Below are 72,089 nucleotides of genomic sequence, written 5' to 3'. Positions count from 1 at the left end.
ATATCAGTCGATTTCGTTCCGTTAAGAGCGGCGCGTTCCGTTCTGTCTGCAAGGAAGTTTTGAATCCAGTCGCAACTCTGCTCCCAAACTCGATAAGCCCGTGTTTCTTTCACTAAACGACTGTGCGGGACGCTGTCAAATGCCTTCCTGAAGTCACGGAACACAGCATCAACCTGAGCGGCATTGTCTGCGGCGCTGTGGGTCTCGTCGAGGAACAGAGGGAGCTGAGGTTCGCAGGATCTCTGTTTGTGGAATCCATGTTGAGCTTTATAGAGAAGATTTTCCTTCTCCAAGAACGTCATAATTCTTGACCATAAAACATGTTCTGTAATTCTACAACATATTGACGTCAACGATAAAGGTCTACATACATTTGTGTTCCTCCGTCATACACCTCTTCCTAAAACTGGAATGACCTGCGCATTCTTCCAGTCGCTAGGTAACCTTCGTTGCTCAAGCGATCTACGATAAATTACTGTTAGAAGGGGAGTAAGTTCTTCCGCATACCCTTTGTAGAATCTTTAGGTATCTCATCTGGTCCTAACGCCTTTCCGTTACTAAGCGATTGTAGCTGTTTTTCTCTTCCGTGATCGTTTATCTCAATATCTGCCATTCCGACTTTCGTACGACGATTGAAAGGAGGGACCGAGCTACAATCTTCCACGCTGAAACAATTTCGGAAGACCGAATTTAGTATTTCGGCCTTCTCTCTGTTGTCTTCCGTTTCGGTACCAGTATGCTCACTGAGTGAACGAATAGATTATTTTGACTCACTTACTGATTTTACAAACGACCAAAACCTCTTAGATTTTTACTTAGATTGGTTGACAAAGTTTTACTTTCAAAGCCATTGAACACTTCTCTCATTGCTCTCTGAACGCTCATTTTCGATTCTTCCAGCTTTTATTTGTCAGCTAGGTTTTTACTTTTCTTGAATCCGAGATGAAGTTCACTTTGTTTATAGAACAGTTTTCTGACACGGCTATGAAACCATAGTGGGTCTTTCCCATTCCTTAAGACCTTACTGGGAACATACTTGTCTAGAGCATATTGCACGATTTCTTTGAATTTTTTCCATTCGTTTTCCACATCTTCGATCTCGTCGCCAAATATTTGATGTTGACTTCTCAGGTACTCTGAAATTTGTATCTTGTCGCTCTTGCTGGGCAAAAATATCTTCCTATCACAGCCTTATGATCACTGATGCCTTCCTCTGTGTTAACTGATCTATTTGTTGCCAGGAGGTCTAAGACGTTACCCTCACAAGTTGGTTCTCTATCTGCTCAAATTTATTTCTGGGCAAGACATCCAGAACAATGTCACACGAATCTCCGTCTCTGGCACCAGTTTTGATAGCATGACACCCCCAATCTATACCTGTCGAACGGAAGTCACCCCTTCTTACAAGTGCATGGTGACCAGGAGAATTATTAACGATATTCTGCAAATTCTGCGAGAAGCGCTCTACCACTAGAACTCCAAATTCAGGCGGTCTATAAAAGTAACCTTTCTCTTTCTTCCCGTTCCCTTTCCTACACTCTTTCCCTTTCTTCTCGTTCCCTTTCCTTCGCCGCTTCCCTTTCTTCTCGTTCCTTTTCCTTTACTATTTCCCGTTCTTCTTGTTCCTTTATACTCTCTCTCAAGTCTAGCTTTTGTAGCAACAAACAAAGTAAATCGTTTTCTGTCACCGTAAGTAATAGCAAAAACAGACATAATGTCTTATGGGACAACAGCAATCAGTGATTTTATAATGTTACTTAAAATCCGTCTTGATTGCAAAAAAATGTGAATAATAAAAAAAAAAATTTTTTTGCAATCAAGACGGATTTTAAGTAACATTGTAAGTAATAGCAACTCATCTGTCGCTAAAGCTTGTGCAGTATTAGTAGTAGCGTCGGCTGACCTGGCCCTTCTCTGTTGTTCCAGTTTTCCCACACTAGAGCCAGACGTGTAAATACCTATCTCTGTTTCCAAAATCTGGGATTCCGAGCTATTAACCTCTGCTTCGGTATAAGCCAACGAATGTTATGTTTCCTCTAATTCTGTCACACTATCTTCCTCTTACCTTTCTTTCCTCTTAGGCATACTCTTTCTGATACCTAAGTACATTATGCACAACATACAAACAAAAATACAAGACATATACAAGAAATATCTACACACAGAAAACACCACAATAATCTAAATTTAAAAAATCACTCTCACTACTTGCCCCAACTCTATGATGATAAACTGCAATTTATTTCTTTTTAAATCAATAACCTTCCCACACATCACTGCAAATTGTGCAGCTACAAGAAGTAATTTTGAAAACGCATAAATAACGTTTCACTTATTGCATGACCCCAAAGACACTTTTTACCTTTATTCTTGAAGCTTGGGGCTGCATGCCACCGTATCCTTGCCTTTGATGTCATGTAGTTTAACAGTGTTGCTCAGGATCTCATTAGCAACAACTTCTCTCTGCTCATTGTCCTTCTGATCACCTTGTACATTCGTTGCTGTAGGCAACGGTGTGCATGAAAGAAAATACAACATAAATCACAATAAAACACAAATGTCATATCTTGTACCCACACATGTGTTTCTGGCCGCACGTTTGACGCCACTGTAGTGATTTTTTGTACATATATGGGTGTGCAGATTCGTTGTAGCGTGGTGTCTTTTACGTGTGTGTGTACGAGTCACTGAACAATAGCTGTGAGTACACTTGTACTGTTAATAACACATCGTAAGATCACTGAGGGTACGTACATCACTACAACTTCATCCCACTGGCAATTAATTTTATGTTTGATATTGTTACGGCTTTCTATATTCAAGTGCACGATAAACAAACTAGTTTGAAGTGTCTGTTTAGAAGTAAAATAAATTTCTATGTGAAGCACCTTAACCGTTTACTTTTAGAAATATCTAAGGGTTGTAATGGAATGTCTTTAACATGAATAATAATTTATACTTTCGTAGGTTCGCGTAGTGAAACACATTTTGCCTGGTTCACTTGTTATTTATTCAAAGCTGAACACCTTCTTAACTCCGAAGAATCTAGTCAATTGAACAAAAGATAGCCGAGAAGCGGCAACCTCAAGTATCTGTTTTGATATCGACACTACTCTTTGCAAAATGAATTACATTAACTTGACTTTTGTCTGTTTATTCAAGAAATTAATAATAAACCATCTCATTTGGCTTCATTCCACGTAATATTGCAATTTAAAAAAGGATCTGCCCGTCTTGAAACTCGCGTGGCACCGCGCGTTATTAATCTCTGAAAAACAAACAATTACTTTTTCATAGATGTAGGGATGCTGATCTACTGAAATATGTGATTTCCTTATCTCTGACAGCATATATTTACCAGAAATACGTTACAAGGTACATACGTCTCCATCCACGTCTTTCGAACCAGGGTAAAAAGATTATGAAACTTACTTCTATCGTTTTCATTGTTCTCAGTATCTTTTCTATGAAACGTAAATTCATTATCATTAAATATAGTTACTGCTTTTCGTATACGTCACAGTGAGATAATTAATATTTTTACATACTCTTTTGTACACAGAATAACAGTTCGTTTTATTACGTAAACATTTCACGTCAACCGTAACTAAATGTTTTTCGTTCCCAGAAGAGCAGTACACCCGGTTAGACACAAAATTTCAAATTTCCCCACTGAGTTAATCAATGTGCACTGGCTGCTAATGTCGTTAATTCCTATTTTTTATTCATAGTGCTGCAGGACTGAATTCCCCGAAAAAACAGTCACCACATACATAGCTTAAATTAGCAAGGAAATACCTCGAGCATACACTAGTGGTAGGAAATAATTTAACCTGTCCAACATTGACTGTGAAAACTGGAGTACGTTATCGGCAGGTAGGACAGATAGTATTGCGATGTAATACTCCAAACCTTTCTTGACAACTGCCGCGGACAATAGTCCGACACCCTACAAACGAAAGAAATATATCAGAGTTCCTAGTTACAGGTTCCATCTTTTCGTTAGTTCCACCAATGAGAGACGGTATAGCGACTGCGATGCTATTGCAGTAACAGTAGTCACCTAAGGCAAAAAGCTCATCAATAACACTGGAAGAGGATTTGTGTTCGGTCGAACTGATAGAGAGTCACTATCGACTTACTTAAAAGGCGAAATGCGAACATTTAGTTCAAACTTGGCAAACGCGGAACATTTGCAGTTAAAGCTGAAAGACCTCATAAACCGCATTCGGGATAAGTACGTTCCACTTAAACTAATAAAAGACAGTGAGTACCAACACTGACTTAATGGTACATTACGGAGAATGTTGCGAAAACAGATATTACTACACTCCCGCTCAAAAAGATACTGCCAAGAAACTGAAAGAGAAAAGTTAATAGCGCTCTTTCTTCTGCACAAACAGACATGCATGAAGGGTACAGTAATTGTCACAGATTATGGTGAAAGATGTATACTAGAAAGTTCTGCCCGTACGTAATGTCATCTTGCAAACAACAGATGCAAGTGAACAGGTATATTCCGCTTTCCTAGATTTCCTGCATCGCGCCGTCCATTTGGTAACCAATTTACAGAGCTAGGACCACAGACACAAACAGATGGAGTAAGCCCCTACTTCTCTCGTGTTAAATTTTGAAACCGACATCTGAGTCACGTAACGAAGAGCAGAAAACCGAATTTATGTCATCACAGCCAATGCAAAGTGAAGCCGAGGGTCACGGCTTTTCTCATTGATAGCGATACCGAGCACTTTTTTCAACATTTTAACTTGTTTCGGTGTTACATATTTAGTTCTACAGCCGACCCAGTTTCTCTGAAGTTCCCAATATTAATGCTTTGGCTGCTTTCTTTTTTTCTTACGGCTGATCAAGTGAAAGGGCTACAAACAGTTTAAAACATGGATAGACAGTTTTTTCTGCTTTTAGAAGCGAGAGAATTACTGTTCTTCAGTGCATTCCTATATGTACTGCACTGTGAGCCATTTAGTTCACCATTTCCAAAGGAATAGAAGAGGAAATCTCGGTTTGGCAGGAAGCATTTATTTTTCTGGCGATTTCTCAACACTACACGTGAAATAAATTGTAAGCTTTCTATGTAATTTATCTACATATGAAATACTGAATACCCTTTTTCAGAAACTTTCTCGTCGATTAACGTGTCCTTAAGACCTCGTATTCAACTACTGGGCAATACGGAACTGTTGGTTGACTCTGTATCGCGCTTTTCAAATGGCTCTGAGCACTATGGGACTCAACTGCTGTGGTCATAAGTCCCCTAGAACTTAGAACTACTTAAACCTAACTAACCTAAGGACAGCACACAACACCCAGCCATCACGAGGCAGAGAAAGTCCCTGACCCCGCCGGGAATCGAACCCGGGAACCCGGGCGTGGGAAGCGAGAACGCTACAGCACGACCACGAGATGCGGATATCGCGCTTGTGAACAGTGTCGTGAAATAAAACTTTCTTAGTGAAATACTGAATCTCAAATCATGGAAGTGAATCTAATTACATTCCAAAAGAAAGTAAGTGCTTATTCAATGAAAACTATTTAAATGAAACTCAATACTGAAGTACTTTATGAAAGTTACGTAACATGAAGTGCAATTCCTGACTTGAAATATCGACAAAATAAATACTGCCCAACTCGGGAGAAAATAGCTGTTTAAGATTACCTTCACTGTTCATTGTAAACTAATCTGCATACTTAGCAGAACACCAGAAAATTATGACTACGTACGGTTTGCTCGCAAGAACGCAGAGTGAGATTTGTCCTGAAAGAAAACTAACTTACCTTCTGCTCAGAATGCTATTTTGTATTTGGTGTACAGACTTTCTCGAAAGCAAATTCAAATTCACAAGTACAGCAACTAAAGAAAAATAATTTACTTGCTACTAATCTTTTCTTTGTTTGTCAAAAAGAGTCTTTGGCTGCGCGTGGCGTAGGGCGCAATGCTGACACGAGAAAATATTTAAAACTTTACTAAGAATGACGGAGGAGTGTTTTACTTTAAAGGAAAGCGTCCTTGAAATATTAAACTCTGATTTTGGTCAAAAAGACTGTACAGTATAAGAAGACTAACAACTACGAAATTCGTTCATTACAAAAATTAGAGACATTTAAAGCAGTTGCTTTATTAGTAACATAATGAAAACAACGAGATCAAATTAATACTAATCATGAATATCATTACTTATCTTAGGTATAAGGATTTCCTTAATAGTTCTGATAAACGAACACAGCCGGCCACTGTAGCCGAGCGGTTCTAGGCGCTTCAGTCCGGAACCACGCGGCTGCTACGGTCGCAGGATCGAATCCTTCTTCGGGCATGCATGTGTCTGATGTCCTTAGGTTAGTTAGGTTTAAGTAGTTCTAAGTCTACGGGACTGATGACCTCAGATATTTAGTCCCATAGTGCTTAGAGCCATTTGAACCATTTTGATAAACGAATATTTCATTCTTGTGCGTCCATTGGTTTATCTTGAAACATTATTGCAAAAATCTTCTCCATCCTTATAGTCAAGAAAATATCTTCAAACAATATTTCATCCACATAATAAAGTATTCCAGACAATTTCTCCCAGATGCCCAAATATCAGTCTTCTCTGAGACAACTTCTCGCACTATGTCTCTAGTAAGAATGCCCTAAGGCTGCGCAACTAATTAGCTACCAAGCGCCCACAGGTTATATTAAACATAGTCAAGGATCTTATCCAGTACTAGTGCAGCGCGTTCATCTAACTTTGTCGCAGTACAGTATATGTGACATGTTTACGATGGCAGAAAGCATATTTAAGCTTACAAAATGAAGATTTTTCTCGGCGTATCCCGCTGAGAAAATCTTCTCGGGCTTCCATCCTGGTGGCTACCGTGAAATGCCGCGACGTTTCAATGAGTCTTTCTCGTCATCTACCGGCAAAGCGTCGAGATCACGCGACAGCTGCCTCTCCTCAACCATTCGTCGTGGCACGCGTGTCGTCGTGTGGCGGGGAACGGATCTCCGTGCGATTCTCGCCGTATTCATTCTTGCCCAGACACGTTAAGCGTTACGTGCCGGGAGCCGTTTCGGCGTGTAGCTCTACGCCGAATTTAGCTGGCAGCGCTCGTCCCTGCTAACGAGACTGTCATGCACCTATATCTCTACTGACTCTTTAGTAATGAACTCCAAAAGCCACTAGCTCGAAACAACATCTTTGTTTTCTAACTTGTCCTTCGTTGAAGCTGTGTTCTGATAATGATGATATCTAGTTTGTGGGGAGCTCAACTGCGTGGTTATCAGTAACCGTACAAAGTCCCGCTCTTTTCACTGTCCAGAATCGCCACTTTTCCAAGTGATGATGAAGACAACACAAACACTCAGTCCCCGGGCGGGGAAAATCCCCGATCCGGCCGGGAATCAAACCTGGGATCCCGTGAACGAGATGCAGCAACTCCAGCCACTAGATCGCGAGTTGTGTAAGAAGCTGTGTTCTGCCACTGCTGACTGATTTGTACATCTACATCTATACTCCGCAAGCCATCAAACGACGTGTGACGGAGGGTATTTTCTGTGCACTGTTATATCCCCATTTTTCTGTTCCAGTCGCGTGTGGTTCTCTGGAAGAACGATTGCTGGTAAGCCTTTGTGTGGGCTCGAATCCGTTAATTTTATCTTCGCAATCTTTTCGCGAGATGTACGCAGGAGGAAGTAATATGTCGGCTGATTCTTCTAGGAACGTACAGTCTCTGAATTTTATCAGTAGACCATACTGTGTCACAGAACACCTATTTTGCAGCGCCTGCCACTGGAGCTGCCTGAGCACCTCTGTGACCTTTTCGCTCTTACTAAATGAACAAAACGTACTGCTCGTCCTTGGATCTTCTATATTTCATCTATCAATCCTATCTGATGCAGATCCCAGACTGACGAGCAATATTCAAGTATTGGTCGAACGAGTGTTTTTCTTAATGGGCCATATTTCCAAAGGATTCTTCCAGTGATTTTCAGTGTGGTATCTGTCTTATCCGTGATTAATTTTATGTGGACATTCGACTTCAAATCTCTCTGTACGCGTACTTCTAGATATTGTATGGAAGTATCTGCTGGTATCTTCGTGTTGTAGATTAATTGCGACTCCCAGCGCCAATTGTCGATCCTCTGTTAGTCGGTCTGCATTCCGCTACAATTTTATAGCTTCGCAATTTCTCTGTATACAACTGCAACATCGGCGAAAATCTTCATGGACCTTCCGACGTTATCTACTAGATCATTTACACATATTGTGAAAATTAATGGTCCTATAACATTCCCTTGGGACATGGTCGAAGTTACTTTTATTCCTCAAGACTTCTCTCCCTTGAGAACGCCCCAGGCGTATGCGTCTAACGCGTTCGACGTAGTGGAGTAAGATGGCTTCGAGCCAGCACGGTTAGCCGGGCGGTCTAACGCACGGTTTTCCGGAGTGGGAAGGAGCGCCTGGTCCCCGGCACGAATCCGCCGGGCAGACTTGCATCGAGGTCCAGCTAGCCGGCCAGTCTGTGGATGGTTTTTAGGTGGTTTTCCATCTGCCTCGGAGAATGCGGGCTGGTTTCCCTTATTCCGCCTCAGCCACACTATGTCGGCGACTGTTGCGCAAACAAGTTCTCCACGTACGTGTACACCACCATTACTCTACCACGCAAACATAGGGGTTACACTCGTCTGGTGTGAGTCGTTCCCTGTGGGGGGGGGGGGGGGTGAACCGCACAATAACCGTGAAAGAGTGGTTCAGTCTGGGGTGGCGGAGGTGTGAAGTGGACTGCGGTAGTCGTCGTGAGGTTGTGGACCACTGCGGCTGCGGCGGGGACGGAGCCTCTCCGTCGTTTCTAGGCCCTCGGTTCACATCCAGTCCAATTCAATCCATCCAAGATTGTTTCGACTTTGTTTTCTCAGAGACTTCTCGCAGTTTTGTCAGTATGGGGTCCAATATAGGGAATAATGTAAATGTATCTTTCTCTACCTCTCTAATGGCTGTATTACTCGTTATCTTCAGTGCACGTCTAATCGGTGCTTCGCTGTACCCATTTTGCTGAAAGACGTCTTTAAGATGTCGCGACTTAGCTGGTAGGCTGTCTTTGTCACAAATCATCCGTGAACTAGAGTTGTAAGAACGGTGTGTTGCTGCGCTAAATGATGATAGCTCGTTTCATGTTGCTGAAAATCTGTGTGGGCCTTCTTTCTGTTGACAGCATGTCCTAAGGTAACGTCTGCTTTTCTTTTTATTAGAATGCCAAAAAATGTAAATCATCCATTCTGTTCTAGCTCCACAGTGAACCGTATGTTTTGATGGACGCTATCCAGGTGGTCCAGGAACTCATTCAGGAACTCTCTGCCATGTTCCTACCCAATGAAGATGTCGCCACGTAACGGAGGAAGTATTTCGGTTCGAGCGCTGCAGTATTTAGTGCTTCCTCCTCAAAGCGTTGCATATATAAAATGATAATCCGACGGGCAAATGTTGAGCCCATGGCTTTTTCATCAACTTGTTCATAAAACTCCTTCCACATGTGAAGTATGTAGCTCAGTTGGTAGAGCACTTGCCCGAGAAAGGCATAGGTCCCGAGTTCGAGTCTCGGTCCGCCACACAGTTTTAATCTGCCAGGAAGTTTCATATCAGCGCACACTCCGCTGCAGAGTGAAAATCTCATTCTGGAATTGTATCTCATTCTGGATGTTGTCCATAAATGTTAGCTTATCTCCTTTGTATGAAAACACATTTTTATTGTCTTTTTTGTAGAAAGACCTGTAAATTTGGTAGCAGTCTTACGTGAGCATATGTTATCTCAGTATATGTAGATATTTTCTGTGCAACAAAAAATTACAACTAAGATTAAATGCTTTATTCGCTAGGCTAGCTAGGAATTAAGGAAACGGGAGTTAATGTCATTTAAATTGTTTTCATTTCAGAAGAACGACCATTGTGCGCTGCTGACGTTGAGAACTAACCAGAGAGAAGAACGACACAATTGCTACCTAGTGGTGGGCGGCAGAACTCTTTTAAAAAACAGGCGTGATGTAGAGCAATGGTCGAGTACGTATGTACGCACGCGCTAATAAAAGATGCAATATTCAGCAACTGTTTGATTATTCAAAATCTGAGTCACGATTTTTTTAAAAAAAAGTGTTTTTTGTGCATGCATGCATATCAGATGGGACATTTGCTCTTTTACGAGTGTGTATAAGAGCTGCTAACAGCAAAATCGCCCTTCTCTTTTGTTACGTGTTGCACAGATGTAGTCTGCACCATACTTCTCTGTATTACATAATTATACTGTCCTCTTACAACTCGACTGATAAATAATGCAGTACTAAACGTTAGAGATACAGTATAATTTTCTTTTGTAATTGTAAAAGATCAAAAATATTTGTTTAATTGACTAGCTTACCTTTTTGTTTAATGAATGGCCAAATGTGACTGATGAAGATGTTGCTGTAATTTTCAGGGGAAAGTATATGAAACCTTTGTTGTCAAGCTGGGAAACACATAGTGAATACTATTTTTTTGTTATGTATTATCCAATACATTGCATTCTACGAAAGATTACATGTTACTCTATGTTATTTATCTTTTTCTAGTTCTGCCAATTGCAAACTCTTGCGTTTTGAGATTTCATTAGGATTATTTAAGAACTGTGTGTTTTTCTTTATTTACTGTGGCAGGCAACTAGGTGCGAGGTTTTTACTTGGCTCAAGTGTAGCTGATTTATTGAAAAGTCAAACGGTGTTTTCTGGTGGGACAGTCCTGAAAGTGCTGGTGCAAGGAGGAAGTTTAATTTGTGGACTGACTGTGGACAAGGATACATTTCGTTTTGCTGTACTTACATGGTTCCGATAACCTGTTTTCAGATTGCAGCGTAACTTGTCATCATATCTTACTTGTAAGTAAAAGGAGGAGGTGATCACGAGCCAGAATGAATCTCTCACTACAACGGAAAAGATACGAGATTTTCGGGAACTGTAATGTTAGGTGCGGCCACAGTGGTTCAAGCTTCTTTGATAGTCACAGAACTTTTAAGATGTAAGAATACAGTGCGGGCAGCGGAGGACGCACGTAGCGGGCTCCGTCCCCAGAATGACCGATTCGGGGCGTGGTGCCGTGAGGGGGGAACAATGCACACCTACCCGCAGCAGTGCTGGCAACTACAAACTGTGCGGCATGCGGCCGCGACAGCAGAAGTCAAGCGCGGATGTAAAAACTGGTTTAAATGTTGTTCGTAAACGAAACTGATATCGTCTTGCGCATCACAAAGGTTAATAAACATCCTAACTGCAGCAATTAAGTACACTTTCGAGAGGAAAGGAAATAGCATAAAATAGAAATAAAATTTACGAGACAATGAATGGCAAACTGTTTTTGCATTGATTGAAGCTGTCGTAATTGTTTAAAAATATTTCATTTATTTGGTCATTCCCTTTCACTGTCGTGATCTTCCGTTATTGTGTCTGATTTTTTTGTCACTTACATCTGATGTGGTTATAATTTTATCAACAGTGTGGACTGTACTGTAAATTGAATGTCTTTCGAAAAAATCGAGTAACCAGTGGTATTTCCATACAAAGCAATAATGCAGTAATGAAAGGTACAACATATCGTGATTCAGACGAAACAGAGGACTCCTTCAAAGAAATCTCGAAACAAAATACCTGAACTGTAAAGTCATATTTTCTTACCAGGCGACCGAAATTCACCAGGAGGTTTCTTGGCAACTGTTTGAACCTCCCAATGCATGCTTTCTCCTGTGTATGTATCGGCTCTCGTGAAAGATTTGTACCTAGAAAGAAAAAATTATTTCTACTCCCTTTCTGAACCATAGCATTCGGTCACACGCAATGTAACTTTGCCTTGTAACAGTAGGCTTAAAGTTTACGTATAGTAGGCAACTCCCGAAATGAGCCAGAAACTGCGTCATCACTCACTGTGATCATTTACTTATTTACATATTTTACGCCCACATTGGAGCACTTCAATCAATCCAAATACATTTATGTCTCAATACTACACTCATGCTCATAAATTAAGGATAACTGCAGAATGTGGTGCCACACAACGTGGCACTACACAAAACTGGCGCCAAAAGCATAGGCACATAGGGAACAGACACGACACAGACCTGTAAGTCCACGGTATTGGTGATAAGTTGAGAAAACCGTCTCGAAACACATGTGCTACAAAACTCCACTGTTTCCTGCGCATGCACTCCGACATCAATATCGGATGTGATCACCAAGCACATTATGATGTATGATGCAGCGTAACTTGCTGTGGCAGTGCGAGAGAGAGAGAGAGATAGAGAGAGAGACAAAGATATTGTTTATTACTCTGTGGCGGTCAGTGCTCACATAATTATTCTTAGGATATAGAGCTTTTGTTCTTGTTAACAGTAATTTTTACAAGAGGAGAGCCATTCTTGTGATGTAAAAAATCGACGCCATTGCGAGATTTTGATTCACATTGTAAAATGTATGTGTATATGGAAGGAAATCAGTTAATAGAACAATAAAATATTATTCATTTCAAGAAGGTACGTGTTATTCTACAACCAGCGTATACTTCTATTGTGATTTAACAATAAATACCAGCTTAAGAACATTTCCGACGGGAGCGTTCAGTTCTTGTGAAATAGTTCGATGCTTTCTTAGGAAAAAAAGTTACTTCATGGATCATTCAAATCCACAATTGTACCTGGACATTTCTCAGAACTGAAAGCAATCTCATTGCTATGCAACAGAGCCCCGATGAATATTTCTCCGTACTTTGGTTACCACTTTCAGCTCAACACGGTATCTGCAGCAGCTGGAGCAGATTTCTACAACAGCTGAAGCGTGTAATCGCTATCAGTTTCACACATCGCCCTGTGTACGCTGTATGTATTTACCCACAACAGTGAACATACAGTTTCTCACACACATAGAAAGACAATACAAGGTGGTGTGGGAAACATTTCAGTATAAAAGTCCTGTGGAGCTAAACAGTAATTAGCCTAGGAGTAGTAGTAAACAATTTTTTTTTTCAAAGGAGCCTTTATATATGTCTACCGTTAGACAGGACACGATTCCGATACAACAGTACATGAACACTCATAGTGAACCTGCAATATAACTATGTCAGTAATTTAGTAATTAATGTTTCATTGTGTGTATATATGTCTAGTTTTATAGAGTAACTACATTATGGTCCTTTGTATGTTTCATGCTAACGGAACGTGCGGGAGGATCTTGTGAAGAGAACGAGTACGGCGTCCCAGCAGCCGAGCAGAAAATTCAATAAGGCCAGAACATTTGAATTACTAGCTTTCTTGAGCATTTATGCATTGTAGTGACCTTTCACGTATTGATTTTCTGAGTATAAATAGTGTTGCTACATTACTTTTACTAGAATTCAAGTATTTCAGTAGATATAGTAAGACAATATTTTATGTGTTATCTGTGTACTGTGTTTGTGTCACATTGTAAAGTGTACATTAACAGCATTAGGACATTAACTTTTTTTGTGTGTGTAAAATTTAATAGTCACTTTTGTAGGACTTATTTAGAGGAGAAACTGTCAATTGCTCATTTACATGGTGATAACTAGATCTATGTTCAAAGCCAATATGCAAGCACGCATCACAATGCCACAAAATGAATTAAATAGTGTGAATGCATCGCCTACTAGTGCCATAGAATTTTATACCGGCGTAGTTAGCGATATGTCGATCACAGCTGAGCAACCAGCAGTAATTAATGCGCTCACGCCGTCGACTCAAACGGTTGCTAGTTCCGACATTCATATGTCGAGTGAAGTCCAGAGAAATACGCAGCAACCAACAAACAACATGAATTTCATCTCTCACACAGACGCGTGCGAAAACGAAATGACTGTACCGAAAAATGTGTCGGTACAATCCTCATTAAGCCCAGTGCAATCGTCAATTGTTGAGAATACCGATTTGTTATCCCAGCTGATGTCAAGTTTGACTGTTTTCCACAAGGGATTAAAGCAATGGAAACCACGCAATCCACGTTTGCAAATGACATGAATAGTAGATTCCAGGGATTGAAAACCACGCAATCTAATCTAGCAACGGCACAATCCACGTTTGCAAATGACATGAATCGTAGATTCCAAGTATTGGAGAGTGCGCAATTTAATTTGGCTCAGGAGCAATCTAATAAACTAAAAGAAATAAATGATAAGATTACTGAAAAATTCCAAAGTTTGGAAACAAAGCAGAGTCACTTGATTGCCATTCAGGCACAACTCATAGTTACACAAGAACAACAGTATCAGGAATTAACAACCAAATACAAAGGCATCTTACGTCGTCAAGATACACTAAATCATCAAGTGCAAGAAGTTATTCATGTACAGAAAACTACTGCGCAGGACGTGAATACAATTAAGCACGATAACGAGCAAGCTGTCATTGAGTTTACTCGGAGGATAGATACTCTCAGTCTCGAAGGCGAGAAACAAATAGAGAAACTTTTCAATGAACATAAGATCGCATTCTCTAAGGACATTGAAGATTGGGTGAAAGAGCAAACCGAGACAGTACGAAATTATGTTGACCAAACCTTGAAAGAAACGGTTGCTAACGTGCAAGTTAACAACGAAACTGCACAAGAACTTAAAGCAGAAGTTAAAGAGACTAAGGAGAATATAGGAGATGAATTTCCTGCTTGGAAAGCAAATATAGAAAATACATTAAAAGCATGCCAGCAGGGTCTAGTTAATACTAGAGGGGCACATACTACTTGCAGTTTATCAAAAGCAGACATTATTCCTGATGAAACCAGTGAAACCGAATCCATGTTACAATATCCATGTTGTTGTTGTGGTCTTCAGTCCTGAGACTGGTTTGATGCAGCTCTCCATGCTACTCTATCCTGTGTAACCTTCTTCACCTCCCAGTACTTACTGCAACCTACATCCTTCTGAATCTGCTTAGTGTATTCATCTCTTGGTCTCCCTCTACGATTTTTATCTTCCACGCTGCCTTCCAATACTACACTGGTGATCCCTTGATGCCTCAGAACATGTCCTACCAACCGATCCCTTCTTCTAGTCAAGTTGTGCCACAAACTCCTCTTCTCCCCAATCCTATTCAATACTTCCTCATTAGTTAAGTGATCTACCCATCTAATCTTCAGCATTCTTCTGTAGCGCCACATTTCGAAAGCTTCTATTCTCTTCTTGTCCAAACTAATTCTCGTCCATGTTTCACTTCCATACATGGCTACACTCCATACAAATACTTTCAGAAACGACTTCCTGACACTTAAACCTATACTCGATGTTAACAAAAATCTCTTCTTCAGAAATGCTTTCCTTGCCATTGCCAGTGTACATTTTATATCCTCTCTACTTCGACCATCATCAGTTATTTTGTTCCCCAAATAGCAAAACTCCTTTACTACTTTAAGTGTCTCATTTCCTAATCTAATTCCCTCAGCATCGCCCGACTTAATTCGACTACATTCCATTACCCTAGTTTTGCTTTTGTTGATGTTCATCTTATAACCTCCTTTCAAGACACTATCCATTCCGTTCAACTGCTCTTCCAAGTCCTTTGCTGTCTCTGACAGAATTACAATGTCATCGGCGAACCGCAAAGTTTTTATTTTTTCTCCATGGATTTTAATACCTACTCGGAATTTTTCTCTTGTCTCCTTCACTGCTTGCTCAATATAGAGATTGAATAACATCGGGGAGAGTCTACAACTCTGTCTCACTCCCTTCGCAACCGCTGCATCCCTTTCATGTTCTTCGACACTTATAACTGCCATTTGGTTTCTGTACAAACTGTAAATAGCTTTTCGCTCCCTGTATTTTACCCCTGCCACCTTCAGAATTTGAAAGAGAGTATTCCAGTCAACATTGTCAAAAGCTTTCTCTAAGTCTACAAATGCTAGAAAAGTAGGTTTGCCTTTCCTTAATCTAGCTTCTAAGATAAGTCGTAGGGTCAGTATTGCCTCACGTGTTCCGATATTTCTACGGAATCCAAACTGATCTTCCCCGAGGTCGGCTTCTACTAGTTTTTCCATTCGTCTGTAAAGAATTCGCGTTAGTATTTTGCAGCCGTGACTTATTAAACTGATAGTTCGGTAATTTTCACATCTGTCAACACCTGCTTTCTTTGGGATTGGAATTTTTATATTCTTCTTGAAGTCTGAGGATATTTCGCCTGTCTCATACATCTTGCTCACCAGATGATAGAGTTTTGTCAGGACTGGCTCTCCCAAGGCTGTCAGTAGTTCTTATGGAATGTTGTCTACTCCCGGAGCTTTGTTTAGACTCAGGTCTTTCAGTGCTCTGTCAAACTCTTCACGCAGTATCATATCTCCCATTTCATCTTTATCTTCATCTACATCCTCTTCCCTTTCCATAATATTGTCGTCAATTACATCGCCCTTGTATAGACCATCTGTATACTCCTTCCACCTTTCTGCTTTCCCTTCTTTTCTTAGAACTGGGTTTCCATCTGAGCTCTTGATATTCATACAAGTGGTTCTCTTTTCTCCAAAGGTCTCTTTAATTTTCCTGTAGGCAGTATCTATCTTACGCCTAGTGAGATAAGCCTCTACATCCTTACATTTGTCCTCTACCCATCCCTGCTTAGCCATTTTGCACTTCCTGTCAATCTCATTTTTGAGACGTTTGTATTCCTTTTTGTCACCTATTGGTGCATATTCACGTAATCAATCAGAAACAAATTATCAAGATTATCACTCACCGCGAAGTAGCCACCAAAATACAACTGTGACTATGAATGAAGAAAAATTGCTTAAATATCGTCAATTCCAGATATTTATTCCCGAAAGGAAGTCGATCAATCCCGTGGTATTTATCAAGCAATTTAGAGGGATATTGCCACGAATGTGGACTGAGCAACATAAAATTATGGGCAAGATTCATATATGGAGATGGATCGATGTGGGGGTCAGATGCATCCGATTGGTGTCAAGATTATGATCAATTTGAACGCACTTTCTTGCACAAATACTGGAATAAGGGAGTACAAGAAACACTACGTAAGGAGGGTTTTTACCCACAACCTTATTCTATCAAAAATGGATCTTTAAGAAAGTATTTCGAGTAGTATATAAATAAAAGCAAATACTGGAATGAACCAATCCCGACGCAGGATATCATTCAAATGTTAAAGGGCAAACTTCCACTTGAAGTTAAGGAAAAACTTCTACATGTGCCTGAACAACATGTGGAAGATTTCCTAGCCACATTGGATTCAACAGACATTCTGTTCGAAGAATCACGTGTTCGCTATAACCAACCAAATTACCAACCTAACAAATACAATAGTAACAACAAAGAGTATAGAAACAAACCTTTTGCGCACAATTCACCATAACCACAGGTGAATTATTTCCAGGAAAACGTGAAATTTGGTAACGAAAATCCCGACCAGTGTAATCATGACCAACAATGTGAACAAACATATAAACGGAAATGGAGGAAGAATAATAAGAAGAGGAAGGGATACTATCAAGAAGGGAATTATCAGCCAAAACGCCGATATCAGCAACCAATCCCAGAAATTTATCACAACCAACCACAAACTTCAGGTTGGGTACCAAATGCTAATGCAAATGAACGGAGAAACCAACCACCAATAATAACTGAGCAGACATCTTCTAATAATGGACAATCGTCAAACTAAACTCGCGTGTCAGAAGCCCCGACGGTGCAGTCGAGGAAGTTTTGAGGGGTGAAAATTCAAGCGTCAATTTTTTTCCGTACAATGATGGCAGATTATTAATAAAAGAACTTCAGCAGGATATGATGCCTTGTCAAGAGGAACATATCACTGAACCTGCTGCGAAAATTCAGGCGGCAATTGAAGGCATTACTGTGCAAATTCCTTTAGATACAGGAGCAGCAGTAAATGTCGTTTCTGAGAAGTTATTTCAAAGAATACTTCAGAAAGCAGATACACCGATTTTTCCTGTTCAATGTTGTAGAGTTGTAGGCCCTACTAATCATAAGTCTTCTCAGGTTAAAGTGCAGACTCAACTCATTTTAGATATAGGAAATGTAGCTATAAATTGCACGTTCCTTGTAATAGAAAAATTGGTTGAGGATTGTATCCTGGGTATAGATGAATTTAGAAAGAGAAATTGGCATATCGATTTTTCTCTAGGCTGTGCCAGTTTTACAATAATGGATCAGAAACATCAAGTGAATCTTCTCAGGGAATATAGTACCTATGGAAAGTATTGTCAGGGACGAAAGCTGCCAATAAAGTGGATACATAGCAAACCTGCACGGTATTACCAAATTAATTACTTGCAACCAGTCTTAAAACCTGAAGATATGGTGTACGAAAAGGTGCAAGAACCTGAATATTTGCAACAACATCAAAGAAAGCAATTATATGATCTTCTGCAAGAATATCATGAAGTCTTTCAAGAAAAACCTGGTGTAATCAAGGGATACACATGCCATTTAGATGTCGTTCCACACCAAGTTTTCTGCCGTATTTTTTATCCAGTACCGTGGCACCAACGAAAGGCAGTTGCAGAAATCCAACAGATGCTTGAATGGGATCTGATTGAACCTTCTACGAGTCCATACTGTAGTCCGCTTCATGTTGTCCCGAAAAAAGGAGGAAAATTTCGTCTTGTGCTAGACGCACGGCAGATAAATAGGATTATCATGCCCGTGCGAACTCATCCGGAAAATATCGATAAGTTAATTCAGAAGTTCGAGGGGATAAAGTACTTAACAAATATTGATCTGAAAAGTTCATTTTGGCAGGTGGCACTAGATGAACCATCAAAAAAGTACACCGCGTTTGTACATGCAGGTAGAAGCTATGAATTTACGGTTTTACCTTTCGGGCTAAACGTGAGCTCAGGAGTTTTTATAAATGCTCTAGATTACTCATTGGCACCTGCACTTCGAAGCAATTTAACTTTGTTTGTGGACAACATGCTCATAGCTACGACCACATGGAATGAGCACGTTGATTTATTGAGAAGAGTGTTAGAATGTTTCAAGGAAGCAGGAATAACCGCAAATCTGCAAAAGTCCCATTTTGCTCGAGATAAAATCAAATTTCTGGGTCATCTTATAAATGAAAAAGGCATCTTACCGGACTCCGAGAAACTAAAGGCAATCAAAAACTTTGCAGTTCTAACAACAAAAAGGCAATTAAAGGGCTTCCTCGGAGTTGTCTCTTTTTTCAGGCGTTTCATTCACGATCACTCTATTAAAGCAGAACCGTTGTACAGCTTGTTGCGCAAAAATACTTCATGGGTGTGGACGCAACAATGCCAGAATGCATTTGAAACAATAAAATATGCCTTAGTCAATTCACAAATATTATATCATCCAGATATGAGCCAAGAATTCGGTTTAATGGCAGATGCTTCGGAAATTGGAATAGGTTCATGCCTCTTCCAAGTAAAGACGACAGATAGAAAATCAACTTTCTGTCCAATAGCTTTTGCTAGCCGACTCTTAACTGCTTATGAAAGAACATATACGACTACCGAAAAGGAAGCATTGGCCGTAGTCTGCTCCTTTAAGAAATTTTACTATTACTTATGCGGAGCGAGGACAACAGTATACTGTGACCACAAAGCGTTAAGTTTTTTGCAAACATGTAAATTATTACATCCAAGACTAGCAAGATGGACGCTCTCACTCCAAGAGTTTCAGTTTGAAATTAAATACATAAGCGGACAGGATAATCTCATCGCCGACGCACTGTCTAGAATGCCAGATGGAGATTTGTCAAGTATCAACATCACGGACAATCTGTCAGAATTTGAAGTTCTTATAATGACTGATAGAATATATAGGAAACATTTTCTAGACATGTGTAAGAACATGGGAAAACTACAGAATGAAGATCCTCGTTGGCATTCAATAAAGGAAACTTTAGCAAAGCCTGGAAACGATGATCTGAAGAGACTGTACAAAGTTGAGGACGACGTCTTATTTTTCAAAGGGCATCTTGAATCAGATAATTGGAAGGTGTGTATTCCCGAGAAGAATGAGAATGACTTAATTTTGTACACGCACGTCACTTGCGGATATTTTGGTGTATTAAAGTGTGCTCGGAAGATTCAAGCATATTGCTACTTCCCAAATATTCGCAGGAAAGTACCCAGACAGTTAAGGAAATTAAAATTTTTCAGATAGCCAAACCAGGAAGTTTTTGTGTGAAAGGTTTCCTACATCCTATCATACCCACTAAACCGCTGTCAATCATTTCGGTCGGCCTCTGCGGCCCTCTACCATCATCAAGGGGAGAATGCAAAAATATTGTAGCTTTTCCTGATATATTCACTAAGTATGTCACACTTTATCCGTTAAAATCAGCTACTGGTGCATCCATAGCCAAGAAGCTGGTCAAGGATTATATAGTCAAGGTAGGCAAACCAGAGGCTATTCTGTCTGACAATGGGTCAATGTTCACTGGATTTCGTTGGAGGCAAACATTAACCAGTAGTGGTATAAAACAAATTCTAACATCAGTGTACCATCCTTCGGCGAATCCCGTGGAACGAATCTTTCGTGAATTAAACCGTTTCATGAGAACATACTGCCACAACCATCATCCCAAATGGATCGATTATCTTGACGATTTTCAGGAAACTGTAAACAATATGCCACATACTACGACGGAATACACCCCATACGAACTGATGTTTTGAAAACAGGAACAGAATGACTGGATTCGACCAATTCCTAAAGTAGCTATTAACAAAATAGACCTACAAAATAAAGTACAACAATCCTTACTCAATATAATGGACAAGGCAAGGAAAAGGAAAATATATTTCGACAATCGACTTGGAAAAATAAAAACATATAAAGTGAAAGACCAAGTTTTAGTAAAAACGTATCCTAAGGCTTCACTTATACAGAGGAAGAACACAAAATGGCAATTATTGTATCAAGAACCATTTGTGATTACCAAAATACCCCATCCAGGAACTTATGTTTTGAAGGATGTGAAGAATGGAAAGGTGAAAGGAATGTATCCTCATCACTTGTTAAAGGAATTTCATGATAACTGAAGATTCTCAAGATTGAAGATACTATTCTTATCAAATAATATTGATTAGACAATTTTCATTAAACCTATGAATCATACTTAGGATAGTTTCTTTCTTTTTGCAATTTAGTAGTTGGTTTTTCTTTTCAGGCATAATGTACAAGAGATAAGCAAACATTATGTATTTGTTTTCCACTGTAAAGATAAGTTTTCTTTTCAGTGTGCAGAGAATTTAGCTATAGTATGAATGATTTCTTTTCAAAATTTTATATTTTGTTGATAGTAACTTCAATCAGGTTTCACAATGCATAATGACCATGGGTTAGTGACTCAAATGAATCTGGTCTATGGTAAGATACTTTTTCCTTATGTCAATTTGACAATGTCAGTGTATGTTTGTATATTTTTTTTCTCGTTGAGCTGAAGTCATGCTGTTCGGGAGGGGTAATCCGTTCTCAGTTTAAAAAAAAACGCCTATTACTTTGTTTCAATCTTTTGTGATGGAGATTGTCTTTATAATTGTACTATTGTTGTAACATACCTGTGTATGTAAATTATGTTATGTGAATTGTTGCTCGCGAAGTTACCAACTGAGCGAATGCCGATCAGTAACAAGAACATCAACAAGTGTTCAAGTCCATCTGAAAGATGACGAGCATAAGTTGAGACGGCATCACCAGTTGGATTAGTGTATAGTGCATTCTATGGTTGTTGATAGAAATGAAGAACACCTTACGACTTCCTAATATTTCGAATTCAGGACAGAGAATTAGAAAAAACTTTAGATTAGATTCTATTTCTGCTCAGCATAGATCAAACACCTTTTCCACGGAACTTATACTGACTCTCATTTTCATGTTAACCAAATGTGGAAAACCATAATACCGATGAGGATACGGTGAAATGGGAATAGAATTCAATCAGTTACCCGGAGATGACAGATAGAAGGGAATCGTAGATGGACGTAAACCAACGCGTTAACGGTTCACCTCAAGACACAGAGGATTAACAGTGTTGTGTTTCTTTTGTGAACAGTGTATAAATTCATTCAAAAAAATATCCATATTGTAAATTTTTCTATTGTAATTCAATTCATTTTCTTTGCAAATGAGAAATACGAGGGTGGTAAATCTATCCCGAGGTTTTCCTTGGTTTTCCTTTATGGGGCTTGGCCGAATGGCTAGATTACCCGTTTGAGACATCCCAAGGTGTGTGACAGAAGCTTTGAGTGATGATGAAAAAGGTTTCTGATCACATCTCATGCCACTCTCGACAAATGAATAAAAGCAAGCAAGTAAGCTATGCATATAAGCTGCATCAGTAATTTTCAAGCAGCACAGGCTTTGTCAGCAGGATATGCACCCAAATCTATAATTTCCATTTTGATAGTCATTCACTAATACCAAAATATCATAAGAAATATAGTGGACATTAATACTCTAGTGGACATTAATACAGCGTCATAAACAATCACCGATATAGTGTTGTGTGAACGCTTGTGTTTGTTTTTGCCCAAACATGTTCGTCCACAAGAGGGGCATATATGATGTATCATGCAGCGTAACTTGCTGTGACAGTGCGAGAGAGAGAGAGAGACAAATATATTGTTTATTACTCTGTGTCAGACAGCGCTCACATAATTATTCTTAGGATATAGAGCTTTTGTTCTTGTTAACAGTAATTTTTACAAGAGGAGAGCCATTCTTGTGATGTAAAAAATCGACGCCATTGCGAGATTTTGATTCACATTGTAAAATATATGTTTATATGGAAGGAAATCAGTTAATAGAACAATAAAACATTGTTCATTTCAAGAAGGTACGTTTTATTCTACAACCAGCGTATACTTCTATTGTGATTTAATAATAAATACCAGCTTAAGAACAGTTCCGACGGGAGCGTTCAGTTCTAGTGAAATAGTTCGACGCTTTCTTCGGAAAAGAAGTCACTTCATGGATCATTCAAATCCACAATTGTACCTGCACATTTCTCAGAACTGAAAGCAATCTGATTGCTATGCAACAGAGCCCCGATGAATATTTCTCCGTACTTTGGTTACCACTTTCGGCTCAACACGGTAACTGCAGCAGCTGGAGCAGATTTCTACAACATTGGAAGCGTGTAATCGCTATCAGTTTCACACATCGTCCTGTGTACGATGTATGTATTTACCCACAACAGTGAACATACAGTTACTCACACACATAGAAAGACAATACAAGGTGGTGTGGGAAACATTTGAGTATAATAGTCCTATAGTCCTGTAGAGATAAACAGTAATTAGCCTAGTAGTAGTAGTAAACAATTTTTTTTTTTTTTTTTTTTTTTTTTTTTTTTTTTTTACAGGAGCCTTTATAACACGTAGCGCACAACCGGTAGGCGTACTCTGGATCAGGTGGTCGAGCAGCTGCTGGGGTATAGCCTCCCATTCTTGCGCCAGTACCTGTCGGAGTTCCCGAAGTGTCATAGAGGTTTGAAGACGTGCAGCGATACGTCAACCGAGAGCATCCCAGACGTGCTCGATGAGGTTTAGGTCTGGCGAACAGGCAGGCCACTCCATTCGTCTGATATCTTCTGTTTCAAGGTACTCCTCAACGATGGCAGCTCGGTGGGGTCGTGCGTTATCATCCATCAGGAGGAAGGTGGGACCCACTGCACCCCTGAAAAGGCGGACATACTGGTGCAAAATAATGTCCCGATACACCTGACCTACACAGTTCCTCTATCAAAGACATGCAGGGGTGTACTTGCACCAATCATAGTCCCACCCCACACCATCAAACCACGACCTCCATACAGGTCCATTTCAAGGACTTTAAGGGGTTGGTATCTGGTTCCTGGCTTACACAGATGAAAACCCGGCGAGAAGCACTGTTCAGACTATACCTGAACTCGTCCGTGAACATAACCTGGGTCCACTGTTCCAATGACCCTGTACTGTGTTCTTGACACCAGGCTTTACAGGCTCTCCTGTGACCAGGGGTCAGTGGAATGCACCTTTCAGATCTCCGGGCGAATAAACCGTGTCTGTTCAGTCGTCTGAAGACTGTGTGTCTGGAGACATCTGTTCCAGTGGCGGCAGTTAGGTCTCTAGCAAGGTTACCTGCAGTACTCCGTGGCGGTCTTCTTGTGGTGTTGTACACTGTGGACGTCCCGTACTGTAGCGCCTGGACGCGTTTCCTGTCTGCTGGAATCGTTGCTATAATCTTGAGATCACACTTTCTGGCACACGGAGAGCCCGTGCCACGATCTGTTTTGTTTGACCAGCCTACAGTCGCCCTACTATTCTACCCCTCCTAACGTCATCAATATGTGTTCTTTGAGCCATTTCCAACACACAGTCACCATTAGCACGTCTGAAAACGTCTGCACACTCACTCGCTGCACCGTATTCTGACATGCACCAACACACCTGTGCATCTGTGGACCGCTGGTCAAATGCACAGAATGGTCATACCCCGAGGTGATTTAAACCCGCAAACTGCTCACCAGAGCGTTGTTTCACCATGTATCAGCATTATCCTTAATTTATGAGCATGAGTGTAGTTGTGGATTTGGCTTTCCTCTCCTTCTCCCAAAACTACTTCATCCTTTCCGGCCTGGCTGACCTTTCTTCATCAGTTATGTCGTATTTTTTGCGTGTAAATGTCTTTAGTTTAAATCTCGCGTCACTGTGTGTCAGGATCTTCTTCTCTCCTCTGCCTTCAATTTGTCGCATTGTCAAGCCTAACTCGCCTAATTCATCTTGAACTTCTTTGAACCAGTTGTTCTTGGTCTTACTTTTCCAAAAGTAGGTGAACAGTTGTTTCAGTAGCCTGGGTTCTGGTAGTCTGGAAATGTGGCAGAAAAAAGCAACCCTCCTTTTCCGCATTGTTTCAGTTATTGACTCAGTTTCTTGGTATACAACTTAATTATTTAATAGTCGCCACTGTCCCTTTACTTGGTATTTTTTGTTTATAATTGTTCTAAGGATTCTTCTGTCTGCCTTCTGTAGTTTGTCTATGATTGATGAGGTGTTCACCTTGAACAATGTTTCACTAGCATAAGTTGCTTCAGGTTTAATAGCAGAGTGGTAGTGTCTGAGTTTTGCATTTATCGAGAAACATTTCTTCTTGTATGTTGGCCAGCTGATGCGTTGCGCTTGTTTCAGTTTAGTTGTTCTGCTTTCTACTGACATTTTCTCATTTGAATTCCAACTTATAACCTCTCCAAGATATTTGAATTTATTTGCAATTTTAATTGGTTTGTTATAATTCAGTGCAATGACTGGTGTTTCAACCTCGAAGGATGGTATCATTTCTGTCTTTTCAAACGAAATCCGTAGTCAGATTTTTGCTGCTATTTTTTAGAGTTCTTCAATTTGTTGTTTAACCTCTTCCACGCTATATGCGAGCAGCGCTAGATCATCAGCAATGACCTGGCAATTGAGATTGATATTTCTGCCAATCTTGATATTTGGTTAGCATTTCTTATTCCACTTTCGCATGACTTTCTCCAGTGTGCAGTTAAATAGTAGTGGTGTAAGACCATCCTCCTGTCGAAGTTGTAACGCCGGAAATGCATATCCTCCAATTTCCATCTATTGTACTATATTTTTTTTTCTTATTTTGTTACCTGAAGATATGACACTTCTGTGTCTTTATACACTCCTGGAAATGGAAAAAAGAACACATTGACACCGGTGTGTCAGACCCACCATACTTGCTCCGGACACTGCGAGAGGGCTATACAAGCAATGATCACACGCACGGCACAGCGGACACACCAGGAACCGCGGTGTTGGCCGTCGAATGGCGCTAGCTGCGCAGCATTTGTGCACCGCCGCCGTCAGTGTCAGCCAGTTTGCCGTGGCATACGGAGCTCCATCGCAGTCTTTAACATGGTAGCATGCCGCGACAGCGTGGACGTGAACCGTATGTGCAGTTGACGGACTTTGAGCGAGAGCGTATAGTGGGCATGCGGGAGGCCGGGTGGACGTACCGCCGAATTGCTCAACACGTGGGGCGTGAGGTCTCCACAGTACATCGATGTTGTCGCCAGTGGTCGGCGGAAGGTGCACGTGCCCGTCGACCTGGGACCGGACCGCAGCGACGCACGGATGCACGCCAAGACCGTAGGATCCTACGCAGTGCCGTAGGGGACCGCACCGCCACTTCCCAGCAAATTAGGGACACTGTTGCTCCTGGGGTATCGGCGAGGACCATTCGCAACCGTCTCCATGAAGCTGGGCTACGGTCCCGCATACCGTTAGGCTGTCTTCCGCTCACGCCCCAACATCGTGCAGCCCGCCTCCAGTGGTGTCGCGACAGGCGTGAATGGAGGGACGAATGGAGACGTGTCGTCTTCAGCGATGAGAGTCGCTTCTGCCTTGGTGCCAATGATGGTCGTATGCGTGTTTGGCGCCGTGCAGGTGAGCGCCACAATCAGGACTGCATACGACCGAGGCACACAGGGCCAACACCCGGCATCATGGTGTGGGGAGCGATCTCCTACACTGGCCGTACACCACTGGTGATCGTCGAGGGGACACTGAATAGTGCACGGTACATCCAAACCGTCATCGAACCCATCGTTCTACCATTCCTAGACCGGCAAGGGAACTTGCTGTTCCAACAGGACAATGCACGTCCGCATGTATCCCGTGCCACCCAACGTGCTCTAGAAGGTGTAAGTCAACTACCCTGGCCAGTAAGATCTCCGGATCTGTCCCCCATTGAGCATGTTTGGGACTGGATGAAGCGTCGTCTCACGCGGTCTGCACGTCCAGCACGAACGCTGGTCCAACTGAGGCGCCAGGTGGAAATAGCATGGCAAGCCGTTCCACAGGACTACATCCAGCATCTCTACGATCGTCTCCATGGGAGAATAGCAGCCTGCATTGCTGCGAAAGGTGGATATACACTGTACTAGTGCCGACATTGTGCATGCTCTGTTGCCTGTGTCTATGTGCCTGTGGTTCTGTCAGTGTGATCATGTGATGTATCTGACCCCAGGAATGTGTCAATAAAGTTTCCCCTTCCTGGGACAATGAATTCACGGTGTTCTTATTTCAATTTCCAGGAGTGTATATTGTAATTGTTTTACTATTTGTATTTATATATTTATGCATTTATGTCGATGTACAATTGGCTTGTTTTGTAAATATTATTTGCATTTTTACGCTGGGTCTTGCCTAGGGAAAACTATGCTATCGAACGAATACATCGATAGGTCGTGTGGAGAACCAAAGTGTTTAGGATCTTTGGTAGTGTTAACTCTGCCGCGTGGAGCGCGGGCAGAGTAGGGGGTCTGGCTGGGGTGGTGCAGTGGAGCAGGTGTGTTGTGTGACGCTCCCGCGAGTTGCCGCGCTTTCGGGGTTGGGCAGTATGTAATTGCGCTCGACTTGCTATGATAGGTTCTGACACGGTGTCGTGGACGGGAAGCATTAGCTGACGCACATCAAGAGCCCGTTTTGCCTGGTGACCGTGTCGAGAAGAAGGCGCGCCAACATCCAGCTTCTGCAACAGTGACGGCCAACAATGACTGATTGTCGCCACCTCCTCGATCGACGGCTTCAAAGCTTCAATCAACCAACAAGAAAGACTGGAAGCACGTAAAGTTTTAGAAGTGTATGGCAGACCGCAACTTTTCAAACTGTTCCATTTTCATAACTAAATTACAGCAACATAGCATGAACCTTTGTTGCTCATTGTCCCAATTGCATTACCAAGCAGGGTCCCTTCCTTTTCTGGAATGAACCCGAGTGTCGTTGAAATTCAAACGCCAGCATCATTCGATTTCACTGCTTTAATTTCAAAGTTCAGTTCAGGTATTCATAGCTGGCTACAATATTTAGATTACACAAGCACAAACTAAGAGTGCGAGTTTTGTTACCGTATTTTAGCTTACCTGTGACTGCAGCTCAGCTTGGTACGTACTAAATTTTACTATTGTTAATTATTCAGAATCATTTAAATCAAGTTCAAAGTTAAATCTCTTATTTCTAAATTGCGTAGATTCAAGTAGCTTTTGAAATGATTGTTGAGGTAGTCCAAGACTAATCGTATTTTACTGAATTTCGATGTGTTTCAGAAAGAAAGCTCACTATTAACTTCAGTCACTAAATTAACTTTCGATTTTCCGGTTTTATTAATTCTTTTGCTAAATTAAGTCAGAGTGTAGCGAAATTTATTACTTCTGACAAACTTTCAGTTTTCACACTACACGTGTCAACCTTCAGTTGCCACGCTTCTAGTGGTTATTATATGTGTAATAACCTTTCTTTTTCAGTTACTATAGTAATTGTCCTTAGGACTGGCGACCGTAATTTCCCCCAGATCTCAAATATCTAATTACAGCTAGTTAATTGTTAACGTAACGGCCGCACATTTACTTTCTTTATTAACTTTACCCCTTTTCAAAATTAATTTCCACCAGTTTCATTTGCATTTTTCCTTTCATTTAGATGTAACCCTTTCCTCCCTCTTTACCGACAAATTAACTTAGGTGACGATTGCTTTTCCCAAATTTCCATTAGGTACATGCGGTTTAATTTTTCACTGTCATTAAGGTCGATAAGTGAGGGGGAGGTTACAAAGTCCCGTCCGGATTTCAAATTATTCAGATAGTTCCCTCTGAATTTAACTTTTGATTTAGTATTCTCAAGAGTGAGTCCAATAAGATTAACGAGTTTCAGGTGCAATCCAAATTCCGCGAGTATTTTAAGTAATGATTCACTATGGATATCGTCATATGCTTTCTTGAAGTCAACCAACTTCTTGTTTCTCGCTCTTTAATGTTTCATGATCCACTTAAGGCTGATAATTTGATCTGGACAGCTTTTTCCAGGACGAAATCCTCCTTGATATTCTCCAAGTTCTTGGTCGAGTTGTTCCTGAATTCTTGAAAAGATAATTCTAGACAAGATCTCATATGTGACATCAATACATTTCACATAAATTTTCTCAGCATGTTATAGTCTTAGGTGGAGATTTCAATTTACCAGATATAGACTGGGACACTCAGATGTTTAGGACGGGTGGTAGGGACAGAGCATCGAGTGACATTATACTGAGTGCACTATCCGAAAATTACCTCGAGCAATTAAACAGAGAACCGACTCGTGGAGATAACATCTTGGACCTACTAATAACAAACAGACCCGAACTTTTCGACTCTGTAAGTGCAGAACAGGGAATCAGTGATCATAAGGCCGTTGCAGCATCCCTGAATTTGGAAGTTAATAGGAATATTAAAAAAGGGCGGAAGGTTTATCTGTTTAGCAAGAGTAATAGAAGGCAGATTTCAGACTACCTAACAGATCAAAACGAAAATTTCTGTTCCGACACTGACAATGTTGAGTGTTTATGGAAAAAGTTCAAGGCAATCGTAAAATGCGTTTTAGACAGGTACGTGCCGAGTAAAACTGTGAGGGACGGGAAAAACCCACCGTGGCACAACAACAAAGTTAGGAAACTACTGCGAAAGCAAAGAGAGCTTCACTGCAAGTTTAAACGCAGCCAAAACCTCTCAGACAAACAGAAGCTAAACGATGTCAAAGTTAGCGTAAGGAGGGCTATGCGTGAAGCGTTCGGTGAATTCGAAAGTAAAATTCTATGTACCGACTTGACCGAAAATCCTAGGAAGTTCTGGTCTTACGTTAAATCAGTAAGTGGCTCGAAACAGCATATCCAGACACTCCGGGATGATGATGGCATTGAAACAGAGGATGACAAGCGTAAAGCTGAAATACTAAACACCTTTTTCCAAAGCTGTTTCACAGAGGAAGACCGCACTGCAGTTCCTTCTCTAAATCCTCGCACAAACGAAAAAATGGCTGACATCGAAATAAGTGTCCAAGGAATAGAAAAGCAACTGGAATCACTCAACAGAGGAAAGTCCACTGGACCTGACGGGATACCAATTCGATTCTACACAGAGTACGCGAAAGAACTTGCCCCCCTTCTAACAGCCGTGTACCGCAAGTCTCTAGAGGAACGGAAGGTTCCAAATGATTGGAAAAGAGCACAGGTAGTCCCAGTCTTCAAGAAGGGTCGTCGAGCAGATGCGCAAAACTATAGACCTATATCTCTGACGTCGATCTGTTGTAGAATTTTAGAACATGTTTTTTGCTCGAATATCATGTCGTTTTTGGAAACTCAGAATCTACTATGTAGGAATCAACATGGATTCCGGAAACAGCGATCGTGTGAGACCCAACTCGCTTTATTTGTTCATGAGACCCAGAAAATATTAGATACAGGCTCCCAGGTAGATGCTATTTTTCTTGACTTCCGGAAGGCGTTCGATACGGTTCCGCACTGTCGCCTGATAAACAAAGTAAGAGCCTACGGAATATCAGACCAGCTGTGTGGCTGGATTGAAGAGTTTTTAGCAAACAGAACGCAGCATGTTGTTATCAACGGAGAGACGTCTACAGACGTTAAAGTAACTTCTGGTGTGCCACAGGGGAGTGTTATGGGACCATTGCTTTTCACAATATATATAAATGACCTAGTAGATAGTGTCGGAAGTTCCATGCGGCTTTTCGCGGATGATGCTGTAGTATACAGAGAAGTTGCAGTATTAGAAAATTGTAGCGAAATGCAGGAAGATCTGCAGCGGATAGGCACTTGGTGCAGGGAGTGGCAACTGACCCTTAACATAGACAAATGTAATGTATTGCGAATACATAGAAAGAAGGATCCTTTATTGTATGATTATATGATAGCGGAACAAACACTGGTAGCAGTTACTTCTGTAAAATATCTGGGAGTATGCGTGCGGAACGATTTGAAGTGGAATGATCATATAAAATTAATTGTTGGTAAGGCGGGTACCAGGTTGAGATTCATTGGGAGAGTCCTTAGAAAATGTAGTCCATCAACAAAGGAGGTGGCTTACAAAACACTCGTTCGACCTATACTTGAGTATTGCTCATCAGTGTGGGATCCGTACCAGGTCGGGTTGACGGAGGAGATAGAGAAGATTCAAAGAAGAGCGGCGCGTTTCGTCACAGGGTTATTTGGTAACCGTGATAGCGTTACGGAGATGTTTAACAAACTCAAGTGGCGGACTCTGCAAGAGAGGCGCTCTGCTTCGCGGTGTAGCTTGCTCGCCAGGTTTCGAGAGGGTGCGTTTCTGGATGAGGTATCGAATATATTGCTTCCCCCTACTTATACCTCCCGAGGAGATCACGAATGTAAAATTAGAGAGATTAGAGCGCGCAGAGAGGCTTTCAGACAGTCGTTCTTCCCGCGAACCATACGCGACTGGAACAGGAAAGGGAGGTAATGACAGTGGCATGTAAAGTGCCCTCCGCCACACACCGTTGGGTGGCTTGCGGAGTATAAATGTAGATGTAGAAGTAGCGAAATCCCTCGATAGTTGTTTGGATCCTATGTATCACCCTTTTTGTGTATTGGGTGGATTATAGCTGTATTCCACTCTTCTTTCAAAATTCCAGATGTCTACTGTGTGCTTATGGAGGTTCTGAAGAGTTTGTTTATCTGTGTTCTTCCACAGCTCTGCGACCAGTAGATTCTCCCTTGCTGCTTTGTATTTCTTGAGCCACCTAGTTGCTTCGACCACTTCACTGAGAACTGGTGGTGTAATCTTCTCTGGATGGGTTTTGTTTCTTGGATGTGGTTTGAAATCTAGGTATTCTTTTGGTTCCTCGGCATTTAGTAGTTCTTTGAAGTGATCAGCTAGAATGTTGGCATTGTCTTGATTACTGTGCGCTAGTTTCCCATTTTTATTTTTCGTCATGAGTGTTGGTATAGTATACTTTGATTGATATTTTGTGAATGTCCTATGGATGTCCCCTGTTTTATGTTGTTTGAATGATTCCTCTATGAAGTTTGAGGTTTCTTTTTGATGGTCTCTTTTGATTCTTCTGATTTTTTTTGCCCGTTTGTCTCCTGGCAGTGGTTAGCTCTTCTTGAGATATTGCCGTTTATTTTGCTGGTCATTCAACCATGCTTTGCTCCTTTTCTGTATTGCTTTATCATATTCTTCAACCCACCAGGCATGTTTCTTTCTTCTTCTGACAATCTCTTCGCCAATGTTTTTCAGTTTATCAACAATCGTTCCCATTTCGTCGCTTGGAAGTGTTTTGGATCTCTCTGAATACAAAACATTATTTATTAAATAGCTGGGATCATATTTTCTGCTCCTAGTGGATTTTGGTAGTTTTTTTTCCTTGGGGTTAACTTAATTTTTATCTTTGAAATGCAATGATATGAATAGATATCCACCCCACGAAGGACTTTGACGTTATAGATTTCCTTGTGGTATTTCTTTGTGTCATGGTCTATTTGACACTCCCCCATTTTAACATTAGGGCATTTCCAGGCCATTAAGTTATGCGGTCTTCTTGTAAATCTTGTAGTTTCGAGAATAAGTCCGTGATCTATGCGAAGTTCAATTAGTCTTTGATCATTCTTCTTTGTCAGTCTATGAGCTGGCCATTTACCAACAACAGAGCGATATTTTCTTCTTTTCCAAATTTCTGCCACCGAAATCTCCAAGCAAGATTTTAATATGGGTGACAGGGATGTTTGATACCAGTTGGTCCAGTTCTTTCCAAAATATTTACGTTCCTTCCTTATCTTTCATGTTTTTGTCATTTTTTGGGGCATGAACATTAGTCAGCAGCATGATAATATGCCCATCATTTCGTTAATAGTCACAGTTATTGTGATTTTTGCTTTGAGGTAACTCACGGCGCGAAATTCAAAAAAGTCAAAATTTAGGTCTCTATAGTGTATTGTTTGGTACGTATTACATAATACGTTGCGGCGTAAGAAACTTAACTAAGACACCGAGTTGTTCTTTAGGCTAGAGTAGAAGTCCTTGTCATTAAACTCGAAACATTTTATCTGATGTGCGACTCCACGCGCCAGCGATAAAGCCAGAATGAAATATTCATACCATTACTCTCACTTCATAAACTTTTGCGATATCGAAATAAGATTTTGGCAAATGATATCATGAAAAGAGGAGAGTGTTTTGCCATATGGTCAATACACAAAACTTCGTTATCTACCATTAGTCCACTAACTACAGACCTTTTCGATGTAAGAATGTAATTTTTAACTGCCATCGATAGCTGGTAAAATGAGAAATGCTGGGGATTTTGGGACAACATAAGTGAAGACATTACGCGTTTATTTATGTACCGAGGATGTGCTTTTACATAGGTTATTGATCCAATTTTTCCTCAGTTCCTCACAACTGACGAGCCAAAAACATTCCGACCACCTACTTAACAGCTTGTTCGTCCATCTTTGTAACGAAATACATCACTGATTCTGCGTTATCAGGGATCCAAAAGTTTGTTGGTAGGTTTGTAGAGATATGTGGTATTAGTTGTCTATGTACAGATCACGTAATTAGCGTAAATAATGGGCTGCTGATATGCGTACGCGGTGATGGCCCCCGATAGCGACCCAGATAGGATCCATAGGATATACATCAGACAAATATGGTCGCCGATACATCAACGTGACTTCACTATAACACTTCTCACGCCACATAGCACGGTCCTGGCTCCGACACACGGGAAATTATACTGCTGAAATATGATACCGCCGTTGGGGAATACATCAAGCATGGAGGGATGCACGAGCTTTGCATATGTCAGAGTGTATGCGATTACTACCACCGACCCCACGCAAGCGCGGAGAATGTCTTCCATAGCAACACTGGTCCCACCAGCCCGCGTCCGTGGCGAGCTGCACGTTTCGAGCCGCCGTTCACCTCGATAACGGCGGTAGTAAAGACGATCGTCGACCCAGTGTAGCAAAAATGTGATTCACCCCAAGAGTCAATATGTTCCCATTGATCGACGGTCGAATCCCAATGATCCCATGCCCACTGCAGTCATAATTGACGATGTCGTTGGGTCAACATGTGAAAACGTTGGGGTGGTCTGCTGCAGAGCTCCAACAATGTACTATAAACGGTGTGCTCCGAAACGCTTGTACATGCATCAGTATTGTTCTCTTTCGGCAGAGATGCCACAGATCACATCTATCCTACTTCACAGAGGAGGCAAGCAGCCTCCCAATCCCACATCCGCAGCTCGTGGTCTCGCGGTCGCGTTCTCGCTTCCCGAGCATGGGGTCCCGGTTTCGATTTCCAGGGGTCAGTGATTTTCACCTTCCTCGAAGAAGACTTTGTTTTTGTGTTGTCCTCATCATTTCATAATCATTCATGAAAGTTGCGAGTTTGGACTGAGCAAATGTTGGGAATTTGTACGGGGGCTGATAACCGCGCAGTTGAGCGCCCCGCAAACCAAACATCATCATCATCATCATCCCAACCCCACGTTCTGTGAAGAGTTGTGGCCGGCCAGCCATTTAGCGCCAACTGGTAATTTCACTATTCTTCTTCTTCTTTCCGTAGATGATCACGACAGTAGCACGTAAACACTGGACCTGTTTCGCCGTTTCCGAAATACTCGTTCACAGGCTCTGCGTAGAAATAGTCTACCCTTTACCAAAGTTGCTTATCTCAATTGATTTCCCCATTTGCAGCCCATATCTTGGCTAGGGTGACCCCCGCCCGTGTCTGCTCCACTTACGCACTTTTGTCACCGCGTAAAATGCACCCAGTGCCAGAGGCGGCATCCAATGTCGTGGTGGGCAGTGGCTGATAATTTTTTGGTTGTTCAGTGTAATCTTAATAAACCAGTTTCAAGACTCTCAAATAAATGAGCACATGTTAGTGAGGTCACATTGTGTAAACTCCGCTGTTTGCCAAAGCCGGCCAGTGTGGGCGAGCGGTTCTAGACGCTTTAGTCTGGAACCGCGCGACCGCTACGGTCGCAGGTTCGAATCCTGCCTCGGGCATGGATGTGTGTGATGTCCTTAGGTTAGGTAGGTTTAAGTAGTTCTAAGTTCTAGGGGACTGACGACCTCAGATGTTAAGTCCCATAGTGCTCAGAGCCATTTGAACCATCTGTTTTTGCCAAAAGAATCAAATTTTGACATGGCAGCAAGAAAATGTTGGTTTTACGAGGTGCATTCAAGTTCTAAGGCCTCCGATTTTTTTTCTAATTAACTACTCACCCGAAATCGATGAAACTGGCGTTACTTCTCGACGTATTCGCCCTGCAGGATGCACCTGTTACTGTAGTACCCTTTGGAACGCAATGGGTAAGGATTACGCCCTCGCTGTCCCAGATCATGGACACCATCATTTTTTCAGCACTGGTGGTTACCCGAAATTTTTTTGGTGGCGGTGAATCTGTGTGCTTCCATTGAGCTGACTGGCGCTTTGTTTCTGGATTGAAAAATGGCATCCACGTTTCATCCATTATCACAACCGACGAAAAGAAAGTCCCATTCATGCTGTCGTTGCCCGTCAACATTGCTTGGCAACATGCCACACGGGCAGCCATGTGGTCATCCGTCAGCATTCGTGGCACCCACCTGGATGACACTTTTCGCATTTTCAGGCCGTCATGCAGGATTGTGTGCACAGAACCCACAGAAATGCCAACTCTGGAGGCGATCTGTTCAACAGTCATTCGGCGATCGCCCAAAACAATTCTCTCCACTTTCTCGATCATGTCGTCAGACCGGCTTGTGCGAACCCGAGGTTGTTTCGGTTTGTTGTCACACGATGATCTGCCTTCATTAAACTGTCGCACCCACGAACGCACTTTCGACACATCCATAACTCCATCACCACATGTCTCCTTCAACTTTCGATGAATTTCAATTGGTTTCACACCACGCAAATTCAGAAAACGAATGATTGCACGCTGTTCAAGAAAGGAAAACGTCGCCATTTTAAGTATTTAAAACAGTTCTCATTCTCGCCGCTGGCGGTAAAATTCCATCTGCCGTACGGTGCTGCCGTCTCTGGGACGTATTGACAATGAACGCGGCCTCATTTTAAAACAATGCGCATGTTTCTCTTTCCAGTCTGGAGTAAAAAAATCGGAGGCCATAGAACTTGAATGCACCTCGTACTCAAAATTCGCCACTGGTAGCGCTTCTCAAAAAAGTTACAAATGGTTAAAAAGCCAGGCGAAAATAAGTCGCTGCTTTTGTTGCATTTTAGGTGGAATTCTTTCTATATACTAACCAAAGCAGAGGTTCAAATGGCTCTGAGCGCTATGGGACTTAACAGCGGATGTCATCAGTCACCTATAACTTAGAACTACTTAAACCTAACCAACCATCTCACACATCCATGCCCGAGGCAGGATTCGAACCGGCGACCGTAGCGGTCGCGCGGTTCCAGACTGAAGCACCTAGAACTGCTAGGCCACTCCGGCTGGCCAAAGCAGAGGTGACAGTAGATCTTTTGAATGGCCACGCTGCAAGTGTGGGCGTGGAGGGGCTCCACATAATATTTACAAAAAATGTGAGCATAGGCTTCAATTTACGACGACAGTTCCCCTTGAACGCTCAGCATTGTTCCTACAGCGCCTGCCCCCAAACCCCGCCACTACCTCTCTCCCCATGCTTGCCCTACCGATCTAAACTGGAGATTTCTCGTAAAATATTGATGAGATTGTTTTTCCTCTATTTTGATTAATGCTGTATCAACTTCCAAGGATTATTTTAAGGTCTTAATTTCACAGTTAAAAACGCATTGTATCTTCAACACAGCTCTTTCTATTGGTCGTCACTATCCTGGTTACCGTACAGTTAAGTTAAATTATTTTGAATTGTGGCATAGAACTTTGCTTCACAGATGAAGACCGATTATGTGTTTACCCTTGTGATATTAATCGATTGGTTTCTTTAAATTTCGCAATCCGCGAATTTTAGATCCTATGCCTGATAATACTTCCGCTTCGTTGCTCTAGGTTATGTGTATTAAAGCTGTTATTTTATTACCAATACCTTTAGCACATATACTTTTTCCTTTTGTTGGGTGTTTCATTCTAATCACACAATTGCCTTTTTTTCTGGAGGTCTGTGTTTCATGACCGTGGCCTACAGCACTGTCTGGCTCCATCAGATTCTCTCACATCTCCCTTTTTTTTCTTAGGCATGACCTGGTGTCTTCCATCTTACAAGCCGTTCCACGCTTTCGCAGTTGTTGTCGAGGCAGCCATATCGACTAATCGGCTGCTGTGCTCCTCTGTTCGCTTTCCAACTTTCTATACGCAGGTGTGACAGCTACTGCTCTCCTCACTCTGCACGGTACTCTACCTCCGTTTCCGTGAGTTAATTTAGGACAACTTCGTGCCGCAGGAAGAAATCCCTTACACACAACCTAAAGAATAGCTGACATACTCATATAAGCTTGGGGTGACCTCAGTTATCTCCACATTTTCGCAGACTGTTTCCAGAAGACGATTTTTCATCGTACCTACTTTTGCAGTCCATTGAAGAACTTCCTCGCCACTCAGTTGCTACTGCAAACACTTGGCTGCAGCGTCTACCGGAATTTTCTATGAAGACTTTTTTTTACATCATACCAAGCAAAAGTTAAGCCTTTTACAGGTAATTTACTCCAAGTTTACCTTATTATTCGGTTCTTAACGAAACTGAAGATTTCGTCTGTCTGTTCCACAGCGAAATCGCAATTAGCTACGCATTCATTTCATTATTCTCACAATCAGCCAAAGCCGTAAGGAATTACCCACATTGCTCCAGCAATGTTGCCCCAGTGAGATACTATATCTTCTTCTTTCAGGGAGACACCTGCAGCACGTTTTTATAGAAGGACTGATTTCTTACAGTTCTACAACTGCGTCTGTTTCTTTCACCAACAGTGCTACCACACTTTGGCGTCACTGTGCTGCAGCTGTTACTCCCTATAGTCTTCCTGTCTTTTGAACCAATTTACCGCTTTTATTCACATCATTCTTCTTTCTGGGTGATCTCTCACGGAACAGTTAAACGTCCTCCTATTAGGCAAACTCCAACAAGCTCGCACGTTCCCAAACGTTCCCAAACTGTCACGTATGCGATGGAGACAGATATTTATTTTTAGACAGTTATAATCTATTACTTTGGTAACTAAAATAGGATATATAATCATATCATGTAACACGTTTCTTAAATATAATGCTTGTTATATAATACTGTTACAAAAGACCACCATTAACCCTAGCAATAACAAAGTATTCACCATAACTCGCGCTACTAACGTGGACGGGAGGGTGCTTTATGCTTACCACAAAAAATTTTAAAAAATCGTTAATTGTTGTTAACTTTTACTAACAGCACAGTTTATAAGTCGATGCTGATGTATAAGAAGGGTGCAGAACCCGAAAATACCTTTCAGCACAATCTCAGCGGTATCAACGCATTTTCAGTAATGTGTACCCAGATTCAAGGGATACTTTATTCCCACAACACACTTAAAAAAATAGAGATTTCGTCAACTATCGTTAACTTTTATTCCCAACATCCTTTTTAAAGATATTTAAGAAGGGTCGTGAACTTGAAAATATGAATATGGCATTTGTTGCGAAAAGACACATTTACTACTGAGGCTTAAATTTTTTGCCTACGCTTAACTGAAAAATTCAAATAATTGCGGTATCTGATATAATAAATTGTTACAATCAATATCTTTTCAAAATTTTTCAATCTAAAGTACACTAGATTACAATATTTTCAAAAGGTGGGCATAAAGTACCCTCTCCCACTGGTATTGCGAGGGTTAACCCTTTACCCCATTACCCATCTACTCGTACTAATGTCATCGTCACTGTTACAATTGTTAAACAAATTCTACTATAAAAATGATCACTCAAATTCTTCTCTCAACAGTTCATTCATCAATTTTATTGTTGCCTTGCACAACTAATAAATATAAACTGCTTGAAGGTTTTATTTTTCATCATCGGACGCACTCAGGATTTATCGCTGTGTCTGCTGAAAAAATAGTTCAAATGGCTCTGAGCACTATGCGACTTAACTTCTGAGGTCATCAGTCGCCTAGAACTTAGAACTAATTAAACCTAACTAACCTAAGGACATCACACACATCCTTGCCCGAGGCAGGATTCGAACCTGCGACCGTAGCGGTCGCTCGGTTCCAGACTGTAGCGCCTAGAACCGCACGGCTACTCCGGCCGGCTATGTCTGATGACCCTAGTGGTTACATAATGCCATTTCGATAATAATGTCACTGTTGTAATCATTTAATTGACAATCGCAGTCCTGAAAAACGTAGTCCATGATGGATGTAACTGATATTTTAATTCTTTAAAGTAAATACACAGCATGCGGGCCACGGCCAGACAGACAACGAATTAGACCACACAATAGGTCAGCGAGTTTCAGCCTTAGATGCTCTTTTTCGCTAAGCAGAAAGTTTATTTATCTTTCAGTCGGTGTCAGAGAGGTCCCATTCATTTTCGCACAACTCTAACGCGTGATATTGTTTTCCTTTCCTCATATTGTCCTAATTTCCATGTATTCTATGTACTTGTGTTTTGTCGTTTTTCTTGGTTTAATAAAAGGGGACTAGGTTCCTGACATCTAGGTGCAACGGACATATTCCCCAAATAACTCGCAACGCATCGATAGTTCACAGAAAAGCCTTGTCAACCTCACACTCTTCAACTGTACAGGCTCTATCTACGGGCGTATCTGCTCGCGCCATACCACACAACAGACGCAGACCGGCTATGTGCTCTGGTTATTTTCAAAAGAAACAGGGATTATCTCTTTTCAGTGCTAAAAATTTTATGCACTAGGTTTGTTCTTTTTCTGATCGTCCTTCCTACAGGACAATACGAAGCTGCTGCATTTGTCTAAAAATAAACCTAGAAGGCTCTTTCCAATGTCATGCTGAAACGTAAGAGCCCTTTTTCGTACGATTACGAAGCTAATTTGGATCACTTGATTAACTGTTACATCATTATTTAAACCCGTATATGTAATTTCACCTTTCGAGCTCTACAATGTGATTATCAAAAGCTTCATGTCAAAATATTCGCTGACATACGTCCATCCTTTGGTAGAAACATGTTTGATCGATTCGTTTTGTTGCAGTTTGCTGCAAATAATTGGATAGCAAAAACAGCACCAAATATAGTATATTTCATAAAGCTAGAAGCCGGTAGCAACATTGTTTGTCATACTGTCATCGTAGTACACTATTGTTTAACACAACCACATCTAATTATATTGAAATTACTACAATTCACAATACGAACTCAACTGAGAATGCTAATAAACTGTTTATTTAGGCTACTGGATTATATACTGAAATTCCGTTTACATTGAAGCAAAATACACAATAGGAATACTTGGTATAAGGCACTTTCAGTGCAGTTAGCAAAAATGTAAACATCGTTGTTTATTTTAATCATTTTACTTATTTTTCCATGAAAACAACAGATATGTATTTGAGCTTGTGTCCTTTTTCATGTATTTCACATGTAAACAACGAATGATAACATTTGCTGTAATTTTGAACAACTTTTGTGACTGTAATTAACGAAAATACTATATGTAACAATGTTTGAGTTACCAGTGAATGTATATAAGACACGCTAGACATCGCGCGAGGGGTCCAGTACGACTTGAGACTTTGAACTGCACTGTGTGACGTAATATCAAGTTAAGAAATAAACATAGTTTCTGAGTTCTAAATCTTAGTACACCTGCATCACTTTTTGACCTTTCACATTATTAGAGACCCATGGTGCTCTCTGGCTCGCCATTACTTAAGAAATTTACAGGAAAAATCAACTGCAGCGGAGCAACGAAAAGAAGTTCACGCCAACATTTTTTTTAGCAGTCTGAGTTACACCCGTCCAACTTCAAGAATTTTTATTTCAGCTACCTACTTCAATATTAATGTTCATAAGTAGTAGGCTAATGGCGGCGTCACTCCACTTTTGATATCATACTGATATGCAAATTAATTCAATTAATCACCCCCGCCCGAGACTACGACTACCCCGCCCCAGATGACGTCACGTGTTTTCTCAGCTGCACGTGTGCCCCAGCCCCCTTATCACCCCTCCTCCACCCCCCCCCCTCCACCCCAATCTACCCTATTGGCAGGAATTTTGAATTTTGGCGGGTATTTCGAATTTTCGTGGGAATTTCTTTATCGCAGGGCTGTGCTGACATCCGACACCACCCCCCACCCGGGGATTGACGGAAACTAAAATTGTCAGTTCCCTTTCTGGGACTCGAACCCTGGTCCTCCTGGACGGAAACCCCAAGTGGACTCCTCTAACACAATTAAACCACAAGAGGCGCTTGGAATTGGTAGTAGCCAATAGGAACGCAGCGTCCGATCACAATGGGGATATAAGGCAGGTCCAGCAGCTCTGCAGCCTCAGTTGTGGTCAGTCACCCACAATGATGCGCCAGGCCAGATCATCCAGCTCTGTCCAGCTACATCAGCAACCGAATACGAAGAAGCTGCGGAAGATTAAGTATCCCCTGCTTTATGTCTGTGTTTACTGCCGTGTAAGGGTCTTTGTGCTTCTATCATCGCTTTTAACGGATTTTATTCTTTGCTCGTCAGCGGATGCGACGTCCTCCAACCCGTTGGGGTCTGCAACAGCGACGTGTCCCAGCCCATTGGGACCGGCAGCAGCGGCAGCATCCTGCGATCCTGTCGCACACCTGGTCGGCTTGACGGAGCAGGACAATCAGCTGTTATTGTCGGTTGAAGATACCCAGCCAGCGCCTGACTCGCTGAAGTGCACCGGAGGTCCTGATCAGCATGACGCAGGTCGGTACGGGCCTCCATCATACGCCCCATTGCAGAATATTACATGGACAGAGTGCGGATGTAGTGGATGAGAAGATACCAGTTATGCATTGTGCACCACTACTCGTCTCTTCAGTGTACAATTTAACCGCTAGTGGAGTGGTTCGAAACGTTTACATATTGGTATAGAAGCAGCCATAGACAGAGAGTGGCGTATTGTGATAGAGATCGAGAATGCATCTAAAAGTATTAAAGTGCGGTTTACGGAGGCGAAATGGCACTGTCGTGCAAAAGCGTATATCATACAACAGTTGATCGCCGAGTATCACCCGAGCCGTACTCCTCCGGACATTTATTGAGCTGCTCTAACTCTATCCATTACAACAGTACACAAGGACTCTGCAATCCGTGTGAAATCAAGTGACACTTCCGTTTATCTACAGCACTCCACCGTTAAAAATTTTTTCGATCTACAGATGGGGCTATCCACTGTGTTGGAAAAACAGAACAGATGGCTGCCTTGTGTTAAAGCTGTGTAGAGACATTACAGTGTTTCTAAGTATGAACAGTTTGCATGTAGACGACTTCGAACAGTGCGTCAGTATGGTGCCGGTGAAAACTAATGTACTGTCAATAAGTTGGAGAGAAATACACGCTGAATTCGGTGCTCACAAGAAGGATTTATTTTCTATATTCTGTACTGGCGTTAAGATAAAGAAAGAAGCAGTTGATGTAGTGCATCCTGTGTATGATTACTGAATTAAAAAAATGTATAACCATATATGTGTTTTTTTTATTTCTTACCCCTTATTACATTGCAAGTACTAAAGCTATTGCCCAGTATTTTCACTGGAAACATGCAACAGCAGAAAATTGTGTCATTTAACTAAATTCTCCGTAAAAGCGCATTGCACGCCAGTACCTGAAATGGTTGGTATCATGGAAAGGCCATAGCGTTAATTATTTTCTATAAAAACCCACTGCACGCCGGTACCTGACGTAGTAGGTATCATGGCAGGGTGACTGAAGCATCAGGACTTTGTTGTAAGCGACTGGAGCTGTGACGGTGGGCAAGAAGACCGGAAGAAGAAGAATGGCACACTCCTTCCCGACAACATACGTGCAATAATTGTAGGTCCATCCAACTGCGGCAAGACAAATTTTCTCACGCCACTACTAGCACATCCGGATAGAGTCCGCTTTGAGCATGTATGTGTATTTTCAAAAACACTGTTTCAGCCCAGATACCAACTATTACAGGAGAGTCTGCAGGGTGTAGATGTTGTGACATACACGACATTCAGTGAGAGCACCGATATCCGTCAACCGGAAAAAAAACACAGTGTTCCTATTTGACGATGTTACTGCGGAAAACCAAGATCAAATTAGGTGATATTTCTGTTTCGGTCGCCATAGGCTATTGATGTATTTTATCTGAGTGAGACACATTCCAGAATCCCAAAATAGTTAGTGAGGAATAATGCAAACCTAATTATAGCATTCAAACAGGACAATCTGAATTTAAAACACATTTACCAGGCTCACATAGGAAATGACATGTCGTTCAATGATTTTGTAAAGATATGTGCAGATTGCTGGAATCAATCACAGTACGGGTTTCTCGTTATTGATAAAACAGGATATCTGAATGATGGCAGGTACAGACGGAACTTCCAGGGGGTTCCTGTATTTATATAGCCATGCAAAGAGGTGAGTACATCAGTATACGCATCACCATATATAAATTCGCACGCATACCGGGAGCTCAATTTGATAGGATGGGTGTACATTGACAAAACATTCGCTTGTACGTGTACGCGAAAATTCAAACTCTCTAGCATAAAGTTGGAGGTGTACGCAAGGAACTAGGTACGTATTGTCAAATCCTTTTGAGACTTAACAATACACTGGATGACCGTGTTAATGCAATCGAGAAGAAAGTAAACGGTTTAAATGAATGGGGAATAGCTGTCATTGAGAACGGGACATTGTACCAACGGGTTAACGCTATTGAAAAGAAAATAGGCAATTTAACTGGAGGTAAAATAGCTGTTACAGAGAAGAGGGAACAGCATAAGAAGAAGAAGAACAGATATATAAAACTTCACGCTGCACAGAAGTCCGATTAGTACACACCAAGATGCCGACTAAGCGTGAAGTCATCGAGGCACGGAAGGCCGTTCGCGAAAAGTAACAGTTGCTGAGGTTAGGGCATTTGAAGCGGGAGCAGACACTGCGAGAAACCTTCAAACCAGTTACTGGATCTATCGATGAACTTTCAGCGAAATTTCGCAACAACGACTATGACGCTATTGCCGATTTCATTAATCGTCACAGCGACGCTAGGATAGACAAAACATTCGGTGTTAGTGGTGAGAAACCGTACATATTGGGCACACAGCCTATAACTTTAAATGAAAAACGAAACAGATCGGCGATAAACAGTTTCAAAGAACACCCGGTCTGCTGAACCTTATTTTCCTAAGACCCACAAAAACTAAAGATCTGGAAATGCATCGTGAAATACTGCTTTTAAGTGATCTGCATAAGAACGCAAAAAGTCGAAGCAATGTGAAATACAAATCCATTATAAGGCCTATTTTGGATAGCGAAAAAAATAGCAGTGGTGATGGTATCGACATTCAACATAAAAGAGTGAGCAATCGACTCCTGCATATGGTGACCCCAATGAGCTAATAGACCGGCTACGACTGCTCATGGCATCAGCTGCCGCTGGTAATACAGCTCATTCGAATGAAGTTCTTTCGATGATTTCTGAGCTCAGAGAGAGAGGCATCATCGAATAAGTATGGAGACTGTAGCTCGAGAACTGCACAAACCAGCACGCAAAACATACCGTCGAAGACATGTTATGATTAAAGATTTGGACTACCTGTGGCAGGCGGATCTTGTCAGCATGAGAGAATATTCACGTGTGAATAACTGATTCAAATATATTTTAATGGCCATTTATACCTATTCTAAATATGCCTGAGCATTACCTGCGTAAGGTAGGAAGGTTGGTTGGTTGGTTTCGGGGAAAGAGACCAAACAGCGAGGTCATCGGTCTCATCGGATTAGGGAAGGAAGTCGGCCGTGCCCTTTCAGAGGAACCATCCCGGCATTTGCCTGGAGCGATTTAGGGAAAGCACGGAAAACCTAAATCAGGACGGCCGGACGCAGGATTGAACCGTCGTCCTCCCGAATGCGAGTCCGGTGTGCTAACCACTGCGCCACCTCGCTCGGTGGGTAGGAAGGAAGTCACGCATTTGTTTGATGGATTACTGCAGACGGGGACGAATCGAAGCCCAGACAACCTTCAGACAGATCACGGCGGCGAGTTTTACAATAAATATTTCAAGCCTGTGATGGAGCGATATGGAATACATCACTACTCGACGTTCACGCATCTGATGGCGAGTATCGTGGAACGTCTGAACAGAACAGTGAAAACCCAAATGTGGATGCAATTCAATCTTCGTGGCTCACACAGATGGATCGATATCCTCCCGCAAATAATTGCACAGTATAATCGAACCAAACATGGCACAATAAAAATGAGACCAATCGATGTTCGTGATAATAGACTTCTACATACAGTAAACAATCGTATAAAAATGGTAGATCCGAGCAAACAGCAATTTAATGTAGGTGATTTAGTACGTATTTCAAAACACAAGACAACATTTGAGAAATCATACATGCCAAACTGATCAACCAAGATATTCACAGTTTGCCAGCAAGTGGATGGAATATTGGATGCAGCTGATAGGTTTAGAAAAACACACTTTGTTCATTCTGAGACGGATGGATAGTCTGACACACCCATCCTGCATTTGCCGGCAAGTGGATCGGAAAATGGATGGAGCTTTAGAAAAACATCCATTGTTCAGTCTGAAACAGATGGAAAGTCTGAGACGCCCAATGCCAGCTGCAGTCCTCGAAAACAATTTTCCTTAGGACAGAGCTGTGGCGCGAGGCGCTAAGCCTGCACAGTAGCTTGTATAGTCAACGAAACATGGGAGATAAAAGGACAGCCGCCTCAAGTGCCACTTGTTCGTCCAAAATATAGCAACAGAGCCCCCACGCACTTCCTCCCCTAGACAGATAGCGGCTGTGTTCAGCGACCGCTTTACGCCACTCGCGATACGAGGCATGCCTTCAGACGATGGTCCTAGAGAACACAAAAGGGAAATTAAGTAGTATAACCCCGCATATCCAGAGGACGCACCAGATGGCTATTTCAAAAGTCGGCTGTTTGCGAAACAGGAAGCCCCTCCCGCAGTGCCTTCAGTGCAAAGCGTGACGCACGCATCTTCAGAACCGTGATAAATGACTGCTATCCCGACCGAGAGAATGCCATTCTGCGCAAGACTATTTAACATCAACTCGACTCCTACAATAAAGCAACTACTAAAAAAGAAAAAAACAATCATTTTACATTCGACAAAAACAGTTTTATGGTATCGTCAGTTTTTTTAGCTGTATTGCGCTTTTATGCCATCCTTGTGTAGCGCTATGCATATAGTAGTGTAATTAGGACAAATCTTTGTGATTAATTACGCAATTAGGATCGATCTTTACGCCAGTTTCCCGACCAGAATAAATAAACTACACTAACCTAACATTCCTCTCCCGCATCTGGTTTCCATGTGTTGGGGGGGGGGTGAGGGGGAGGGGAGCACCAGAGTTTGAGTCCCGGAAAGGGTACTGCCAAGCCCATCAATTTCAAGCGCCTCTGGCTGTTTAATTGTGTTGGAGAGGTCCTCTTGGACTTTCCGCCCAGGAGGACCAGGGTTCAAGTCCCAGAAAGGATTCTGCCAATTTTAATTTCCCACCAAAATGCTAATTTCCGGCCAGTAGGGTAGGTTGGGGTGAGGGGGGAGGGGGAGGGGGAAGTGTGGGCTGGGGCACACGTGCAGCTGAGAGAACACTTGACGTCATCTGCAGGTGGGGGTGGGCGTGGTCGGGGCGGGGGTGGGAGGACGTGGTCGGGGGTGGGGGTGATTAATTGATCAATTTAATTGATTTGCATATCAATCTGATATCAGAAGTGGAGTGACGCCGCCACTACCCTACTATTCATGTGAGGTGTCGTTTGGCATTTACCGGCGTGATGTGTGGCTTATGAGCAGCCGCTCGACCATGAAATCCACCTCCCGCCTAACTGTCATCATATTTGCAGTGGATCGTGATGCACTCTGAATTTCCTGTGTGATGGTCTGGATAGATGTCTGTCTATTACACATTACGACCGTCTTCAACTGTCGGCGGTCTCTGTCAGTCAACAGACGAAGTCGGCCTGTACGCTTTTGTGCTGTACGTGTGTCTTCACGTTTCCACTTCACTATCACATCGGACACAGTGGATCTAGGGATTTGTAGGAGTGTGGAAATCTCGTGTACAGAGATATGACGCAAGTGACCTGACCGCGTTCGAAATCCGTGAGTTCGGCGGAGCACCCCATTCTGCTCTCTCACGATGTCAAATGACTGATGAGGTCGCTACCTGGCAGTAGGTGGCAGAACAATGCACCTAATATGAAAAACGTTTCTTTGGGAGCATGTCCAGACACTTTTTATCACGTAGTGTGTATACGATCTTTAAGATGTCCCCACAGCCAGAAGTAAAATGGATTTAGGTTGGAGGAGCTGGAAGGCCGCGCATTTTGAACAGATGTTGGAGTCGTTACCGACGGCTTTTCGAAGCAAATATTTCATCTGAAAATCAACATGTGGTTTTGCCCCGTCTTGTGTGAAAATACAGGTGTGGACGCAATTGCATTCTTGTAAAGCTGGAACCACATGGTGCACATGGAGGTCCTTATAACGTTCAGATGTCATCACACACCTAACAGCGGGCTATTGGCTGACGTCGTCTCACAGCCTACCCTGCTCTTGCGTTCATCTTCAGACCGGCACTTGCCGTTAGGCCAGTACATTCTCCCCCCCCCCCCCCCAAAGCGACGGACCATCGTCGTATAGGGAGTGCGGTCACGGCGGGGGAGGCAGCAGGGTAGGCGCATCGCTGGACCGGAAGCCGTGGCTGCAGGGGACGTCAACCTTCCCGTCGTACTCTGCCATCCGGCCTTCGCTCTAGCGGGAACGTCCGCCTGAAAAGGACCAGAAAGGTACAACTCCATCTCCTGATGCCATGAACCAGATGAAGAAGGCGGCGACTGCTGCGGTGTAGGCGGGTGCAGCTCCATCGGTAGGACGAGAAGAGGCGGAGGAGGCGAAGGCTGCGTCTCCATGGGGTCGACCCGCGGTGTCGTGATGGCGGTTGCTGAGGCCGCGCTGTCCTCTGGATCCTTGAATCGGGGGTAAGAGACACTGAAAGATCATCGTGCACATGACAGAGGCGAAGTTGATGTTGATGTTGGCGCTGCAAGTCACCTGGACCTGAGATAAGATGCATGCAAGCGCCAAGTCAACGGACGATCTCGCCTCGTGCCCACCGTCTGCTGCCGCTAAAACCCTGTAAAACACAATATCATGCAGTGCGAAGCGATACTTGCGGCCTTCCTTCGGTGCCGGACGCTGGGGATGGTGGAGCAGGCGGAGCAGCGTCCGATGGCGATGGCCGTGAAGCAATTCCACCGGCGATGGCCCATGTCTTGGGTGCGAACAAGAGAAGGCGAGAAACAGTCGCAATTCTTGATCCATGGTGTGTCCGGAGCGAAATTTGGCTATCTGCTGCTTGAAGGTTCTGACAAAACGTTCCGCTTCGCCGCTTGACTTCGGACGGAACGCTGCACTAGTTAGATGCTGTATGCCATTGCGTTCACAGACTGTTTCAAATTCATTTGACGTGAAGTGTCCGTTCTCTGACACTATTACTTCAGGTAAACCTTCGACGCAAAAATAGAGGACAACATCTGAATTGTGCTACGTGACGTTGTCGAGTTTATTGGCATAGCAAAGGAAACTTGCTATACGAGTCAACCACAAATCAACCAACGAGTGTTCCAAAAAGGTCTCACAAACTCTGTGTGCATACGTTCCCATGGTGATTGCGGATTAGGCCAAGCAGAGAATTTTTGTGGTGGAACGGACTGGTTTTCCGCACATGCGTGACACTGTGACGTCATCTGCTTTATTTGGGTGTCCAAGTAACTGCAACACATCTCTTTGCAAAGCCTTAGGGATCAACACACGTGACTGACCACTGTCATTTTGAACAAGAATCACACCTTTCTGTATAGCGAGGCTGTGCCGACGAGCAAAGTATCGGCGCACTACAGAGTTCTTTCTGCTATTCAATGAGTGAGGCCAAGATGTGGGAATGTATGTTAGATAAATATTCAAATCGGAATCAGCTTCCGTGGCCTGTGCAATTTTCCTATAGCTCAGAGGAAAAAATTAAGCAGTTCAGAATCCTGAGCATCGATATGACAACAAGATGCAGCAGAAGCGTCAAAGTCTGTATCAGAGCCAACCGGAAGACGTGACAGTGCGTCCGCTTTACCAGGTGCATTCAAGTTCTAAGGCCTTCGATTTTTTTTTTCTAATTAACTACTCACCCGAAATCGATGAAACTGGCGCTACTTCTCGACGTAATCGCCCCGCAGACGTACACATTTTTCACAACGCTGACGCCATGATTCCATGGTAGCGGCGAAGGCTTCTTTAGGAGTCTGTTTTGACCACTGGAAAATCGCTGAGGCAATGGCAGCCGGAGAGTGTCTTTCATTGTTGGAAAAAGCCAAAAGTCACTAGGAGCCAGGTCAGGTGGGTAGGGAGCATGAGGAATCACTTCAGAGTTGTTATCACGAAGAAACTGTTGCATAACGTTAGCTCGATGTGTGGGTGCGTTGTCTTGGTGAAACAGCACACGCGCAGCCCTTCCCGGACGTTTTTGTTGCAGTGCAGGAAGGAATTTGTTCTTCAAAACATTTTCATAGGATGCACCTGTTACCGTAGTGCCCTTTGGAACGCAATGGGTAAGGATTACGCCCTCGCTGTCCCAGAACATGGACACCATCATTTTTTCAGCACTGGTGGTTACCCGAAATTTTTTTGGTGGCGGTGAATCTGTGTGCTTCCATTGAGCAGACTGGCGCTTTGTTTCTGGATTGAAAAATGGCATCCACGTCTCATCCATTGTCACAACCGACGAAAAGAAAATCCCATTCATGATGTCGTTGCGCGGTAACATTGCTTGGCAACATGCCACACGGGCAGCCATGTGGTCGTCTGTCAGCATTCGTGGCACCCACCTGGATGACACTTTTCGCATTTTCAGGTCGTCATGCAGGATTGTGTGCACAGTAGAGATGGGGGATCCGCTCTTGAACTAATTCATAGAGTTGAATCTTTCAAAGGAGTGAACAATCAGTGATTCAGAAAAAAAGAACGGTAGCTCCAAACGTTTCCCACGGCAGAGAGAGAGAGAGGAGAGAGAGAGGGAGAGACGGAGCATATCAGCAGCGCCTCTGCTGGTCAGAGCACAGTGCACGCCACACAACACAGCCAGCGCCGGCCTCTGCCCTGCTTCTACCTTGGCTGCCTGCATTGTGCAGTGCCCCATTGGATTTTGTGTTTCACATATGCCGTGCCGTCTCTGTGCGTCGTCTGCCGCATGCAGGGCCTTGGCGCAGCTTAACTTCGCATCGCACTCTGTCGGCGATCGTTTCAGTCGCACGTCCTGCCCTCTGGGCAGTTGATGCGAGCAACAGGACAGAGAGCCACCTAGCGGATAACATAGGAACTACTTGCAACAACCTGCTCGCAAGGGAACAGACGATTTGTCTCGGAGCGGGTGAGTTCACCGCTCCCCCCACCCTCGGAACTCGCCCGCTCAACGCTCACCCCACCGTCTCAACTCTAGCCAGAGCGTTGAGCAAAGCGACTCAGGTGTCACTCTGGTCTCTGCGGTCTCAGCTCACGCAGTAATACAGCTCGCGGCTCGACCTGCTCGACTCAGCGCCTCTGCATCGGAGTTCGTCCCTACTGGATATTGTTCTTCGTAGTAATACCGCTATGTATATTACATTATTATGTTATCTATACATCGATTGTTTTTATTTTATTTTATTTGTTTAAACTGATTAGATTAGGTTCCTGATGACTCCTCTTACTATAGGATTTTTATTATGGACACTCGAATTTACGCTTTAATTACGAGCGAACCGATAAATGTATTGCAAAATGTGATACACCAATATTTTCCTTGTTTTATTCTGCGTAAGGCTATATGCAGCACTTTCGTTTTACAGTCAAATTTATATATTTTTTTCTTATTCTGGTACGGATTTTGCGATTTTAGGCGTCTTCGGAAGGAAATGTTCAATTTAAAAATATATGGCTTGCGATGTATTTGTATGAGGTTAATGAAATTTTAATACATTATAGCCAAATATATTGTTAATGTAAATCTCAAGTTACAACATTTTCCGATCACCCAAAAAATCACGATAGTGCAAAATAAATCAATAATCAAAAACTTTGTCATATCGTGGAAATTTCAATAAACAATACAAATTTCTTACTCATTATTTGTGTTACTTCAAAATAGGATCAAATAAGATCAAAATACAGGTATAGTACTGGAATAAACCAAGTTTAAAGGGCAATGTGCCTTCCATTTATTTTCTATTGTAAATTAGTGGTGAGTCATGAAAAAGAGCTAATTCATTTCAGGGAGTGAACAGTTCTGATCCAATCTCTGAAAAGAACAGTTTTGCCCATCTCTAGTGCACAGAACCCACAGAAATGCCAACTCTGGAGGCAATCTGTTCAACAGTCATTCGGCGATCCCCCAAAACAATTCTCTCTGCTTTCTCGATCATGTCGTCAGACCAGCTTGTGCGAGCCCGAGGTTGTTTCGGTTTGTTGTCACACGATGTTCTGCCTTCATTAAACTGTCGCACCCACGAACGCACTTTTGACACATCCATAACTCCATCACCACATGTCTCCTTCAACTTTCGATGAATTTCAATTGGTTTCACACCACACAAATTCAGAAAACGAATGATTGCACGCTGTTCAAGTAAGGAAAACGTCGCCATTTTAAGTATTTAAAACAGTTCTCATTCTCGCCGCTGGCGGTAAAATTCCATCTGCCGTACAGTGCTGCCGTCTCTGGGACGTATTGACAATGAATGCGGCCTCTTTTCAGGTCGTCATGCAGGATTGTGTGCACAGAACCCACAGAAATGCCAACTCTGGAGGCGATCTGTTCAACAGTCATTCGGCGATCCCCCAAAACAATTCTCTCTGCTTTCTCGATCATGTCGTCAGACCAGCTTGTGCGAGCCCGAGGTTGTTTCGGTTTGTTGTCACACAATGTTCTGCCTTCATTAAACTGTCGCACCCACAAACGCACTTTTGACACATCTATAACTCCATAACCACATGTCTCCTTCAACTTTCGATGAATTTCAATTGGTTTCACACCACACAAATTCAGAAAACGAATGATTGCACGCTGTTCAAGTAAGGAAAACGTCGCCATTTTAAGTATTTAAAACAGTTCTCATTCTCGCCGCTGGCGGTAAAATTCCATCTGCCGTACGGTGCTGCCGTCTCTGGGACGTATTGACAATGAATGCGGCCTCTTTTTAAAACAATGCGCATGTGTCTATCTCTTTCCAGTCCGGAGAAAAAAAATCGGAGGCCTTAGAACTTGAATGCACTTCGTACCATGTTGAGCCGCTGGACGGCACACAATCTCGTACTGGTATTGAGACAACAACAAAGCTCACCTTTGCAATTTTTGGCCAGTTCGTACAGGAACTGGTTTCGTCGGATGAAGCAAGGACTGCAAAGGCTTGTGATCCGTTACTAAGTACAATTTTCTGCCATACAAATAGTGGTGGAATTTGGCGACGCCATACCCAATAGCCAAAGCCTCTCTCTCAATTTGTGAATAGTTACACTGAGCTTTGAACAACACTTTTGATGCGGAAGCAATAGGTCTGTCTTTATCACTAATTCTGTATGAAAGCACTGCACCGGTTCCGTAAGAGGAAGCCTTAACTTGCAATACAACTGGTTTGTCAGGATCAAAGCCAACCAAGTGTCGATCACTGAGCAACGAAGCTTTAAGTTTTTTAAAAGCTACTTGGCACTTATCTGTCCAAACAAAGGGGACACACTTGCGACGTAAGCATTACATTGGAGTTGCGATTTGTGCAGCATTCGGTATGAACCGAATGTAATAGTTCATTTTCCCTAAGACTGACTGCAATTCTGTGACATTGCGAGGAACTGACAAGTCTCGTATGGCTAAGTAATGCAACTGAAGAGTAGGTACACCTTGTCTGTTTATGAGATGACCAAGATACTGCAACTCAAGTTTAAAAAAATTACACTTCTCCAGTCTACACTTTAAGCCTGCATTAGATAACACACGAAATAAAGCACACAAATCTGCAATATGTTCTTCAGGTGTACGACGTGCTACGAAAATATCGTCCAAATAGTTTGGCACTTGTGCAGTCAGGTGCTCCAAATGGCTCTGAGCACTATGGGACTTAACATCTATGGTCATCAGTCCCCTAGAACTTAGAACTACTTAAACCTAACTAACCTAAGGACATCACACACATCCATGCCCGATGCAGGATTCGAACCTGCGACCGTAGCAGTCGCGCGGCTCCGGACTGAGCGCCTAGAACCGCTAGACCACCGCGGCCGGCGGTGCTCCAAATACTGTTGTAAAATGGCGAGTGCGGAAGCACCGCCAAAAGGCAAATATTTAAACAAACCCAAATCAGTATTTACTACACATACGTTTTGAGTTGCTTCATCGAGCGGTATTTCGAGATACGCGTCGCGCAAATCAATTTTTGGAAAGTAGCGTCCAGCGCCTAGTCTGCCCCTGAGATCCTCCGCGCGCGGCAATGGATATGTGTCAGTCACAGTTTGTGGGTTGTCTGTAAACTTAAAGTAAATACAGAAGTGAATGCGACCTGAAGGTTTGGGGAGCAAAGCCAGTGGACTTGCCCATTGACTAGCTAATATGGGCGCAACAACTGCGCTATCTTGCAGTTCAGCCGCGACTTTGTCCCGTAATGCAATGTGAGCAGCTCTGGCCCAGAAAAATTTCAGCTGAGCATTGTCTTTCAGCGTAATATGTGCAACAAAAATTTTAGCTTTGCCAATAGCTTCAGAAAAGAGTTCTGGGAATTGTTTTAGCAAGTTAACTACACTGTCTTTTGCATTGAATGCAGACACTAACAACACATTGTCCTGAATGTGAAAACCAAACAATTCAAAAGAATCAAGTCCAAATATGTTCTCACCATCGCGTGACCGAAGCACTACAAAAGTCACTGTTCGCAGATGCCAGCGATACATTACAGGCAAAGTACACTGCCCGAGAACGGGAATGTCTTGTCCATTATAACCCATCAGGTGGACAGGCGTGGAGAGCCTAACAGTTTTTGTAGGAGTCTAAACACTGCACTTCCTACTGTTGATAATAGATATGGAGGTTTCACAGTACCTAGTACGTTGTGAGCCAGAATGTGTGCCTCAAACTGGGACAACCTCTCGAGTCATTCCTTTTCTTGGTCACGAAACTGTCGAAAAGGCGGTATCGCAGTAGGTGTTGCGATAGGTCAGGGATGGGCACGAGAGCTGCCCGCATGGTTGCCCGCCGGCACCGTCAGCTACGAGGGCAACGCTGAGCAGCTGTGAGGGCACATAGTGGGTGTAGCAGACTGGTGCGATGTGCACGGGCGGCAACCGTGCCGCTGTGATAGCTGAGGTGGAACGCACATACGTCCAAGGTCGTTTCACTCATATGTGGTGTCCGTGAACTCGGCACCGGTACAAGGATATCGGGAAGACAATCATATGTGGCACAACATGCTTGTGTGAGACGTAAGTGTAAACGTGCTTACCCGAAGTTTGTGTATCCTGTTTCATGCAACGGTTGGCCATGTACGGATGAAACACAGTTTCTAACCATTATAACACATTCTACTTTCATGGCCACAAATAGGATACAGACGTAGAGGATTAAGAAACAAACACATTTGTATTGTAAATGTTGCGTTATATTTACACAGACGTGTGTTGTTCAAAGGAGGGGTACTACTTACGAATAGGACACCAGCATTAATTTACATCATCCTGGTTGTTTTTACAATGATTTTGAACTAGCATCTTGATATTTGGCGTGAAATTACTGGTCATTAGGCGCACTGCACCAGTCAGATGAGCATCAGTAAGACCACTACTAAGCTTCGATTTTGTCAGTTTCATTATGGAGAAAACACTTTCGCGCAAGTATGTTGTTCCAAAAAAGCTGTACACACGAGCAGATATTTTAAATAGCAATGGAAACTGTTCACGCGGGAAATATTTGTAGAAACTTTCCAAGATTTCTGCAGTGTGAAACTTCTCCTTCAGCACACGATTGCATTGAAAGTCAATGAGTGCCAACTGTATTTCAGAAGGCACATTTTGAACGTTAACTGCGAAAGGAGTCGCACAAAGGTTGACATCGCATTCCAGATTCCAGTCGATTTAAGCCCTCAGATCTACTATCAAAAATTCCTTCGACAGAATAACACCGTTACAAACCAATCAAAATGTTCTTTGAGCCTCTCCTGTTCCAGATTCTTTTCACTAACAACTAGTGCAACGCTCGGGAAGTGTACACACGACATTTTTGACAGTTGCTTTGCCCACAAAAGCAGTTTTCTCTTGAATGCTAAAATAGTGTCAAATACTTCGCTAATTACCTTATTTCTACCTTGCAAAGCTACTTTCAAGCTCTACAGATGCTTCGTTACGTCATTTAAAAACGCAAGATCTAAAATTCACTGTGGGTCGTCCAATTCCTTCAGCGGTTTTCCTTTCGCATCCATGAATAACGCTATACCTTTACGTAAATTAAAAAATCGTTCTAAAACAACACCTCGACTCAATCAGAGTTTTTCACAAAAATACGGAACATCGTCGTATTCAGACTCGAGATCTGCCAGGAACGATTTGAATTGTCTGTGTCCCAAACCGAGCGATCTGAGAATGTTAACTGTTTTTATAACCAAGTCCATGACGCCAACTAGTTTGGCAAATTATGCTAGCAAATTAACACGGTGAAGAACGCAATGTATTGCTGGTAGTTCCTGCTGGACAACGATGGTTTTCAACTTTTTTCGTGTCAAAGCAAAGACGCCATTGCAGGAGTCCCACCTGTTGCAATCAATGAAAGTTTTTCCCAACGCAGCTCGTATTTCTCTATTATGTGTTCTACGCACGAAAGTATAACGTCGGCCGTTGTTGTGTAATGCATTGGCACTAAATCGAGGAGTTCCTCAATCACATTAAACTGAGCATCAACTCCTCGCAAAAAGACTGCAAGTTGAGCAACATCACTTATATCAGTGCATTCGTCCAATATTACTGAAAAGAAAGCCAAATCTTTTATCCTGGTTCTCAATTGAACTTCCACATCGTGTGCCATTTTTTCATGCACCTGCAAAGCGTTCAAGGTGAATGAGCAACGGTTTCAAAAACAGGAAGACTTGCTGGGCACAAAATTGTTGCGGCAGCAACAAAACATTCTTTCACAAATTCTCCATCGCCGAAGGGCCGTGCTGTTTTAGCTACTTTAACAGCTATATGATAGCTTACTGCCATCGCTGCAGCGTTGTGGATGATGAGATTTTCGTCCCGTAAATACGTACAGGAGAAGGTAAAAGCGACGGAAAATGCACATAACATACTATTAATAACAGTAATAATGTGTGATTCAATGTCATAATTATCTACATGCAGACGTACGTCCGCCAGCTGATATGGCCGAGCGGTTCTAGGCGCTGCAGTCTGGAACTGCGCGACCGCTACGGTCGCAGGTTCGAATCCTGCCTCGGGCATGGATGTTTGTTATGTCCTTAGGTTAATTAGGTTTAAGTAGTTCTAAGTTCTAGGGGACTGATGACGACAGAAGTTAAGTCCAATAGTGCTCAGAGCCATTTGAACCATACGTACGTTCGTCTTTCTCCTTTTTCTGCTTCAGTTCGATGAGTTTGGCTTTTCTTTCCTCATTATTCAGACCGACTATATCCTTCTCGTGAAGCAGCTGATAGTGTCGCTTCACGCTGTACTTCTTCCGTGAAGACAATGTTGCAATGCAAATCAAACATTGAGGTCCGCTTTGCGTTCCAACAAAACAGTACTCTTTTTCTCACTATGGATTATCGAGTGTGGGTTCAAAGGACTTTCGTTTCAACGATTTTAACTCCTCCTCAGCCATTTTCCACCCACTAGTTCTGTTTTATCACAAACACCGAACGCGATGCCTACACAGACAACAGAAACGACGGAAAGTAAACTGACCGAGTGGCTCCCCGTGGCACAGTGATGTGCGTGGCTAGGCAAGTACATGGTGGGGGTACTGCTGGTTGGCAGACTGGGGGAGCCATGGAGGCATGGACAGGCCTTGCGGGCATCTGTGAGTGCCCGCGCTCCCGAAACGGTATTTGCCAAGTTCTACATCTACATCTACATCTACATTTATACTCCGCAAGCCACCCAACGGTGTGTGGCGGAGGGCACTTTACATGCCACTGTCATTACCTCCCTTTCCTGTTCCAGTCGCGTATGGTTCGCGGGAAGAACGACTGTCTGAAAGCCTCCGTGCGCGCTCTAATCTCTCTAATTTTACATTCGTGATCTCCTCGGGAGGTATAAGTAGGGGGAAGCAATATATTCGATACCTCATCCAGAAACGCACCCTCTCGAAACCTGGCGAGCAAGCTACACCGCGATGCAAAGCGCCTCTCTTGCTGAGTCTGCCACTTGAGTTTGCTAAACATCTCCGTAATGCTATCACGGTTACCAAATAACCCTGTGGCAAAACGCGCCGCTCTTCTTTGGATCTTCTCTATCTCCTCCGTCAACCCGATCTGGTACGGATCCCACACTGATGAGCAATACTCAAGTATAGGTCGAACGAGTGTTTTGTAAGCCACCTCCTTTGTTGATGGACTACATTTTCTAAGGACTCTCCCAATGAATCTCAACCTGGTACCCGCCTTACCAACAATTAATTTTATATGATCATTCCACTTCAATTCGTTCCGCACGCATACTCCCAGATATTTTACAGAAGTAACTGCTACCAGTGTTTGTTCTGCTATCATATAATCATACAATAAAGGATCCTTCTTTCTATGTATTCGCAATACATTACATTTGTCTATGTTAAGGGTCAGTTGCCACTCCCTGCACCAAGTGCCTATCCGCTGCAGATCTTCCTGCATTTCGCTACAATTTTCTAATGCTGCAACTTCTCTGTATATTACAGCATCATCCGCGAAAAGCCGCATGGATCTTCCGACACTATCTACTAGGTCATTTATATATATTGTAAAAAGCAATGGTCCCATAACACTCCCCTGTGGCACGCCAGAGGTTACTTTAACGTCTGTAGACGTCTCTCCATTGATAACAACATGCTGTGTTCTGTTTGCTAAAAACTCTTAAATCCAGCCACACAGCTGGTCCGATATTCCGTAGGCTCTTACTTTGTTTATCAGGCGACAGTGCGGAACTGTATCGAACGCCTTCCGGAAGTCAAGGAAAATAGCATCTACGTGGGAACGTGTATCTAATATTTTCTAGGTCTCATGAACAAATAAAGCGAGTTGGGTCTCACACGATCGCTGTTTCCGGAATCCATGTTGATTCCTACATAGTAGATTCTGGGCTTCCAAAAACGACATGATACCCGAGCAAAAAACATGTTCTAAAATTCTACAACAGATCGACGTCAGAGATATAGGTCTATAGTTTTGCGCATCTGCTCGACGACCCTTCTTGAAGACTGGGACTACCTGTGCTCTTTTCCAATCTTTTGGAACCTTCCGTTCCTCTAGAGACTTGCGGTACACGGCTGTTAGAAGGGGGGCAAGTTCTTTCGCGTACTCTGTGTAGAATCGAATTGGTATCCCGTCAGGTCCAGTGGACTTTCCTCTGTTGAGCGATTCCAGTTGCTTTTCTATTCCTTGGACACTTATTTAGATGTCAGCCATTTTTTTGTTTGTGCGAGGATTTAGAGAAGGAACTGCAGTGCGGTCTTCCTCTGTGAAACAGCTTTGGAAAAAGGTGTTTAGTATTTCAGGTTTACGCGTGTCATGCTCTGTTTCAATGCCTTCATCATCCCGGAGTGTCTGGATATGCTGTTTCGATCCACTTACTGATTTAACGTAAGACCAGAACTTCCTAGGATTTTCTGTCAAGTCGGTACATAGAATTTTACTTTCGAATTCACTGAACGCTTCACGCATAGCCCTCCTTACGCTAACTTTGACATCGTTTAGCTTCTGTTTGTCTGAGAGGTTTTGGCTGCGTTTAAACTTTGAGTGAAGCTCTCTTTGCTTTCGAAGTAGTTTCCTAACTTTGTTGTTGTACCAAGGTGGGTTTTTCCCGTCCCTCACAGTTTTACTCGGTACGTACCTGTCTAAAACGCATTTTACGACTGCCTTGAACTTTTTCCATAAACACTCAACATTGTCAGTGTCGGAACAGAAATTTTCGTTTTGATCTGTTAGGTAGTCTGAAACCTGCCTTCTATTACTCTTGCTAAACAGATAAACCTTCCTCCCTTTTTCTATATTCCTATTTACTTCCATATTCAGGGATGCTGCAACGGCCTTATGATCACTGATTCCCTGTTCTGCGCTTACAGAGTCGAAAAGTTCGGGTCTGTTTGTTATCAGTAGGTCCAAGATGTTATCTCCACGAGTCGGTTCTCTGTTTAATTGCTCGAGGTAATTTTCGGATAGAGCACTCAGTATAATGTCACTCGATGCTCTGTCCTACCACCCGTCCTAAACATCTGAGTGTCCCAGTCTATATCTGGTAAATTGAAATCTCCACCTAAGACTATAACATGCTGAGAAAATTTATGTGAAATGTATTCCAAATTTTCTCTCAGTTGTTCTGCCACTAATGCTGCTGAGTCGGGAGGTCGGTAAAAGGAGCCAATTATTAACCTAGCTCGGTTGTTGAGTGTAACCTCCACCCATAATAATTCACAGGAACTATCCACTTCTACTTCACTACAGGATAAACTACTACTAACAGCGACGAGCACGCCACCACCGGTTGCATGCAATCTATCCTTTCTAAACACCGTCTGTACCTTTGTAAAAATTTCGGCAGAATTTATCTCTGGCTTCAGCCAGCTTTCTGTACCTATAACGATTTCAGCTTCGGTGCTTTCTATCAGCGCTTGAAGTTCCGGTACTTTACCAACGCAGCTTCGACAGTTTACAATTACAATACCGATTGCTGCTTGATCCCCGCATGTCCTGACTTTGCCCCGCACCTGTTGAGGCTGTTGCCCTTTCTGTACTTTCCCAAGGCCATCTAACCTAAAAAACCGCCCAGCCCACGCCACACAACCCCTGCTACCCGTGTAGCCGCTTGTTGCGTGAAGTGGACTCCTGACCTATCCAGTGGAACCCGAAACCCCACCACCCTATGGCGCAAGTTGAGGAATCTGCAGCCCACACGGCCGCAGAACCGTCTCAGCCTCTGATTCAGACCCTCCACTCGGCTCTGTACCAAAGGTCCGCAGTCAGTCCTGTCGACGATGCTGCAGATGGTGAGCACTGCTTTCATCCCGCTAGCGAGACTGGCAGTCTTCACCAAATCAGATAGCCGCCGGAAGCCAGAGAGGATTTCCTCCGATCCATAGCGACACACATCATTGGTGCCGACATGAGCGACCACCTGCAGATGGGTGCACCCTGTACCCTTCATGGCATCCGGAAGGACCCTTTCCACATCTGGAATGACTCCCCCCGGTATGCACACGGAATGCACTTTGGTTTTCTTCCCCTCTCTTGCTGCCATATCCCTAAGGGGCCCCATTACGCGCCTGACGTTGGAGCTCCCAACTACCAGTAAGCCCACCCTCTGCGACCGCCCGGATCTTGCAGACTGAGGGGCAACCTCTGGAACAGGACAAGCAGCCATGTCAGGCCGAAGATCAGTATCAGCCTGAGAGAGAGCCTGAAACTGGTTCGTCAGACAAACTGGAGAGGCCTTCCGTTCAGCCCTCCGGAATGTCTTTCGCCCCCTGCCACACCTTGAGACGACCTCCCACTCTACCACAGGTGAGGGATCAGCCTCAATGCGGGCAGTATCCCGGGCAACCACAGTCGTAGTCCGATCGGGGGATGCGTGGGACGAGCTGGCCGTCCCCGACAAACGCCCATCCGGACCCCCACAGTGATGCCCATTGGCAACAGCCTCAAGCTGTGTGACCGAAGCCAACACTGCCTGAAGCTGGGAGCGAAGGGATGCCAACTCAGCCTGCATCCGAACACAGCAGTTGCAGTCCCTATCCATGCTAAAAACTGTTGTGCAAAGAACGTCTGAACTAATCTACAGAGAGCGCAAACAAATCGACACAAAATTTAAACGGTTATTAAAATACAAGATTGCCTAGTAAATGCAGTAATGCTGCTACTTGCGCACTGCTGACACACTGCTCGGCGGCGGAAGGAGACTACGCGATTTTACACTATTCGAGTACTAAAACGCGATGCTACAACTCTCAAATACTATAATACGCCCGAAATTTATGAATTAAACAATGCAAGTACCAAAAACACGCAAAGAAATTTAGAATTAAACTATGTAACAAATGAGTGAGCTAGGAGTATACGACTTGCTGCTGCAGCTGCTTACCCAACGGCGGCAGTTCTGCTGTAGTGGTGCTTGTTCCGTCTGGTGCACAGCGTCGGCTAGCAGCTGGTGCACTGTGTTCAGTAGTGCAGATATCTGCTGCGTCTGGAACTGAAACATCTGCACTAGCTGTGTGGCATCTAACGCTTGCGGCTGTGGCACCTGAGCAGGGGCAGGATGGGCATTTTGGAAGAAACAAAGGCAACAAACAGACAATGTAAGCAAGCAATACAGGGTTTTACAAAAAGGTACGGCAAAACTTTCAGGAAACATTCCTCACACACAAAGAAAGAAAATATGTTATGTGGACATGTGTCAGGAAACGCTTACTTTCCATGTTAGAGCTCATTTTATTACTTCTCTTCAAATCACATTAATCATGGAATGGAAACATACAGCAACAGAACGTACCAGCGTGACTTCAAACACTTTGTTACAGGAAATGCTCAAAATGTCCTCCGTTAGCGAGGATACATGCATCCACCCTCCGTCGCATGGAATCCCTGATGCGCTGATATAGCCCTGGAGAATGGCGTATTGTATCACAGCCGTCCACAATACGAGCACGAAGAGTCTCTACATTTGGTAACGGGGGTTGCGTAGACAAGAGCTTTCAAATGCCCCCATAAATGAAAGTCAAGAGGATTGAGGTCAGGAGAGCGTGGAGGCCATGGAATTGGTCCGCCTCTACCAATCCATCGGTCACCGAATCTGTTGTTGAGAAGCGTACGAACACTTCGACTGAAATGTGCAGGAGCTCCATCGTGCATGAACCGCATGTTGTGTCGTACTTGTAAAGGCACATGTTCTAGCAGCACAGGTAGAGTATCCCGTATGAAATCATGATAACGTGCTCCATTGAGCGTACATACTGACGAAACTAAAATGAGCTCTAACATGGAAATTAAGCGTTTCCGGACACATGTCCACATAACATCTTTTCTTTATTTGTGTGTGAGGAATGTTTCCTGAAAGTTTGGCCGTACCTTTTTGTAACACCCTGTATAAGTACAAAAGCAAATAAAATTTCTGCAACGCCCAGCTGAAAACACTGATTAGCAAAAGACTCTGTTAAAGTAAGTAAACCCCTTGTAGAGTAGAGACAAGAAAAAATTAAGGCGCCAGAGAACAAAATTCCGTGACCGTCAGGTGTATGGTTTGTTTGTAACTCCTCGTCACCAATGTGGGGTCCTGCCCACTCATCTCTTATAGTGTGTCTATACGATGCTACTTTCTTGGATAGCTGCACTATGTAATCAAAAGTATCCGAACAGCTGGCTGAAAATGACTTACAAGTTCGTGGCACCTTCCCATCGGTAATGCTGGAATTCAATACGGAGTTGGTCCACCCTTAGCCTTGATGATAGCTTCCACTCTCGCACCCATACGTTCAATCAGGTGCTGGAACGTTTCTTGGAGAATGGCAGCCCATTCTTCACGGAGTGCTGCACTGAGGAGAGGTATCGATGACGGTCGGTGAGGCCTGGCACGAACTCGGCGTTCCAAAACATCCCAAAGGTGTTCTATAGAGTTCAGGTCAGGACTCTGCACAGACCAGTCCATTAGGGATGTTATTGTCGTGTAACCACTCCGCCACAGGCCGTGCATTATGAATAGGTGTTCGATCGTGTTGAAAGAAGCAATCACCATCCCCATATTGCTCTTAAACAGTGGGAAGCAAGAAGGTCCTTAAAATATCAATGTAGGCCTGTTCTGTGATAATGCCACGCAAAAAAACAAGGGGTGTAAGCCCTCTCCATGAAAAACACGACCACACCATAACACCATCGCCTCAGAATTTTACTGTTGGCACTACACAAGCTGGAATGTGACGTTCACCGGGCATTCGCCAACCCACACCCTGCCATCGGACCGCAACATTGTGTACCGTGATTCGTCACTCCACGCAACGTTTTTCCATTGCTCAACCGTCCAACGTGTACATTCCTTACACCAAGCGAGGCGTCGTTTGGCATTTACCAGAGTGATGTGTGGCTTATGAGCAGCAGCTCGATCATGATATCCAAGTTTTCTCACATCCCACCTAACTGTCTTAGATGCAGTTTGGAATTCCTGTGTGATTGTCTGGCTAGATGCCTGCCTATTACACATTACGACCCTCTTCAACTGTCAGCGGTCTCTATCAGTCAACAGACGAGATCGACCTGTACGCTTTTGTGCTGTACGTGTCCCTTCAAATTTCCACTTCACTATCACATCGGAAAAAGTGGATCTACGGATGTTTATGAGTGAGGAAATCTCGCGTTCAGACGTGTGACAAAAGTGACATCCATTCACTGACACGTACGAAGTCCGTGAGTTCCGCGGAGCGCCTCATTCTGTTCTCTCACCATGTCTAATGATTACTGAGATTGCTGATATGGAGTACCTGGCAGTATGTGGCAGCACAATGCACCTAATATGAAATACGTATGTTTTTGGGGGTGTCCGGATACTTTTGATCACATAGTGTATACAACAATTCAAGCAAATCACATTAATGGTTTTTATTACAATAAAGTAGATTGACAATACTTAACTTTGGTTTACAATCGTGTCGCAAGTGATAGGCGACATGCAAACAGTCAGTGTCCTTCTCTATATACAATGTCCATACAAGCAAATCTCAGTATAACAGTTAGGGTGACGGCTCTTCTACTGTCCTCTTCTAGTATGTGTCTTCTACTGTCCGGCCGAGGCTGGCAGGAGCGGCGCTTATATTCTCTTCGTATAGAGGCCGCTCCTGACATGGTGCGGTCCTTGTCAGTGGGCTATTGGCTGATGTCGTCTCACAGCCTTCTCTGCTCTTGCGTTCTTCATATTTTTGCCGGGGCTTGTCGTTAGGCCGGAACACTTTCAATTGGTTGCTGTAACTATGCTCAACCAGGGCACCATACACGAACTCCTTGAAACGGTGCCAAAGATAGAAGTTCAGGCTTAACCAGAGGTCTGACGGGCCAAGCAACTGGTTCAGTACGTCCTGTCAACTTATCGGTATGAGTTACTTTGAGATACTCTCTCGCCTCACGACCGAAATCTTCAGGGGCACCGTTGACAGAGCAACAACAGCCGATTGCGGGCAAACACGCCACTCCAAAAGCCTGTATTTTCCCATGATTTAACACCGACCACAAGTGATATTACGAGTCACAACTCGGAAATAAAACTGTTTCAGACAAAACTTTATTTAACATATTACTCTTATTTTAACCCACACATTATACGCACACATAAATGAGTGAGTGAATTTGCGTGCATGAAGGAGTGTAGCCAAACGATGACTATCTGTGTGTGTGCAGAATTCTAGAAGTGAAGAAATGTGTGGGCCGATTAGAATGTCGGATTTTCTCTGTTTTATACATAATTAAGGTAGACAGATTTCTATTTAAAAGACATTACACCAGACTGTACATCTCCTTAGAAAATGATATGTCTGTAACATTGAACAAAGCGTACAAACTATGAATAAATATTATTATTAATTGTTGTTGTTGTGGTCTTCAGTCTCTAGTATGATAAAAAAATTATTATTAGGTTAAATATATTTCAATTCTTTCAATTTAAATCTGTGTTTCATACTAGAATGTCGTGTTCCCAGTTTGGCACACCTTTGCCACAGGAGACACGAAAGCGGTCGAAGACGTCCGTCTTCTGGTCGGCTCCTGATCGTTGTCAGAAGGAGGCTAGTTTTTCATTACGCAAAGACTTCTATTATTTGGAAAAGAACAACCCGGATTTCTTTACGTAATCAGTATGAATTTTATAATTACCTAAGGGACCTTTAACAATGAACAGTAAAAAAATGCATTTGCAAATGAAATCATTAATAAATGGGGCATCTATGAGTTGCATAGAAGACAAGGGGCGGCCTTCTGTACACGACCAGGATGCCGCAGTATTCTCTGCTGTAGTAAAGGCTGTCCGACATTTATAAAAATAATATGGCATGGAGGTTAAAAAAGTATAAAGGAAAAGAACAGAATAAGAAATCTGGTAAACGTTAAATACATTCAAACAATTTTCACTAGCAAATTAGGGCTTATTTATAAACAATATAAATTACATAAGTACTTTTCTAACTGTATGGTGCGATCAGATTTTAGCCTGCCCTGTGCTGTCTCCTTGGTTTACGTTTTTGTCACAAATTACAGTCATTACTTTTCTCCTTCGTTAAAGACAATTCTTGCACTGTCCAACACCTTCATAACAATAACTTGCCGATTTACAGTTTCGAACATAAATTACTTGAATTTTATTTTATTAATTAATAATGTTGTCTGCACGCTGGCAAGACCGCTCACTTTTATAGCTTAAAGTCGACCTTCACTACGTATTCACATTACAAGCAGAAGTACATTAAAATCTGAAGATCTACCAAAGTTTTTTTTACTGTCATCTTTTATTTAGATCGAAGCGGAACGTCAGTTCAGCTTCTGTTAAAATGTTTCTTTGACTACGCAATCGATGTATTAGCGTCCGCGCTAGATGCGCATCTTTACAGTTACGTAAATTATATAAAGCAAATGTCTTTCAAAGAATAGATCTCATCTCATAAGTTGATCATTTAATATAAAGATAGATGAATGCCTTTCCAAGGGTACTCACAGCTTTCATACTACGGGAATCCCAATAATACTACATCGCTTCCCGCGTGAGGAGTAATGATTCTGAAAGATCGTTACGACTCACGCGCAGTCGTAATTTTATTGGATTCACGTACTTAGTGGATGAAGTATTTCAGGATCTCTCCTTGTAGGGAGCAAAACAAAATATAACATAAGGCATATAGAATTATATACGTTTCACACTAAGTCGTCAATGCTACTCACAGTTGCTTGATCATTAACAAACTTGGTTGTAGCATGATGCCATCATAAGTGTTCAAGGGTTTAACATAGGTTCCTTTTTTTGCGTGTTCTCAAGAATTACTCTCATTCAATCAATGGAAACATTGAAATACTAACATAGATACAAGTACAAATCAAATACACATACAGATACTTATATACATAAATACTGACAAGAAAAAAAATTCGATTACAGTATTGGTGCATTTCCACCAGTTTTGAACAGAACATAAAAATTTATCTGTCTTTCTCGTAGCGACGTCACTCTTCACTTTGTAGTTGGGGGTATTTCCCATGAACTCGGGTGATTTTCACAGGGGAATTCTTTAATCACCTTTCACTTTTCACTGCACTAAAACTGGGGATCACCTTTTCACATTCTGGTGGAAAACACTGGGAATTTCACTACGTGAAGGGGGAAGCGATATTTCTTGACTCGACGATCCATCGGGTCATGTCGGGTATCAGGAAAGTTGATGACTGGTTCAATGACGGATGAGTCAGTTTGGTGGCTGTCTTAATCTCATTCCAATTCATGTTCCAGCACATGAAAATACAGAAAAAAATCTGTATTAAGACTTGCTCATTAACTAGCATCTTAATCTAAGAGAATATAGAGTAAGAATTTAAGACAATAAAAATTACTACATAGACTATGTACATATACATTATATATTATTCATGTTTTGTGTCTAGGTTTTATACTCTTTCGTTAGCAAATATTAGCAAAACACGTTTCATCTTGTACAGGTCTTTCTTAAACAATGTATTTAGCAATATTGCCGTAGCAATTTTCATAGTTAAGGAAAACTCATCATTAGTGTCCTTTTCATGTAAATATAGTAAAATCGTGCGTAGTTTATCAACGTTTTATTATTTTTATGTCCATTTTCATCTCAAATCTGGAGCACGCTTGCGCCCGTTATGGAGAGGAATGCTTATTGTTGAGTGCGGGCCGGCGAGCAGTCATTGAATGTTGCCACAGTGCTTCACAGTCACGTGGTAACGAACTGGCGGTTTAACAGCGTTGGCAGTCCGCGTCCTGCACGAGGCAGGTAGTTCAGTGGCTACCAACCCTTTTTTTTTTTAACTTGTGCATTTTGTTGAATCGTGGGTACTGGAGCAGCTCGTCAAGGCGACATGGTCAACCTGGACGTAAATTGATTGCACCAGCGACGAAGAACAGTCATCGATGAAAATTACTACTGTCACCTATTGCAGTAAGTACAATAGCTTGTCTATCCTTTGACTGATAGTCACTGTATCGTCGTTACAACGTGAGAATACTTGTAATGCTACTTCACACGTGGAACGTCACACGTGTCCATAAGTTTATTACAGTTTTGATTTACACAAGAGATAACTAGTTTTTCGTGTCCATACATGTGTCAAATTACGATTTTACACGCGCTTGTCACTGAGTCACACGCATCAATCCATACGTGTCCATATAGGTGCCTCTATACCACAGAGTAGCACAGGTAATGCTAAAATTACTTATCATAAAAGGATCATTTACAAAACATACATAGTTTTTTTATTATTATTACTGCCCAAGACCTAACGAAAAACGTGTTTGCTATTCTGAATGGTGCTTCTGAAGCACATTAGATTTTATATGTAATTTAAATCTGATTCTTTTCCTTTTCTTATTGTTCTGTAACAGCCTTTTTTTGTTTCTTTGTTCATTTACTCGGTTACATCAATAATCAGTAAAATATACCCACTTTGGCGTGCCGAACAGTTCACGTTCAAAGCTTCATCTAACAGAAATCGGGAAAATTATTCCTATTTCCTAGGATGTTTTTGCTCACAGCAAATCAGATTTACATCACGTATCGATAAGTAACTGCAGATACGCATTAACCAACGAGCCACGATCGTCAATACACACAATATACACACGTCAAGTCTTTTGAACCAATTTCCAAATTTCTTGCCCTACCGGGTAGGGTAGAAAGGTAAGAATGCTAAAGAAGAAAACTACAATAGGATATTAATTATTAAATTATTAATATACCGTAATATTACACGCAACTGATGAAGACAGGACTATAAAAGTTGAAGATACAATAGGATAGTGCACGGAAATGAAAGATACGAAGATAGATAATAGGTGAAATAATTAGTTGAGCAAATTCATTCTTCGGCTCCACCGTTTCTAGTGTCATCCACGCGGCATAAGTTGACTTCAGTATTAAAATATCGCACAAATCCGCTTCCAAAGCATCTTCAAATATATCTCAAAATCACGGCATGCGGACATAGCAGAAGAATATAAGCAGATTATCTCAGTCCTCAACTAGGTATCTTAATATCGAAGGTTTCTGTATAATACTCGTGACATAGGAATAGTCTCTCTAAGTTTCTCCAATTCAGGACCTAATTATCATTATAAATGCATATTTCTTAACTGGTTGTCTCATAGTAATAAATAAATTAAAGTTGCTCTCCGGTTGCGGGTACCATTATTCATTTCTGTGTACATTAACTATATGTTGCTGCTTATACTCGGTGTAATCTACAGATTACAATGTATCATGATTTCAATGTACATGGTTCTAGCGACTTAAAATATCAATCCTTTGAAAGCTTAACTTAGGTTAATACTTCACATATACGGACATTCTGGTCTGAATGAGGGATTTAAAGAAAACCTTTAGTACTTGGTAGAAAAGGAGATTTGCCGTAACTTAAAACTAAAGCAGCAGGTGGCACTTTGACACATCCCTTACTCAATTCAACGACTGCAATCTTCTATTGCTCAAGAAACTTAAAACTACCTTAAAACTAAAGCAAATCTTATTTTCCAAATACGTAAAGTACCTTCTTCAATTACTTCATATCTTTCAAGCTCCATCATTACTTTGTGTCCACCTCACTCAAATGATTACGTCACGTGCAGAATACATGTACATGCTGTTGACTCACATACTTTCTAAGCAGATCACACTCTTGTTTCAAGTTGCAGCTTAATATAATAAATGATATTTTTTAAATGTTTATCATGGTACTTCTTTAGGTCTACATGGTGGTAAAGTCCTTTTATTCGTCCACTAACTGGATCTGCCAACACTTAGCAACCAATATGTGGCTTCCTGACTATAACAAACGGTCCTTCGTGTAGGTGTTGCCACTTCGACTTTTATGTAAGATGAGAGATGGTTTGAAGTGTGTCCTCAGAAGAACGGGCTCGTTCAGGCGATACGACGGAACTTTATTGACGTGCTTGTCAAATGTTTTTTTTTTCTTAAATTCGCGTGTGAGAGACATCAGGGCTTGACTTAACTTATTTTCTAGGTTGAATTCTGGACCTTGTATCTTGGGGATAGGATCAGTCCATTTATTGCTTTCCTTTTGCCTGGAGATTAGTTCTGAAGGTGTGAAACCGGTCGAAGTGTGCTTTTAGTTTTCCCCATGTTCATTAGATTGAATTTCGCTCACATTTACCTTTGAAGTACCGGGCGGTACGCTCGGTACGAAGTTTGCTTCCGTATTCCACCTAAGTTGCGGGCTATTTGCCGGAATTTTAGCCGAGATGGTGTGTGTTGGCTAGTTTTGTTCGGGCATAATAGATGCGAGAATTTTGAGGTTCATTATTTTGACTTTGATAGTTAGTAAAAGGGTGAGGACTATTCCTAAAGTTTGGATCATACCGTTGTTTGTATTGCTTGGAAAGATCTGGAGCATTTCTCCCTTGAGAACAGTGCTGGAATCTAGGCTGGATACCATACTGCTGTTGACTGTTGGTGTTAATCCAACGTCCTTTTCCATTGAAATTATCATTATGTTGGCGATCGTTATTGTAGTGATAGCGATCATTGTAATTAACTGGTGAATTACCGTATTGCTGTTGTGTTGTCTGGTATATGGGGTGGTACCTGTTTTGATCCTGGAATTTATGTTTCTGCTTCCCGTTACGGCGATAGTAGTTGTTATTATCACACTGAACGTCGTGTCCTTTACTGTTGTTGGGTTGGTATGACATACCTGAGTCTGCGCCTACACCGTGCGGCTGTGTAGCGTGCAGGCCATGATTACAATTACTCCGCGCAATAGCACGCACGTCTTCTTGAATCATGTCAAGGTTGTCAAGTACTGACAGAAAAGCCTCCGTGTCGTCGTCACTGACATTTACTAACTTCTCCCTGATTGATGCCGGTAGCTTTGACTTAAGAATCATAATTACGTCCTTCGTGGAAATGGGCGTGTCCCAATATTGTATTTTTCGCAGGTATTTCTCAGAGTACCTACGGAGACCAGCACTTCTCGTATTAAAGGGTTCAGCATTATATACTTCCTTTCTAAGGCGTTGTTGTATGCCTGAACTCCAGAATTTGTTCAGAAATTGCTTTTCGAAGTCAGCGTAATAATTACATCTGTCAATTACTTCTGTTCCCCAGACAGAACCCTCTCCTTGAATGTAACCTACTATAAAGCGCATACGTTGCTTGTCATCCCAGCTCTCAGGAAAAACACTATTAAATGACTTCAGAAAAACCATTGGGTGGATGTTGCGTTTCTCTGGCAGAAAAGGCTGGAATACGCGGTGCTTGAGAACGCTTTCTTCTTTCATGAGCTCTACAAGAGTTACTTGATCATTCTGGTTGCGTACTAACGGATTCTTACTGCTGTGACCATGTACAAGCGGAGAGAATTTTACACGAGACACGGAATTATTATTTTATTCATGTTCTGAAGAAAGCAAGTGTGAATACTCACTTCTATTGCCATTAGGAAAATCATTGACTTGTTGTTTCAACTGCTCGATTTCCTCAGTGAGGTGTCGTTTCCACTCGGGAAAATCTCGGTGATAAACTCTACGAATCTCTCCTAATTCAGTGAGAAACGTATCTCCTGAAGTACCTGGAGCAGCTAAAACTTCAACCGTGGCTGACTTAACGGCTTCTTTTGAGTCGTGTTGAACCTTGTTTTCTATGTACTGTTCTTTAGTCTCGACCCATTCTACAAATTCTTTTCCTATCGTGGAACGTACGTTTGCTGCAGCATCATTCACTCTTTTTTCAATGTTAATGTCGGATAGCGCCTGTGTCAGGTCATTGACCTGGCCTTGCAGAGTGATGACAGTGTCTGCAAGCTTGTTTACTTTAGCTCTGACCTCAGCGGACTTTTTTGAAACTTCCGTTGTAACTGCCTGGAAACTTTCGATTTGTACCTTAATGTCTTTGTGCACGTTACCTACTGTGCTCTCACATGCATCTACCTTCTGCAGAATACCTTCTATCCTTTCATTAACTTTAGTACTTAATTCCGCGATATATTCCACCGTGACTGTCCTTATTCTTGCCTCTAAGTTGGCATCAATATTATCTAACCTATTTTTCATTGTACCAATCATGGTATTTAGGTCAAACCATTTTCGCTCTGCCTCCCGTTCCTTTTCCCTTTCTTTTTGTTCCCTTTCTTGTCTATCTCGTTGTTTTTGTAATTTATAAGCTTCCCTTTCCCGTTTCTCCTGTTCTCTTTCTTGAAAAAAAATTCTCATCATTTCAACCATCGAATTTTCTCACGCTTGCTGTAACGATACGTCACCCACACCATCATCGTTTGCCGTTCTCTCCATTCGCGAATTGGGTCTGCCTGTTCCCGTTCGCGAACGTAGTGGGTTTGACTTGACAACTGTGTCATCACCGTCATCCATACTGTTTGTCGGCTTTCCTTTGTCATCTGCCATGTTTATTTTCAAGTTTGTCACGTAACTGCTCAAAGAAATATTTCGCGGCACGCCGATCGTCAACTATCAGAGCGCGCGCTGATAGTCAAGCGTCACACCGCGGTAGCTGACAATTGCAAAGCTATACCGGGCAGAAGACAAGATGGCACCTAACTTTGAAAATAAGTGACAAACACCTATTAGACACTTAATCCTGCTATTATGGCATCCATCTTGTGTTCC

The sequence above is a fragment of the Schistocerca cancellata genome, chromosome 3, assembly GCF_023864275.1.
Source record: "Schistocerca cancellata isolate TAMUIC-IGC-003103 chromosome 3, iqSchCanc2.1, whole genome shotgun sequence".
In the NCBI taxonomy this organism is placed as follows: Eukaryota; Metazoa; Arthropoda; class Insecta; order Orthoptera; family Acrididae; genus Schistocerca; species Schistocerca cancellata.
This window is presented reverse-complemented; position numbering follows the sequence as displayed.